The sequence below is a fragment of the Gopherus evgoodei genome, unplaced genomic scaffold, assembly GCF_007399415.2.
Source record: "Gopherus evgoodei ecotype Sinaloan lineage unplaced genomic scaffold, rGopEvg1_v1.p scaffold_64_arrow_ctg1, whole genome shotgun sequence".
NCBI lineage: Eukaryota > Metazoa > Chordata > Testudines > Testudinidae > Gopherus > Gopherus evgoodei.
The window spans coordinates 76,674-148,464 of record NW_022060085.1 but is presented as its reverse complement, the minus strand read 5'-3'; the positions used below and the strand labels follow the sequence as shown (position 1 = coordinate 148,464).

Below are 71,791 nucleotides of genomic sequence, written 5' to 3'. Positions count from 1 at the left end.
GATCTTGGCCACCACAGGGTTTGTCAGGATGATGGAATGTCTCAGAGGATCACAGATGGCCACATAACGATCAAAAGCCATGGCCACAAAGATCCCAGACTCCACTGATGTGAAGCAGTGAATGAAGTACATCTGGGTGAGGCAGGCACTAAAACCTATCTCCCTGGAATTGAACCAGAAGATGCTCAGTGTTTTGGGCAGGATGGAAGTAGACAGGATCAGGTCAGTGACAGCCAGCATGCAGATGAAATAGTACATGGGTATATGGAGGCTCAGCTCCATATTTACAATGAACAGGATGCTGATGTTCCCCAAATGGCTATGGCGTAAGTGACAGAGAAGGGGATGGAGATCCATACATGGGCCACCTCCAGGCCAGGAATGCCCAGCAGGATGAATGTGGAGGGGTTGGTGAAGTCGGTTGTGTTGGAATCTGACATGGAGTAGGGAAGAAGGTATATAACTCTGAGGCAGAACCCTGTAACCAGCATCTAATGTACATTCCCCTGAATTTCTTTCTGTGTTCAGGCTCTAGGGTGATGGCTGCAGTACAAATGCCTGTTGGAGAGACAAAGTTAATATGAGACACAACATGCACTACTGGAGGCTGTTCTCATGGGTGAAGCAGATTAATTGCTCTTCACACACAGGAAGATGACATTTTCATTACTCAGATAAATGAATTGTGAACAACTGACCCTACTAATGTCAATTCCATATTTTATGGTTCTCCATGCATCAATAATTCCTACACATCTTGGTGTGTAAAATCTTTAAAGGAACCAGCAGGAAACATGAGTGTGGATACTGGTTATCCATCATTGTTCCTTAGGGCTTGTCTATACTGCGAAGTTTTTTCACCCAAAGGCAGCTTTTGGTGAAGAAACAGTGGAGGTGTATACTCTGCAAAGCCACTTTCAATGACTGAACTCCTCTGTTTCAGTGAGATTAAAAAAACACCTTGACAAAAGTTGTAAGGCTTTTTAATCTAAAGTTTTGTTACCAAAGTGCCAGTGTAGACACTTGCACTTGATTTTATCACAGTAATAGGCCTTCAGAAGGTATCCCGCAATGCCCATCCTGACCACTCTGGTCAGACGTTTCAGCTCTGTTACCCTGTTTCCAGTTAAACATCTTCTCCCCACCCCCTAAAGTCCTGGGAAATTTGAAATTCCTCTTCATGTTTGCTCGGCGTGGAGAGCTCACATCACATGTTCCCAGATAACCATGATGAATCCACGCAGCAATTGCCCTCCCACTTGGACCACTTCAGAACTGCTGGATCTACTCAGTATTTGGGGATAGGAAGCTGTGCAGTCCCAGTTGTGCTCCAGATGTAGCAAATTTGATGCCTATGGGCCGATTTTGCTCAGCTTGTGGGAAAAGGGCTATGCTTTGCAGAGCAAAGGTGAAGGAGCTGCGGTAGGCATACCAGAAGGCAAGGGAGGCAAATGGTTGCTCCAGTGCTGTGACCCAGACCTGCCGTTTTTATAAGGAGTTGGACGCTATCCATGGAGGTGACCCCACCTCAATAGCCAAGAACCCTGTGGATTCATTGGTGGGGCTGGAACTGACAGAAACTTGACTTAATCCAGAGGAGGAAGTCATCTATGAAGAATGAAGGTAGAAGATGTGGAGCCCATGCTGGTTTTGCCCAGTGCTGTGTCCAGTCAGGAGCTGTTCTCTATTCCAGAGGTGTCCAACCAGTCTCAGCAGTCACAATCAGATGAACAAGAAGCAGGAGAGGACACCCCTGGTAAGTGATTTTGCTTTGTGAAGTGTGGAGATGTGTTGAGGGTAGAGAAATATACAAGTCTGGCTGTGTTTCTGTGTGCTGGATATTTTCTCGTGCAGCTAGACAGTATGTTGGAAGAGGTTTTTGATGCACAACAAGATGTTACAGGAATCCTCCAGAGAGATCTCTAGGAAACTTTCCTGCAGGTACTCCACAATCCTGTGCTGGAGGTTCCTTAGCAGAGCTTCTTTGGTCCTTCGCCCATCGAGGAACACTTTCTGTGCCATTCTGCAATTGCTTGGGCAAGGACCAAAGCGGCACACAGGCAAGCAGCATAGGGATGGGGGAGGAAGCCACAAGTGTGTAGTAGATGCATCCTTGCTTCCTTGCTTACCCTCAGGACAAAGATATCTGCTACAATGACCCCCAACTGTGGAACAAGGTAGGAAACTTTAGAATATTGCCCCCCTGAGAAGTGCCCCGCGACTCCTTAAACATTGCTTTTCTCCCATGCACAATGTTCCCTGCTCCTGGGTATACTCACGATATACTCGGTGGTGGTAGCTGGCATCTGTGCTTCTCAAGGACCAGCCAGAGAGTGATTGATGTGTTACCAGTGGTATATTTTAGTGTAGCTTTTCAATGCTGTATGTGTACTTAACAATAATGATTGTTTATTGTTGCTCATGCTTCACCAGATATTTCCTTGAAAGGAGGCACCCTGTTCACCCCAGTCATGCGTCTCCATCGGATAAGAAAGTGCTCAAGACAGAGCAAGGAATATATGTTCTGGCAGGTGCTTCAGCACTCAGATGCAGAAAAGACGGAATGGGGGAAGTGGATGGAATATGACAAGCAGGAAAGAAAAGGAAAGGAGGCATGCACTAGGGGCACAACAGAGAGGCTGATAAGTTTCAGAGCCACAAACCAACACACTGCAGTCATTCATAACCCTCCAGAATGGGCAGATGCGTGTCTGCCTTCCCCTTCATCACATTCAGAGCTCTTTCCCATGCCCTCCCTAGATTCCACCTGCACATCCATTTGCGATTTCTGAGACTTCATGCTTTCCTCTACACTGCATCCCTGCAGACAGCTTTTCAAATGATAGCTGGACTGACGCTCAGCTCCAAAAGTCAGTCCTCCACTGGTACCTTCCCCTCCCAAGATGGTGAGTTTGTCTGTGTGTGTCTGCATGGTGTTGTGTTTTTTGGGTAAGAAAGGCAAAGTTATTTGAATAATAAGCATGCTATATTTGTTTCTGTGTAAGTTACGATGGCAACAGTGAACAAGTAAGCAGTTTTATCATTTCCTTACATTGAATCCTGGGCTTGAACAAAACTGGACTTCATTATGCATTACAGTTCCAAGCATAACAACAAACGTTACTGAAGAAGTGCATCTTGCATCTGAAGAAGTGAGGTTTTTTACCCACAAAAGCTTATGCCCAAATAAATCTGTTACTCTTTAAGGTGCCACTGGACTCCTTGTTGTTTTTGTGGATACAGATTAATACAGCTACCCCCAATACTTAACAAACGTTACTGCCTCTCAACTCCAAAGTGTTGCCTCAAAGCCTCCGTGATTCAAATTGCCTCCCATTGTGCCCTTCTAATAACCTTGGTGTCTGGCTGCTCAAAATCAGCAGCCAAGTGTTCTGCATCAGCAGTGCACCCCTGAGCAAACTTTTTGCCCTTTTCTGCACAAATATAATGCAATATGCAACACATGGCTATGACCATGGGAATATTTTCCTCATTTAGGTCTAACCTGTCATAAGGGCCTCGCCAGCGCGCTTTTAACATGCCAAATGCACATTCTACTGTCATCCTGCACCTACTCAGCCTATTTTTGAAATGTTCCTTACTGCTATCCAGGTTTCCCATTTACGGCTTCATAAGTCATGACATTAAGGGGTACGTCGGGTCTCCCAGGATCACAATGGGTATTTCAACATCCTTACAGGGTTCTTCTGGTCTGAAAAGAAAGTCACCATTTGCAGCTTTATGTAAAGGCTAGTGTTCCTAAATATTCATTCATCATGAAATTCTCTGGACCGCCCTGCTCTGATGTCAGTTAAATGCCACGGTGATCCACAAGTGCCTGTAACACCATAGAGAAGTTCCGCTTCTGATTTAATTACAATATTGCAAGGTACTTCGGTGCCAAAATTGGAATATGCATGCCATCTATCACCCCTCCACAGTTAGGGAAACCCATTTCTGCAAAGCCATCCACATATTACACATCCCCAAAGGCTGATTTCCTGACTGAAAAACGGATTTTCAACCAACCAGTAGCAGCCTGGAGTCGCCAGTTTCCACACTGCAATCACGAGGTGCTTCTCCACCAAGAGGGCAGCTCTCATTTGGGTGTCCTTGCATCTCAGGGCTGGGACTAGCTGAACACACAGTTTCAGGAAGGTGACTTTCCTCATCCGAAAGATCTGCAGCCACTGCTCATCATTCCAGACCTACATAACAATTTCTCGAGCCCAAAAATAATGTTCCACCATGTTCAGCTGTTCCATGAATGCCAAAAGCAACCTAATGCTGCTGCTATCCATGTTGGGGAGTGTGTCAGGCAACTGTGACTCCTGTTGCCTTTGCAACTTCAAGATTGATTCCACTGCTCATTGCAGAGCAGCGTGGGATCCATTCATGCAAACAGAGGTGACAAGCTGAGCAGAAAACAAGGGATGTTGAAAAGTGCTATGAATTGGAGATGAGAAAACATGGAATGCTGGGACGGAAAACAACGCATCATGAAACATAGAGCTTGAATCCATGATGCGCTGTGATCCACTCCACCTTCCCACAACCCCTACTGGCACAAGATGGAGAGCCGAACTGTGGGATAGCTACCCACAGTGCATTGCTCTCATTGTTGCAGCAACCACCCCACTATGCTGAAAGAGAAAGACAGTGTGAACGAGCAACAATGATTTTCTTTAAAGACTTTTTGGTTATTGACCAAGCTGTTGGCAAAAATATCTGCCAATGTACACATAGCCTTAATGCAATGAAAACCAGGCTAGAGAATCCATGCTGTAGGGAGTTTCCCATTCACCTAGTTACTGAAAATCTGAGAGTGGAAAAAAAACCCAAACTTTTGCCAAGACATGTGCCAGGGGAAAACATCCCAACTAGAACACACCTCAGGGAAAAGTCTTGGTCATCACTGATAGCAGCTCCATGGAAACACCTGCTGATCTGCAGTAGTGGTGAAAACAAAGACAATGTCCGGATGTCTAAGGAGAGAGATGAAGAATAACCTGCTCTGGATATGTGCTCAGTTTTTGTAACCCAGTATCTGAAAGATAAAGCAGACAGAAAGAGATTTCCAAGACAGGCTCTGAGAATGGGGAAGACTACCATATGCAGACTGAAAAGTTTGGAACTGTTTAGTTTAGAGAACAAGACAAAGAACGGTGTGACGCTGCAGTCTATATGATTTTATAAAAAATATGCTAATGAGTGAATATAGTGTAACTGGAATATGCCTCATGCAAAATGTCTCTTGTAAGGTATCATTTCAAAGCTTACAATCTGCTGAGTGTGATCATGCTATTTGTATAAATGTATCATTCTTGTATCTAAAACTAGAAATATCAACTATAACTCTGAGGGCCTATTGTAATTATGCAAAGTGTGGGCAATTAATGGTGGTTTGGAATCTTGATGGGTCCCATCAACCAGGACAATTGACTTGGGCTCTGTTTGCCGAAAAGCCTTCCCAGGAGTCAGACTGGGAGGAATGAAGCTTGGGGTTTAACAGTGACATGTAATCATGTCACCTGAACTGGATTCCATCTTTAACCTGGTGCTTCTCCGGTGAGGAGAGGTGGGAAGCCAGAAGGACAAAGAATTCTCTCCTTATGCAAAGATATATAAGTGGGTAGAAGAGAACAAAGAGAGAAGCCATCATAAGGAATCCCCTAGCTACCACCTGAGGTGGAACAAGGGCTGTATCAGGGGAAAGGATTGTGCCCAGACTAGGAAGGTGTCCAGACTGAGAAAAGAAACTTATTGAAACATCTCTAAGGGTGATATTTTACCTGTATTCAGTTGTATTACTGTATTAGGTTTAGATTTGTGGGTTTTATTTTATTTTACTGGGTAATTCACTTTGGTCCATCTATTACTACTTGGAACCACTTAAATCCTCCTTTCTGTATTTAATAAAATCACTTTTTACTTGTTAATTAACCCAGGGTACGTATTAATACCTGGGGAGGGCAAACAGCTGTGCATATCTCTTACCAGTGTTATAGATGGTGAATAATTTATGAATTTACCCTGTAAAAGCTTTATACGGGGCAAAACGGACTTATTTGGGGTTTAGACCCCACTGGGAGTTAGGCATCTGAGTGTTAAAGACAGGAACACTTCTGTAAGTTGCTTTCATTTAAGCCTGCAGCTTTGGGGTATGTGGTTGAGACCCTGGGTCTGTGTTTGCAACAGGCTAGCAGATCTGCCTCAAACCAGGCAAGGTGCTGGAGTCCTAAGCTGCCAGGGCAGGAAAGCAGGGGCAGAAGTCGTCTTGGCACATCATTTGGCAGTTCCCAAGGGGGTTTCTGTGATCCAACAAGTCACAAATGGGCATATGATAGAGGAGAACAAAATAAAAAATGAGACTGAGGAAAATTATCAGCAAAACTGATTGGGAGGAAAATATTTAACCGAAAAATGGGAATGAAAATTAGGAGTTCTTTAAGAACTTTGGCTAAAAACCCAGTTCAGTGGTAAAGTGAAGGCAACAATTATTTGGGAAAAAGCAATATATACAAATGGAAAAAAAGAGGAAATAGATAGTAAGCAATACAATTTGGAAGGTATGGAAATTTATAAGGGATGTTAAAGACATCAGGGAAAAATACATGCTTGGTGGGGCAAAGGATAACAAAAAGGAGGTTATTAAGGACATTAAGAACAAGAAAAATCCTAGAAAAGGTTTAGGCCAATTCCTAGAGGGAGAAAGGAAATTTCTTAATGTTGCAGAAAATGTAGGTGTGTTGCAGAAATAGTTTTGTTCCGCATTTGGAAAGAAGCAGTATGAGGTACTCCTATCACAAGCAGTGATGAAATACTCTCCAGTCCATTAACTGCCAATGAGAATGTTAAACAGCATAAAACTGATTTCCTCCTTTAATGAGAGTACACGTTTGGTTCATCAAGCGTACTGTGCAGATGAAATAAACTTCAATTTCTCTGAAGCATTTGATTTAGTAGGGAAAAACGTTCAGATGAATGCTCAATAATATCAGTAGAGCACACGTAAAATGTACTACAAAATGGCTAACTGAGAGATGTCAGTTAAATATCAAAAGCCATTGTCAAGGGGCCAGTGTCAGCAAATGGGGCTTTTTCTAGTGGGATTCTGCAGGGATCAGTTCTAGGTCTGATGCTATTCAATATTTTCATCAAGGATCTGGAGGGAAATAGAAAATCACTGCAGATAAAATCTGTGGACAATCCAAAGATTGGGTGATAGTATTCATCTACTCAGCACTAGTTAGGTCTCAGCTGAAGCATTGTGTCCAGTTTGGTCACTAATGTATAGAAAGGATATAGAAAACCTGGAAAGGATCCAGAGTTGAAAGGCAAAGAGGATCCGAGGGACAGAATACAAACCAAACGAGCAAGGGCTGAACGAAGTGGGCATATTTAGCTTCGAAAACAGGAGACTGAGAGGGGACTCAACACAGTGGTTGAGACAAGAGTCATTGGATTCAAACTATAGCAGAGCAGATTTAGATGAAATTTCAGAAAGAAGTTCCTAACTGTAGCAGGAGGATGGTGAAAGAGATGTCTCGGGAGGGTGTGGAAGCTTCTTTGCTGGAGGTTTTCCAAAGGAAGCTGGATAGTCATCGATCTAGTATGGTTTAGACCCAACAAATCCTGTATCATGGCAGGGAGTTAGGCTACATGTCCCTTGCTGTCCCTTCTCACCCTGTGGCTCTATGATTCTACAATGTAAAATACTAGTATAGACCAGGCCTTAGTCTGAAACAAGTTATTGAGCTCAATATAGGAGTAATTGGGTAAAACGTTATGGCCTGTGTTATACAGGATGTCAGACAGGATGATCTAATGGTGCCTTCTAATGTTGAACTCAATGAATCCATTGATAAAGAAAAGATAAAGATCAGACATTAATATTTACCCAGTCTCACAACACATGAACAAGGGAATATTCAATTACATTGAAAATCTGAACATATAACATTGAGAAAAGAAAATTGTTTATATAATCCTTCTTTGGCCTGTGGAACTCCTTGGCTCTGACTTTACTGGAGAAGAGCTTAGGTGAATGGGATTCACAAATGGATTAGCAATTGTAGGAGGTGCTGGTGGCACCATGAATAGTTAAGGCTGTCTGACACCTTCCATTAGAAGACCTGATTTTCAGTTGCTATTAAGTTTGCCAAATTTTAACCATTTGGATTGAAATTTCTCACTCTGAGTCTCTGCTTCTGGCTGAATTGTTCTGTGAAAGTTTCAGGTGTAACAATTCAGCCGACTTTTTGAATGAAGCTAGGAGAGAAGATGTCTTGCCCATGTTGAAAATTCTTAGAATTGTTCCAGCGAGGAGCCCTAGCACCTTCATGCTCTCCAGCTGATAAAAGTCAGGTAACAGCTACCTCCTTAACAGCCAGAGCACTGAAATGCAAGAGCAGGAGGTGATAATGTCTGTGTATTAACATACAGCTGGATCCTGAGGTCTTTAATCGATCTTTACTTCAAGGTGAGTTTTGCCTCAGTGTGGCCTGAGCAATGTATGGGCCACGGCCTCAGAATTTATACATCTACTAACAATTTTCATCCTGAAGGATCCACTGTGCCACTGAAATGCAACCACCTGGGGATAGTGGCCATCAGCTGGGGTGAGAGGGAGAGCCCAGCAAAGAGTGACATTTTGGCCAGTGAGACTGGAGCAAATTCATCCCCCCTGGCAAGGGCCCTGGGATGTTTGCTGGCTGTGCAGATCGGCAAGGACCACAGACCTATTCTCTATCCCATCACACCCACACTGCACTGGGTTTGTTGAGCACGGGAGCGCCTCAGCAGGAGATGGATACCTGTGAATCCTGACACAGAAGCATCTTCCCTGGGAATCCGCCTCAGGTAGCCGTGACCCACACCTCTCTCGCCCCAGCATCTGCAGCAGCATCCCACGCCGAGAGCTGACACACAAGTGTACACCACTTATAATATAGCTCTGTGCAATCCCAGGTGTGTTTGCTCAGCCTCTAGTGGAGAAGCTAGATCTGGATGTAAACAGGCTGGAGACAGGCCTGTCTGCACTTTTGTGCTATTTTTCCAGCTTTAGGAGTAAACAGTAATTAAAGGACCTTCCCTAGGGGGGTTGAGAACTCTTGGGCTCTGTCCTAAAATAGAGAGGAATTGGCTGCTCTGATAATTTGTGTATATTTAAAAAATATAGTCAATTAGAAGAAAACTAGGGATAGTGCCTAGGTCTCCATCGATTCTGAGACCCTGTAAATGCCCAAGATGGATAGGTAGGTGTCATAACTTAGTCCCAGATTTGGACCTTAGCGTCCAAAATATGGGGGTTAGCATGAAAAACCTCCAAGCTTAGTTACCAGCTTGGACCTGGTACTGCTGCCACCACCCAAAAAATTAGAGTGTTTTGGGGCACTCTGGTCCCCCCAAAAACCTTCCCTGGGGAGCCCAAGACCCAAATCCCTTGAGTCTCACAACAAAGGGAAATAAACCTTTTCCCTTCCCCCCCCTCCAGGTGTTCCTGGAGAGAGACACCGAAGTAAGCTTCGTGAATCTAAACAGAGGGATTCCACCCTCTCCGTTCCCAGCCTTGGAAAACAGAAGTACCGAGAGTTAATCTCTCTTCCCCCCCTCACCCAGAGGGTATGCAAAGTCAGGCTAGTACATCTAACACACACAGGTCTCCCCTGACTTCTTCCTCCCACCAATTCCCTGGTGAGATGCAGACTTAATTCCCTGGAGTTCCTCACTAAAGAAAAAACTCCAACAGGTCTTAAAAGAAAATTTTATATAAAAAGAAAGAAAAATACATACAAATGGTTTCTCTGTATTAAGGTGACAAATACGGGGTCAATTGCTTAAAAAAATACTGAATAAACAGCCTTATTCAAAAAGAATACTATTTAAAGCACTCCAGCAACTATAGACATGTAAATACAAAAGAAAAAAACCCACTTCGTACTCACAACTTGGAACCAGAAGATTAGAAAGCAGGAAATAGAAAAATCCTTCTCTAGCTGAGAGAGATTCAGGCAGAAGACAAAGAAATCAGACACAAACTTCCCTCCACTCAGAGTTGAAAAAATCCGGTTTCCTGATTGGTCCTCTGGTCAGGTGCTTCAGGTTACTTTTTTTTCAGGTGAAAGAGACATTAACCCTTAGCTATCTGTTTATGACAGTAGGTAGTAGACAGACAGATCTGGAGATAGATGACTTAGGGGAGATACGAACAACTTCTGCAGCCATACTGGACTATCTGTAATTCTCAACAGTAACGAGCATCATATTGTGCAGCACCTTTCACTGAAGGATCTTCAAAACATCTAACAAAGGAAAGTCACTATGAACTTTATACAGATAGGAAAGTGAGACACAGGAAAAGGTGACTTGGCCAAGGTCTCAAGGAGATTGAGTGTCAGGATGACAGACAAAATCCAGGAGTCCTGGCTTTCCTGCCATAACCACGGTCTCTCTGTCAAGCCAAGAGGGAAATGGACTCCCACTCTGGGAGGGGCTGTTCATTGGGTGGGATGCAGAGGAAAGGCTGGAAGAGGGAGCCTGAGCCTGAGCCATCCTCTGAAGGTGAATCTGAGATTTTCAGAACTAGCTGGAGTTTGTGAGCTCCCCGCTCCTGTGAGGTGTGAACTCTGAGAATCCTGAGAGAGGGATGTTTCCTGTTTGCTGACATGGAACAGACTCTCTTCACTACCTCCTTTATACTTCCCTACACCTGCCATTTTACTGAGTGTCCATTTAATCTCTTCTCCACGTCCTCCACTTCCCGTCCTGCCCTCGGTACCAGAGCCATTAACCACCAAGGCTTCTCTCCCTTCTCTGTGCTTAAACAACTACCCCTTCTTCAGGGCTTTTTATGGGGAGCTTCCATGTGCTTGGCTACAGGCAACGTCCCCCTCACCTCACCGCTTTGGCCTTTTGTGGCCTATTCACTGGCTCACTTGGCCCTTCCAGGACCGTATCCCCTTGTGGTCAGCGTGTGTGCATGCCCAGCAGACCGTGAGACTAACTCACTGCTCTGTTGTAGTTTTGGTCAGTTGTTGGTGACATTTCACAGTCTCCTGATCCGAGCTGACACAAACGGTGCTTATCTGAAGGAGAGGGTGGGAGTCTCTGAGCCACACAGAGCCTTTCAGCTCACTCAATGCAGGATCAGTTCGGAGGGGTTTGGTTGGTAGGAAGGAAGGCCGGGTCTATAACTAGTAGCATATATAGGTCACTGGCTTTTAGGGATGATTTAATAAATTTATATTTTGATCTACTCCAATATTATACCAAGGCCTTATTCAAAGTTCTTACCCTTATGGAGGTTTTTAGGCCATCCTTAGTATAACAAACTTTGCCCTCTCTTAGCACCTTCCATTTCAAAGTGAGTTACAAGCCTGCTCAAGCCTCACAGCCTGCTGAACATTTGTTTTGGAGCTGATGATATCTCTGTGAATGAACTCCTCCAAATTCAGGTCTGATCACAGACTTCTGCTCGTGTCAGATTGGCTCAGCGCTGAAGGATTCACTCTGATCGTAGAGAAAATCCCTTAATACAATGGGGGGTTGTTTCACTTTTTTATTTTTTATACAATATCTTAAAGTAATTACACTGAGTCAGAGTAAAAGATCTACATTTAATCTGCCAAAGCACTGGAATTCAAAGGCCTGATTGACATGCTACCCTTTTTAATATGACCCGTTGGAATCTTTCCAAATACAAACTCAAGTCAGGATGTGCTAAGAATGTGTTTCCAAAAGAAGTCTCTGATCCTGCAAAGATGTGAGCACAGGCCTAAATTTATAGTCCCACTAACGTCCCATGGTGAGAGTACTCCCAGCGTGTAAAACTAAAGCACACGCATGTCTTTGCACGATCTGGGACTAGATTTGATCTCAGATCTACCTGTCTTTACCAGTCCAGGTACTATATCCATTCACCCTCCCTTTGCCATCATGATTATGAGAAAAACTAAAGGTATTTACTCACCAGTTAAAATAAAAATTATACTTCCCTTGGCAAGCAGAATTCTGCCAGAGAGAGGGATATTTCCTAAGAGGTGTTTCCACTTCTGCTCCTACTCAGAAACCTGCCAAGGCATCACAGTCACTGGAGTCGCTTCAGGGGAATAGTCTCAATAAAACCAACACAAAGAGAATGTTCCTGTTGATAGAGGGCAGTCCAGGGCCTGTCCTGGGGACAGAGGCCTCGTCCCTCCCCAAAGCTGCTGTGGGAAAAGGGGGGGCCTATAGGAAGGGTAGAGGCTTGTTCAGTGCTTGCATTGGGTTTGATCTCTCCATCTCGGTTAATTTCCTCCCAGTCTCTTCCTGGTGGAATTGAAATCTATTGTTCCAGGCTGAGTCAGACTTTCCACACTGAACAGGGGCCCCGTGTCCACCTGTATTCAAGTTACTAACACACTGTAGCTGGCAGGAATGTTTGATCTTCTTCTAGAGCTAAAAGCAAGGGTGGGTAAGCTGATTTGGCTGGATTATTGTGATTATAATTTTTTATTATTATCTGAACTGCGGAAGCCTCTGGAGGCCCCGCTCCAGTTCAGGGCTCCTTGTGATGGGCCCTTTGCAAACCCAGAAGGAGAAACAGCCCCTGCCCCAAGGAGCTTAGAAATCAAATTAAGACAAGACATAGCTACTGTGCATAACACACCAGAAAGGGGGTATGGGGGGAGATGTGGGAGTAACAGCACTAAGAATGGGTGGTTACATAGGCTGCTGGGTGGGTATGAGACAGCGGAAATGCATAGCCCTGCCCTGGTTGTTGGCTTTATTAACTATTCCGACGAGACATAGCCACTTCATCACATCATTACTATACTTTTCCCAGCTATACTTTTCTCAGAATACAAGAGAGGAACAAAGAACAACTGTTATGGCCTGATAAGTTTCATGGCTAGTACAAAAAAAAATACATGTTGCTTCAAAAAGCATCTAAAAACATTTTTTCCCAGCCTCTGCAAGCATTCTCTTATCTAGCAAGGTCAAGCAACCAAGCGCCTGACTGTTTCAGCTAGTATATTTTTTCAGTAGGCCTTTGCTGTTTGCTAAGCAGAACAGGCCATCATGGCAAATTCATCCTTCTCTGTTTGCTAGGCAGGCACTGCATGCGACCAGCACAGGAACTGCTTGTATCTGTTTGTGAAAAAGAGGCTCATTTAGGAGAATGTATAGCTCTCAATGCATGGCTTTGTCTAACGTAAGAGTGCTGTGCTTGATATAACTCTTTAGTGCTTAATTCCTTCTTGATAAAACCTCTGGTGTCAGCAGCTCCCCTTCTGGCAGGAATTGGGTACGCTGGCAGGTTTCACCATCTTTAAAAGGAGAACTGAAGAGGAAAAGCTGCAGGCTGTTTCCATTTGATGGAGCTGGAAGGCAGGCAGCACTAAGTATCTTGGGAAACCCTCCCCTACATCTGCCCATACCCCACAGTGGGTTATTCAAGCTACACAGAAATCTGACATTGAAAGTGAGTTTCAAGTTTTAAAACCCCGATGCTCCGAGTCAGGATTTCTCACAGGGTCCCATTTCTCGGGGTGCCTTGAGCCCGATCCTGCCAGGGCCTGAGCAAGAGGAGGCCACCATGTACTATCATTGACTATTTCTCCAATTGCCTCAGGGGTATTTGCTCCCGGAAATTTAATCAGCAAACATATTTTCAAAAGCAGCAAAGAATCCTGTGGCACCTTATAGACTAACAGACGTTTTGGAGCATTAGCTTTCGTGGGTGAATACCCACTTCCTCAGATGCATGTCAGGAATGCATGCATCTGAGGAAGTGGGTATTCACCCACGAAAGCTCATGCTCCAAAACGTCTGTTAGTCTATAAGGTGCCACAGGATTCTTTGCTGCTTTTACAGATCCAGACTAACACGGCTACCCTCTGATCCATATTTTCAAAAGTTTTATTTTCTAGCTTGTCTGTGAAAGGAGCTATTCAGAGCTACATTACTCTGTGGTAACAGGCCCGATAGGGCATATTTCTGTTTCTAGATTTGCTAGGGCTCCAGCATTTCTGCCCCGTAAATACCCTTAACAGTTACAGGGTTACCATCATCTCTGTCCTCTCTGTGGTCTTTGAGTGCCAGATGTCAGTCCTCGTAGCTTTCCCTTTCATGGGGTGGAATTCGATGATCCTCCTACCCTCAGACAGGACCCTGGGCTACAGCACACTGTGGGTTGACTGTGCTTGCCCTGCATTAAATAGTATTTCATAAGTAATGTAACTTCCATTTCCAATGGGTTTGTGCTATTAACTCTTTGTTCAGTGAACGGTTCTATGATACTGTCTCCTGCTAACTGGCCAGAAGCTGTTTCTAGCACTTATCTTCAGGGTCACAAATACTGTACCTCTGCAATAACTGTGTAAGACTTTCCAAAAAGACCTGAATGAACAGAACAGCTGGTCAGTGTTTTAGCAAACAGTAGAGCTGAGGTGGAGGAAAGGGGTGTGTAATAGTGGTTGTATGTAGTTTACACCCATCACCTCTTACAGGAGCATGGCTGAAGTAACTTAAACACTGAAATGGATATTATTGCAAACCAAGTGTTTGCAGTATTCACCCACTTGTGACACTAATCCCTCCCGTGCCCAGAGGAAGTAATGCTCCATGTTAACTTTTAACTTGGCAGATATCTCCTTGGCAAATATCTCCTTGGTTTGGGAGAGGGTGCAGGCCCTCTGAGCATGAAAAGAAGCCCATGGGATGATCGAACTTTCTGTATTCAGTCAAATCTGGCCAAGCAAACCACTTCAGCTTCTCTTGGAGTGATTCTTGGGAGTCAGAGTGTAACACCTGGAGCATTTGGTAAGGGAAAGTTAATAGAGCCTGGTTTTGATCAAATTTACACATGTAAATCTGGAATGATGCCATTGAATTCAATGTCTTTGAATTAAGAACCTGTCCCTAAGAATTTATTGCATGAACTGCAAAGAGGCAGTGGCAAAATTTGAACTCGGAGGAGTGATTAAAAAAAAATACAGCAAAGAGGCATTGAAACACGTTTATAAATAGCTTCGATGCAGGACAGATACATTCAGTGGCCATTTTCACCATGCAGTTTCCATGTGTTTATACAGGTCATGATATAATGGGCCACAATCAGAAGTGAAAGGCCAGAAAGTGTGTCGGTGAGAATGTCACAATTGTAAAATCACACAGCGCTCACATAGATTGTGGAACTCCCAGTCAGGAGAGATCAATGGGGCCAAGATAGTAACAGGATTCAAAGCGGGACTGGATGTTTATAGAGGTTACCAGAATATCCAATTACAGTAGCTGTTTTTTGTTTTTTTTTTAAGTACTCAAAGGGCTCTAAACCTTCCTGATTTACACCACAAAATATGTCTAACTAGTGCAGTGGTTGTCAAACTGTTGTACTGGTGTCACCTTTCACATACCACTCATAACTATGGGGTTGGACTCATTGCTTATCTCGCTCTCTTATGTGATGATCTTCAAAACGGTGCTGAGTGTCACATCCCACACAGAGTTCCTCAAGGCTCTAAACACCTGTGTCTCCCACCTCTGCGCCATCTTGCTGTTCTATATACCAGTGATCGGTCTGGCTGTGACAAACAGATTTGGAAATAGCTCTTCTCACATGTTTCAGGTTGTCCTGGGCTGTATCTACCAGCTGGTTCCGCCCCTGATAAATCCAATTGTGTACAGTGTGAAAGCAAACACTTTTGTGCAAGGATAATCAGAGCATTTATCAAGTGAAGGGACAGTTAATTATCTGGCTCCAGTGCTGGTGACATGGGAGATGAAAAATTATGGTCTATGGCCACCTATTCCACCCTGGATCTTCTTCCCTCGAGACCCCTTTCTCTGCCTCATCTCTTCCCCCAAAGCCAACCCCCTGCTCCTCCTATTTATCTGAGGCTCTGTCTCCTCTCCAGGCTTGAAGCCAGAACCAGGCCTTGGTAATAGCTGCCCAGGTTACCAGAGCAACTGAGAGGAGTCACAGACTCTCCCACTGCCCTGGACAGGAGGCTTGCGGGCATGAGATAATCCTATGTCACAGCCCCCAGGATATACAACCCAGGGAAGGTGGAGAATGCTGGGCTACCCACAGCGGCCTGGGCTCCAGGGGTAGCTCTTACCACTGTCCAGCTCTGGCCTATCCGGGAAGCAGAGCCTTGGAGAAATGGAGGAGAATTGGGCAGGGCCTACTGGGAAGTAACGGGGTAGAGGGACCATAGGGGAAAAGGAAGGGTAGTGCGGCAAACCTGAAGCAAGGCTGACGGCACCAAGCATGAGAAGGAGACACTCTGAGCTGTGCCTCAGGAACCAGTGACTGTGCGAACCAGTCACTGTTATGTCCGGCTGTCTGTGGTGTAATCCTGTTCCTTAGAACCAGGGGCGCTGTAGCCCAGTGCAGAGGGAAACACTGTCTCAGCCACTGATGGATTGTGTGACCAGAAATGTCCACTTACCAATCCTCAGTGCCTTCATTTGTGGGTGCCCCGCTTGAGATATGGACAGCAATGCCAGCTCCTGGGACTTTCCTAGGAGTCACACACCTTTTCCTGTCTTTCTTAAAGACCTAAATTCTGGGATCAAGACACTATATGTGAATTGGAGCTTTTGCTTCTCTTAAAAATGTTTATTTCAAAAAGTGGGTTACAGAAAAGTCGAAAACCTGAAGTAGGTATACCCCACAGGCTGAGACATGAAAGGCAAATGAAAACAAAACCTACATTTGAATATTTTTAAATCTCGTTATTTTAAACCAGTCTCTTAATTTTGGGCGGTTTTAGTGATAATTTTTGAATGGGGCTTGGCAATACTGCATATCTACCTCAAAAGATCTGAAGAGCAACTAGCAAAAGTCAGAAAAATTAATAACTCCTTTTTTCATAGTATATCAGAAGCTGTAAGCCTGTGAATCAATGTGTGGGGCAACTGCACGATCAAGGTGCTAAAGCAGCACTCAAGGAAGATGAGGCTGTTGTGACAAGGCTAAATGAATTCTTTGCATTGGTCTTCACTGCACAGGATGTGAGGGAGATTCCCACACCTGAGCTATTCTTTTCAGGAGACAAATCTGAGGAACTCCCCACATTGAGGTGTCAGTAGAGGACGTTTTGAAGCTGCACCTTATATTCATCATTGTGGTATGATTATGAAATGATTATGACATAATTATGATGCAATTGGTACAAAATATGTCTTGTGATGTGTCATTGGAAAAGTTATGATTTGCTGAATCTGTTTTTCCTATTTGTGTGCATGTTCCATTTTCTACCTGAAGTTATGAATATTGATTATGTATCAGTAATTCAAATGTGCTTATTCTGGGTAAAACCAACAACTAGCCTTTCCGGTACAAAAATGAAGAAACAAGGGTTATGGCTCATCAACAAAGATAAGCTACCATGGAAGAGCTTAGCCTTCCTGTGAATGTTTCATCCGGCCTATGAGTAATGGTTGCTATGACTTAGCAGGCATGCAAGGGCATGGGACCAGAGCACATGACACTGAACTCCATTTTTGTACCTGTATTTTTCCAGAAACTGGGCTGGGAACTTAGCTTGAAACAAGGGGTTCCCACCATAAGGAAAAAATATATAAGGTGGGGAGTGACATCATCTCTTAACCTCACTCCCCATATAAGATAACTCATAGAAACCCCCAAGGAACAAAGACTGACCTGGGAGAAAACCGTGTAAGAAAACTTGGTGGACTATTTGCATCATCAGTCTGGTGAGAAATTGCTCATTCAAATCCTAGCTATCTAGTACATTACGCTGAATTTTCAAATTTGTTTTTTTAACTTGGTAATCTGCTTTCATCTATTTGCTATCATTTATAATCACCCAATATCTGTAGTTAATAAACTTGTTTTATGTTTTATCATAACAAGTGTGTTTTGAGTGAAGTGTCTGGGAACATCTCAGGTCTGTAAACAAAGGCTGTTCCACTGCTCTCTCACATTGAGGGGAAAACAACCTATATTAATGATGTTGCATTGTACAGACTCCTCTGCAGTGCAAGACGGTATAATTCTGGGTTTATACTCCAGCAAACGAGCAAGGCTGGAGATCTGGTAAATTGGCCGTTGTCTCCTATTTATCTTTCAGTGGTGTAGGTAAAGCACTCAGGTAGATCGGTTGGGTGTGTGGCGCTACCTGTTGTCATTTTGGGTGATAACAGGGCCGAGAGAGGCTGGCCGTTTCACCTTCAGAGCAGTGTAGGAAGGTTAGGGAGCTCAGCGATTCCACTTACTCCCAGACTGCTCACCGGTGTGACAACCTATCACAGAGGTCTTAGAACTTACAGATAAATTAAACAGAAAAAGTCAAGGAACCAGATGATATTCACCCAAGAGTTCTGAAGGAACTCAAATATCAAACTGCAGAACTACTAACTGGGAAATGTAACCTAACCCTTAAATCAGCCTCCATAGCAGATGACTGGCAAATAGCTAATGTGATGCTGATTTTTAAAAAAACTTCCAGAGGTGAACCCGACAATTACAGGCCAATAATCCTAACTTCAGTACCAAGCAAATTCATTGAAACTATAATAAAGAACAGAATTATCAGACACACAGATAAACACTCTTTGTTGGGGAAGAATCAACACAGCTTTTGAAAGGGAAATAATAGAATCATAGAACTGGAGGGGACCTTGAGAGATCATCTATTCCAGTCCCCTGCATTTAAGGCAGGACTAAAGGTTAAGAAGAACATTTTTTCTCCCTGCTCCTTGTAACAATCTTTTACATACTTGAAAACTGTTATCATGTCCCCTCTCAGTCTTCTATTCTCCAGACTAAACAAACCCAATTTTTTCAATCTTCCCTCATAGGTCATGTTTTCTAGACTTTTAATCATTTTTGTTGCTCTTCTCTGGACTTTCTCCAATTTGTCCACATCTTCCCTGAAATGTGGTGCCCAAAACAAGACACAATATTCCAGCTGAGGCCTAATCAGGGAGGAGTAGAGCAGACCAATTACTTCTCGTGTCTTGCTTACAACACTCCTGCTAATACATCCCAGAATGATGTTTGATTTTGACACAGCATTACATTGTTGACTCATATTTGGCTTATGATCCACTATGACCCCAAGATCCTTTTCCACAGTACTCCTTACTAGGCAATCATTTCCCATATTGTATTTTGAAGTGATTGTTCCTTCCTAAGTGGAGTACTTTGCATTTGTCTTTATTGAATTTCATTCTATTTACTTCAGACCATTTCTCCAGTTGGTCCAGATCATTTTAAATTTTAATCCTATCCTCCAAAGCACATACAACCCCTCCAAGCTTGATATCACTACTATGAATGGTGTCACAACCTCCTGCTAACTGTCTTGGAACCTGCATGACACACATAAAATGCTCAGGTTCTCCTGGAAGAGAGAAGCTTTTCACATGGGACAGCTTGGAGTCCCAGGAGAGGAGACGCGGCATGGCTGGGAGGGTCTGGCTGGCCTGGGGCTATTATCTGGCCTTCGATGTATCGGGGATGGATTTATTGCATCTAGTCTGAATGCGATAAATCTATCTGCTAATCAATGCCCATACTCCACCGCGGCAGGAGCAGTAAACAGAGTTGATGGGGGAGCCGCGGCAGTCGACTCATCACAGAGAGGATGGCCAGGTAAGTCGAACTAAGATACTTCTACTTCAGCTATGCGAATAGCCTAGCTATTCGAACCCCTACATATACACCCCTGCTAGTGGAGCCCAGGCCTAAGAATAAGGGGAAAATTAGCATGGGAAATAGTTTTTACTTTGTGTAATGATCCAGCCATTTCCAGTCTTTATTCAAGCCTAATTTAATGGTGTTCAGTTTGCAAATTAATTCCAATTCTGCAGTTTGTCTCTGGAGTCTGTTTTTGAAGATTTTTTGAGTGACCATTGAGTATAATTACAGACCTAAAAGTCACAATTTGTTAGTATGTTTTGCTTCAGATGTTCAAACATCTGAGCATGTCCGTGTTATCTGTAACAGTTTTTTGTCTTTTGTAACACTTTCATCTCGAATTCTTGATTTTGTCATACCCTTAGAGCAACAGTAAGGGTGTACTAAATGAGAAATTCCAGTGTCTGTTTCACGGTTGTGATCTTCTGGACTCTAGCTGTTGCGATTCCGTTGGGTTATGTTAACCTAGGTTCTGAGAAGGAAGTTGCTCCTGTGACCTGGATGATCAATACAGCTTTAAATGATTAGCATGTAGATTCTGTCTCTATTTCCCTTGCCTCCTTTTATCCTAACTTTGAGGATTTGGAGGGTCTGATCCATTGATTACACAGCCCATGCTCTGGTACTTTGTAAGATAACAGCATTTCTTGGTTTCCAAACTCCCAAGTGTTCTCTTTTTATTTTTTGTCAAAGTAGGCATTTGCCTTCAATCTGGATTTCCCCAATTTAGCAGCTACCTGCAAGTGGGCCTAATTTAAATGTTCTTGCAGATTCTGCAGGTAGGTATCCATTTTTATTCCCTCCAATTGGGTGCCACTGATGTGTCAGATCAAACATTGTGGTAGTCTCATGGTTCAGCCTGTCTTTATAGTCTGAATGGTTCATTCCATCATCCTAGATGACTGTGATCTGTATGGGATGCGTAGTGTCTGCGGGACTCCCATTAATTTAAGGTAGTCCTTTTAAAAAGTCTGGTAAAATGACATCCCTGGTCTGATTCCATTTTTGCAGGGATCCCCCATCAAGAGTAGACTTGCTCAACTAGGACCTTTGCTGTGGCTTTTGCTGTAGTTGCCTTTAGAGGAAATGCCTCTACCAGTTTTGAAAGAGGACTGACAACCACCAACAGGTATTGGTTGCTTGTTTGAGTCCTTTGCAAAGGACCTATGATGTCAATCTGAAAAAACATCCATGGACCTTCATACATCGGAGATTTTAGTGTCGCATTTCTTTTGGATGGAGTCGGATTGGCTTGGGCACATGCCAGACAGTTGTCACAATAGTGTTGCACTTTCATCCTAAGAAGCAGTCAACATCCCACAGATGCAAGACACTGAACAGTTTTGTACACTCCCTGGTGTCATCCTGTTGGAGTGTCATGAACCATGTACATCACTTCCCTCCATAGGTGAGCTGGAACTACCCACATAGGAAAAGGACCTCCTGCATGCGTAAGAACTCGGTTAACTATCTGCAAATGTTGTTCATATCTTCTGAACGGGGGATCTAATGTTTGTGACCATTCTCCTTCTGTTCTAGAAAGTTCTTGGATTGCTCTAACTATGTCCGTATCCAATTTCTGTGTCTATTTTAAGTCAGGTATGTCAGTCTGTGCAACTTTAGTTGTTGCAATTGGGCACTCAGGACTAAGGATAGTAATGGAATATTCCTGGTCCCTTTGTTTCCAGAATTCCCCTGTTCAGGCTCCTTCTTGGGCCAATTTATCAGCCTTCCCGTTTTCTGTAGCAGAGGGTACTAACTTTCAACAGGCCTTTATTTTTTTTCACGTTGATCAGCCACCCTGGCACAGTGATTTTTACTGCTAGCCAATGGATGTATTCCAACAGCATTGCAGACCTAATAAGTGAACAATCAGAAGACGTGAACCCATTTTTTTCCAACATGATAGAAACTCTGTGAGAGAATTGTACACCCATGGTGAATGTGAAAACAGACAGATTCTTTGGTTTATGATGGTGATGGAGGACTGCATACAGTACTCCAACACACAAGTCACCACTGCTAATTCAGCATCTTGGGCTGAATTTGGAGTGCATGAATATACCTTCTCCCAAGGCTTTCCTTTTACCTTGGGAGGAATTGCATAGATTCCAAACCCAGTATATGATTTTTCCTTGATGATAAAAACTAGAACCATCTACAAAGAAATGGTACCTCTGCCACAGGTCTGATGTTCCCATGTCTCTCTTGTGAAGCCACAGCTGCTAACACATTAAGGCTTGGTTTACACTGTGGGGGGGGATCGATCTAAGATACACAACTTCAGCTATGAGAATAGCGTAGCTGAAGTTGATGTAATTTGGATTGAATTAAAATTACTTACTTTGCGTCCTCGTGGCATGCCACAGCTCTGCTGTTGACTTTGCTTCCACCTCTTGCCGAGCTGGAGTTCAGCAGTCGACAGGAGAGTGATTGGAGATCGATTTATTGCGTCTACACTACATGCGATAAATCGATCCCCAACAGATCTATAGCTACCCACCGATCCAGCGGGTAGTGTAGACATACCCTAAGACTCACTGCTACCTCCAGACAACAAAGTATCTCAGGATTTAGACTGAGCAACACTGGAGCCTTGACAATGGCTTGTTTCAGATGGGATACTGCTTCCGTGTGTTGCTCAGTCCATTGCCATTGAACACTTTAACTGTTGGTACAAGGGACCTGAAATGGAAGCAAAATTGGGAACGAAATCTCTGTGGTACCCAGTCAAACCCAAGAAGGATCTTAAAGCCATTGGGTTCTAAGGTATAGGCAACATTTGGATTGTGTCGACCTTATGCTGCACTGGGATTCTACACCATTTTGTTAAAGTGATACCTAAGAAAGAGACACGTTTGACCATGAGCTGTGCCTTCAGGTGTGCTTCCTTTAGGACCTGCAGCATCTTGTCAAGCCCCCAAATGCTCCTACTTGGTACAGGTTGCGGGACAAAGTCATCAACATATTGGAACAAAACAGTTTGTTTAGAAAATGGCGACAGTGCCCACCTCATTTGCATGTGAAATAATGGAGGAGAATTTTTATAGCCCTAGAGTAAATGAGTCCAGGAATATTGGACCCCTGGAAACTATGTACAAAGTGGTGCTGGGAAATGCGGATGAATGGTAAAATCCCAAATCTGTTATAGATGTCATGAATATGTATATATATGTCATCAATAAGTACAAACATATCAGCCTATTGAGTAAATGTACTTTAACATTTTTGTGAGTGAGGAGAATAAATTTGGACATAGGAGGGCTCAAGCACCCATGCCCTATAAGAAGCACTGAGCCATCTTGCAAAGAGAGCTTGTTTTTTCAAGCTTCTGAGGTTCTGAGTTCCAGAGCTTGTTTTCTAAGATACATTCTTCTTCATTCTTAGTTTCTTAGTCTATTAGTCTGTTAGTTTTAATTTTAAGTTTTAATTCAGTTAGTTAAATTAAACTCTTAAGATAGCTTCAATAGCTTTTAGCTTTAGCTTCTCCTAAACTCTGCCCCTCCCACTCAAGAAGTGAGGAACCTGGGCCTGAACTCCTGGCATGCTGAGGTGAGCCTGGCCCTTTGTCTCTTACCACCAGATTAGCAAGGAACGGTGTGAGCATATTATGCAAAAGCTTTATAGTGCATAATGCTATATGTTCCTTTAGATAATAGTGCTACATTTGTAATTCTAATTATTTTGCCATTCAGTTACTATATAAATACTATTCTATTTAGCTCAATAAAAGTCTTCAAGGCTATATTTGTCTCACTGTCAAATAACACAGGGGGAGAAATAGCTCAGTGGTTGGAGCATTGTGAGTTCAGCCCTTGAGGGGGCCATTTAGGGATTTAGCACAAAAAAAAAATAGTTGGGGATTGGTCCTGCTTTGAGCAGGGGGTTGGACTAGGTGACCTCCTGAGATCCTTTCCACCCCTGATATTCATGATTTGTATGAACAGTGATTACAAGCCTGGATTCCAGGATTACAGTCTGCAGCAGTCCCCTGTGATTTGGTCTCCTGCAGTTTGCCATTGGCCATGACGGGCTTAAAGCTGGTGCACACTGAGCCAATCAGCTGAGGTTCCCTGATGGCCAAGTGGCCCCAAAGGAAATGTGCAAACATGCTTCATAAACACAGTCACCTTCCCTGTCTGAACAGACACTGCCAGTGGCCTGTGCTACCTCTCTGATGGCTCCTTGCCCTTTAGGGTGAAGACCTCTGGTGTCATCAGCTCCTCGTCTTGCAGGAATTGGGTACGTTAGAAGATTTCACTGTCTTTAAAATGTGAAGTGAAGGGTAAAAGCTACAAGCTGTTTCCATTTGCAGATGTTCTGTGCAGTGGCAGAGGACTCAGCTGGGCTGTTGGGGTGACTCAGTGATGGGGCTGGAGGGCAGACAGCACTAGGTAGCTTGGGAACCCCTCCCCTACATCCGCCCATATTCCACGGTGGGTTGTTCAAGCTACACAGAAATGTGACATAAAAAGCAAGCTTGGAGTGTTAACACCCTGATGCCCCGAGTCAGGATTTCTCCAGGGGTCCTATTTCTAGAAGTGCCATGTGCTCTGGCTCCAATCCTGCCAGGGGCAGAGTGAGAGAAGACCCCATGAAATATCAGTGACTAGTTCCCAAATTGTGTCTAGTTTATTTGCTTCTGGAAATTCAATCAGAAAATGCATTTTCAAAGGTTTTCTTCTCTGGCTTGATTGTGAAGGCAGGAATTCAGACCTGCCTTGCTTCATGGTAATAGGTGAGATAGGGCACATTGCTGTTTCCTGACTGGCTGAGGGCTCTAAGAGTTATATGGCTACCGGTATCGCTGCTCCCACCCTGTTCTCCGAGCATCAGATGTCAGGCCTCATACCCTTTCCTCTCAATCCTCACACCCTCATCCTGGGCCCTGGGCTACCGGATACTTACCCAGCAGTCTAAGTGGGTTCGGCACCTGGGAGTCTGTGAGTAGTGGTGAGATGAGTGACCAGCCAGCCTTCTTAAATCAAAATACTGTTTAATCTGAACAGCTGGAAGAAAGTGTTACATGGGAGAATAAGAGGGTTTTCAAACAACAGTCAGTATACGTCTCCGACTGCAAACCCTCCCACTCTGACAAGGACCCAGACAGTCCGAGGGCCTTCACACTTCCCCAGCATTGTCTGTACCTGTCAGTCTGAAGAGCTTCTCAGCAACAGCAGCCCCAACTCTGGACAGACTCCCAGCGCTGGTAAAACAAGCTGTGTAATGTGGCTGGAGCCCAGAAATAGGCTCTTCTCAGCTTGTAGCTCCGGTGTCGTCTCTCAATCTCCCTGAAGTGCTGACTCAGAGATGGCTTTTCTTGAGCTGTAGTTTCCTTTGCTGCTTTTTTTCTAGCAGCCTGCTATTAAACTAGGAAGAGCCATAGTAGAACCATAACATAATCATCCCAATAGTTAACTCAATGCAGCTCTTCAGCAAATATCGCAAGAACTGGGTTTAACATACACATTGATTATGGCAACTCAGTTCCATGTCTGTCCCGATCCCAGGTGCTATGGATTTTATGAATACAGGACAGACACTGTAGGAGAGAGAGATAGAGAGCAATAGCCTACTTTCATGTGGGAAATGAAGTTCCATTTCCATGAATACTCCTGCATTTGACTTTGAAATCCACTTCCTGCAAACCCTCATCGTGCCTGAATAACAGTTGCTGGGGTCACTATGTACTAAAGAGTCAGAGCTCAGGGAATGAGTATTTTCTATGCTGATCCCAATGTCTGTTATCACTCCAGATACAGGCTACAGACTGTGTGACACTCTGTACCTAGGGGGAGCACCCAGCACCCCCATGTTAATCCTTGTAAAATGATTGTGTGGTATCCAGTGCAAAGTTTGTCATGTCGGGTGTCTTTGGAAGGCTCATGATGCACTTAGCATGGTTGTTATAGTGATGCTATAGTAATTGTTACAGTGACGTTATAGTAAGGTTACAGGTTATAATTTCAGGTATATAGTTATGAGGCTTAAAATATGTCCTCATGGCTTAAAATAAGCCTAGACAAAAACTCTCCAAGAGCAGAGGGGCAGTTCACACCTCATCAATGTGTGTATGGAACAAAGCCAGTCAGCCTCACAGGAACAGTGGACACTGGCCTAGGCAGCAACAAAAGAATCTGTTGGACTCTCAAGGGAGTCACCTCCCTTCCTTTGGTCAATTTGGGATGGCGATGAGGTAACGCTCACCTGACTCTGAAGCAGGGGGGCAAAGCCAAGAGGGCAGAAAGGACATGACAAAAGGGAGAGACTTTGCCAGGCTCTGGCTCTCTCTCTCTCTTCCAACTCTATTTACAGACACCATCACCAAGCAACTGAAGTGCTGACCAAAGGGGAGAGCCTGGCTGGAGGGCAGCCAGACAGCCTGTGGTAAGAAGCATCTAAGTTTGTAGGGACATTGAAAGTGTTAAGATCAGCTTAGAATGTGTTGTGCTTTTATTTCGTCTGACCAAATCTGACTTGTTATGCTCTGACTTACAATCACTTAAAATTTATCTTTGTACTTAATAAATCTGTTTGTTTATTCTACCTGAAGCAGTGTGTTTGGTTTGAAGTGTGTCAGAGACTCCCTTGGGGATAACAAGCCTGGTACATATCAATTTCTTTGTTAAATTGATTAACTTATATAAGCTTGCAGTGTCCAGCAGGCATAACTGGACGCTGCAAGACCGAGGTTCCTAGGGTTGTGTCTAGGAGAGGAGATATTGGCTAGTGTCATTCGTTGCAAGTAGCTGGGAGCAACTTTCATGTCAGTGGCTGTGTGTGAACAGCCCGGGAGTGGGGGGTTCTCACAGCAGTGCAGGGTAAGGCTGGCTCCCAGGCAAGGACTGGAGTGACCTAGCAGATCACCAGTCCAGATAACACCAGAGGGGAATGTTACAAACTGACAAAACCGAACCTGAGGAGACACAGTCAGATATTAACCCAGGGACAGAGGAGCTACTTGATTTTTGTTTGTTGACAAACGACTGAATGAGGAGTGAGACGCTGCAATCTTTTCAGGTTGTGAAGAAATCCAGATGACAGGAGCTGCATTTTAAGTCCCATTGTAACCTGAGAAATCATCTCTGAAAGAAGATCAGAGGGAAAGAATGGGTTCATATGTGTGTGCTAAAGTATAGATGTGTAAATGTTATGCCAAAACTTCTAACTGCAATACAAATATTACAGATCAAACTTGCATTGCATGCCTGTATACTGAAAGCCAGCAGCAGAGTTTTTGGAATTGCTACAGGAAGGAGCAGTGGTAACTTTACAGCTTAATGGCTTTCGCTTTAGAAAGTATTTCAGAAGTGCTCCACATACTTTTTGCAATGGGTTTGTGCTGTTAACTCTTTGTTCAGTGAACAGTTGTATGATATTGTCTCCTGGTAACTGACCAGAAGCTGTTTGTAACATTTACAATTCAGTGTCATGAACACAGTCCCTCTGCTATACCTATACAAGGCTTTGCAAAAAGTCCTGGGAGAACAGATCCACTGGTTTGTGTTTTAGCAAAGAGTCGAGCTGAAGTGCAGGAAAGGGGACTGTAAGAGTGGTTGTATAGAATGGACACCCACCACCTGTTACATGAGAACAGCTGAAGTAACTTGCACACTCAACTGGATATTAGTGTTTTCACTGTTCACTCATTTGTGATGTCATCCTCTTCCCCATCCAGCTGAAGTAACTGTCTGTGATAGGCTGTGACTTCCCAGATATTTACAGACCCTTGCATGGAGAGAGGATGCAGGTCCTACGAGGATGAAGAGAATGCTGTGTGATGATCAAAATCTCTGGATTCAGTCAACCCTGGCCAGGTAAAGCACTTCAGCTTCACTTGGAGGGATTCTTGGTGACAGAGTGTATCACCAGGAACAGTTGTAAGGGAAAGTTAATAGAGCCTGCCTCTGATCGAAATTGAACATGGAAATCTGGAGTGATGCAGTAGAAGTCAATGTTATTGAATTCTAAACCTGGTCTTAAGAATTTATCCCATGTGCTGCAACGAGGCAGTGACATAAGTTGGACTCTCAGCAGTGGAGAAAATAAATAATTATATATAATGAGGCAATGAAACAAGTTTATAAATTGCTTTGATGCAGGACAGATAATACAATGACCTTTTTCTCCATGCATTTGCCGTGTGTTTACACTGGGAAATATTCCGAAGTGGAGGCCTGGAAAGGGTGTTGGTTTTTTTTAGTGGGAACGTCATAACTGTAAAATCAAACTGTGCTCAAGTAGGCTGCAGAACTCCCAGCCTTAATATATCAATGACGCCAAGAGCTTAGCAGGATTCAAAGAGGGACTGGATGTGTTTATATGAAAGACCAGAAAATCCAAATACAGTAGTGAGGATTTTTTTAAAAAAAACTTATGAAAAGGCCCTAACCTTCCTGATTTACGCCCCAAAAATGTCTAGTTAGTGGCTGTCATGGAGATATTTTCCCTGGGAGCAAGTTATCTCACAGCTGTCTATTTCAGGGCTTCTTCCAACCTTCTTCTGCAGCATCTGGACCAGGCCACTGAATTTTGGGCTAGATGGACTGCAGGTCTGATCCAATCTGGCAGTACCTGTCTTCCTCACAGTGGTGTAAATCCAAGACTATGTTTTTGCTGATCTTCCTTGAGCTCTTGGGAATCTCTAGACTTGCACTCAGAGCAGAATGATGTCTCTTTAAATATCATCTAGTCTCCTGTTCATTTTCCTTTCTGGAAGAAAAGTTCAAAACTCCTCGGACCAGCCCAGTACATTATGTCAGCTGTCAATGACACCAAATTCACACCTGCTGTGTTCCTTCTCACTGGGATATCTGGGCAGGAAGACATCCATCTCTGGATCTCTGTCCCCTTCTGTTTAATGTATATTATTTCGATAGTAGGAAATTCAGTCATTCTGTTCATTATAAAAACAGATCCAAGCCTCGATGAGCCCATGTACATTTTCCTTTCCATGTTGGCCATCTCAGACCTTGGCTTATCGATATCCACCATACCAACAATGCTGGGCATATTCTTGTTTAATTTTAGGGAGATCAGCTTCAATGCGTGTTTTGCCCAGCTGTTCTTCATCCACTCTCTTCAATGCATTGAATCCTCTGTGCTCTTGTTGATGGCCTTTGACCGCTTCATCGCAATCTGTAACCCCCTGAGATATGCTTCTATCTTTACCCTGCCAAGAATAGCCAAGATGGGACTGGTGTGTGTGTTAAGAGGGGTGGCCGTAATGCTCCCACTCACCATTCTCCTGAAACAGTTCCGATACTGTCAAGCCAATGTCCTCTCCCATTCCTATTGCCTGCACCAGGAGGTCATGAAGATGGCTTGTGCAGATATCACAGTCAACAATATCTTTGGCTTGTTTACCAAACTCGTAACAATGGGATTGGACTTGCTGCTCATCTTCCTCTCTTATGTGATGATCCTGAAAACAGTGCTGAGCATCGCGTCCTATGATCAATGCCTCAGGGCTTTGAACACCTGCGTCTCCCACCTCTGTGCCATCTTGCTCTTCTACACACCAGATATCAGCTTGGTCGTGATGTACAGATTCTGGAATAGCTCTTCTCACTTGCTTCAGATTGCTCTGAGCTACATCTCCCTGCTGGTCCCGCCCCTGATGAACCCAGTTGTGTACAGCGTGAAAAGCAAACACCTTCGTGCGAGGATAATCAGGGTGTTCGTCAAGTGAAGAATCAGTTCATCACCCATCTCCAGCTACTGCCACCCTTTCCATCCTGGACCCTTCCAAGTGAGACAACATGGCATACTGATTACCACTCTATAGAGACAGGTTCAGATGGGATCTAAAGCAGTAGTCTTCAAACTCTTTTTCTGGGGATCCCGTTGAAGAAAATTGATGGTGCCTGTGACCCAGTGGAACTAGGACTGAGGGGTTTGGGGAGAGCAAGGTGCTCACGGATGGGGCAAAGGGTTGGTGTGCAGGGGTGAGGACTGCAGGGTGAGGTTGGGTATGAGGGGTTCAGAGTGTGGGAGGGGGTTCTGGCCTGGGGCAGTGGGTTGCGGTTCGGGAGAGGGTCATGGCTCTGGGCTAAGGGTGTATCTCTGGGTTGGGGCCAGGGATGAGGGGTTTGGGGTACAGGAAGGGGTTCCAGGTTTGGGGGAGCCTCAGGGCTGGGGCAGAGGGTTGGGGCATGGTTTGGGGCATGGACTTACCTCTGGCAAATCCCGGTCAGCAGTGCAGCTGGGATGCAGAGGCAGGCTTCACTGTGCCCCGGAAGTGGCCAGCAGGAGGCACAGGTCCTAGATGGAAGTGCGCAAGCGGCTTCAGACCACTCCAACCCTACCGGCACTGCCCCATCTCCCCCAGTTCCCATTGGCTGGTTCCTGGCCAATGGGAGTGCAGAGCCAGTGCTCAGGGCGGGGGCAGTGCATAGAGCCCCATGGCCCCCCGCTGAGAAGCAAGACCCACTGCTGGCCACTTCTGGGGTGCAGCGCGGTGTTGGGAAAGGTAAGGACTAGCCTGCCTCAGCTGGGCAGCACCACTGACGGGAGTTTTAATGTTCCAGTCGGCAGTGGTGACCAGAGCAAGGTGATCCAGTGACTTCCATGCCACGACCCAGTACCGGGTCACAACCCACGGTTTGAAAAACACTGGTCTAAGGCATGGAGCAATGGGTAAGGGGCTCCCCACCTGCTGGTGAGGGAGGACAGGACACTGGAGGAAGGAAACCAAGGCAGGCAGCAGCATTTACAAAGTGAGTTTGTTCGTGGAGAGTGAGGGGATGGGTGAGATGTTGTCCCATAATTAGCTCTATCTCTGGCTGCTCCAGTCTCAGAATTCCTCTTGACACAGCCAATAAAGAGAAGGGATGTGGATGTTGTTTCCCATTACACCTGGCCTGTCACTGACGCATCTCTGGTTAAACACCCACAGGCCATAAAAAAATCTGCAGTCACAGTCCTGGACCTTCGTGAGTGCTCTGGGTGCTGCATTAGGTGTGGACAGGGGCTATTCCAGGGGCACGAACACCCACTCTTCCCCTGCACCCTCATCCAGGTGCTTGTGACTGAATTGTGTCAGAGACATGATTATCACAGGAGCCCAGGAAAAACCATTCAGGAAACCTCTCCATCCCCGCTGATTGCTCTGCATACTATACACCTGTTCATCCCACTTCCCACCGAGGCAGGACATAACTGTGTGTGAATGAGAGTCTGACGCAGAAGAGTCCTGGCAAAGGACTCAGGCCCAGATTCCCTATCCCTACCCCTCACCTCCATTTGTGCTTCCCCAACTGATTGGAAAGGGTGTAAACAGTCTGCACTTCCCGGTGGGGGCACGACTAGCTCCTATCCCAGGCCAGCCCAGTCAATGTAGGGGGATCTCCTTTTCAACAGGTAAAAGTGGGACACATAGGAGCCCCGTTCCTCTATGACCCTGCCCATCCCTTGTCTTCCCCCTTTAAGCCCCACCCTCTGCTCCACCTGTTCCCTTTCTTCCCCGCCCTCCGCCCCATCTCTTCCCCCAAGACTGCACCCCCTGCTTCTCCTCATTACCCAAGGCTCCACCCCCTCTCCAGGCCTGAAGCCAGAGACAGGCCATGGGAAGAGCTGCCCAGGGAGCCAGAGCCACTATGTGGATTCCCAGACCTTCCTCATGCCCTGGAAAGGGGAATGGGGGGGGGCATGAGAAGCCCTCAGCCTGTGTTCCCACCCCCCAGGATGTTCAGCTCAGGGAAGATGGAAAATCCGGGGCTCCACAAAGCAGCCTCGGCTCCCTGGGCAGCTCTCACCACTGCCTGGCTCTAGCCTGGCCGCGTATCAGACCCTCATGGGAAGTGGAGGAGCAGGGGGCAGGGCCTATGGGAAGGGATAGGGGAGTTCATGGGGCCTCAGGGGAAAAGGAGGAGCAGGTGGTGCAGCAAAGCTGAAACAATGCTAACCACAGCAAGCAGGGAGATGGGGTCTCCTGAGTAAAGGAGGAGAATGGAGCTGGAGGGATGAAGAGCCTGTGTTTTGAAGACTGAATTAATGTGATCCCCACAAAGGGGCTCTTGTTTTAAGTATCCCAGGCTGAGAGTAAGTCACTGCAAGGACCTTAGAGGGAAGGGCAGGGAGCCTGCAGGGCTACCTCAGACCCCAGGGGGGTACTCTGGGGTAGCCCCCATCTGCAGGGACTTGGGCAGAGTGGGCTGTGCTCTTGGAAGCTGTCATCATAAGCTGCAGGTCAGCCCAGCCCCCAGGCTGCTCTAGGCTCCACTGAAGCATGGGGAGAACAGGCCAGTGAATCAAACCCTTGTAACTGGCACTTTGCCATCCGCACTCTCTGCAGCACGGGGGGAGCTCTGCTGGCACAGCAGAGAATCCAGCTGGACCTGTCACCACTCAGATGGCTGGAAGGCTGGTCCTGCGATCTGAGCACTGCTCTGAGACTCAGGATTTAATTCCCATGCTGTGTGTGACCATGGGGAAGCTCCTGTCTCTGAGCTTCTGTACAAGTGGATAATAGCCCTGCCCTGCCTCACAGGGGTGGCAGGAGAATAAATAAAATTCCAGGTGCTCAGATACTCGGTGACCCTAAGATTAGGTCTATGTCAGGGTTCCAAAGAAAAACACACCTGCCATGTGTCTTACCACAGCCTCCTGTGACAGCTGCTTCTGGGCAGCCCTGTGACTCCGGCGCAGTGGTGTCTGTGGCAGATGTGGGGGTGCTCGGAGGTCACAGTGAGGGATGGGTAGTGGATTTCTGAGGGGAGTCTTGGAGCATCATGGGGATGATAGATGTTTCAGCACAATCACCAGACTGGTGTTTGCAAGACATTGAGGCTGAATGGGCCTAACTGCCAAACAATGGATCAATGGCCACGTGGGCCTCATCTTAGATGGTCTGGCTGGGAGAAAGCAGTCTGAGGGCAAAAGTCAGCTTCACACCTTGGCCTCTAACATGGACACGGCTGAGCACTACAGTGACTGGGTCCAGACTCACAAAGGTTTCAGAACAGGCTGCTTCCACGAGAAAGGGGCAAAGAGATGGGAAGATGCTTTCAGAGACACAAGGAAACTAGGCTGGGTCCCAAGAGTTTCTTGGCTTCCCAAAAGAATGTCAGTTGGGCCAGTTCTGTTCCTGTTTCCAAAACAAAGCCTGTCTAACTTAGCTTATAGTGAGACATGGAATAGACGAATGTAGGTGTTTGACAGCTGCCTGGTATTTCAAAACCATTTTCTCTAATGCTTTGTGCTATTTGCTAATAGACATCTTTGTCTTAAGTAGGCTGGGGGTGACTGTATACTAATGGTCACAAGCGCCCAAAAGGAAGAGACTGAGGTGTCCAGTCGGACCTTCATGGTGATAAGCATATAGGAACGGCCATACGGGGTCAGACCAAAGGTCCATCCAGCCCAGGATCCTGTCTTTCAACAGTAGCTAGTGCCGGGTGCCCCAGAAGGAAGGAACAGAAAAGGGAATCATCAAGTGATCCATCCCCTGTCACTCATTCTCAGCTTCTGACAAACACAGGCTAGGGAAACCATTCCTTCCCATCCTGCCTAATAGCCATTGATTGACCTATCCTCCATGAATTTATCAAGTTATTTTTGAACCCTGTTATGGTCTTGGCCTTCACAACGTCCTCTGGCAAGGAGTTCCACAGGTTGACTGCCCGTTGTGTGAAGAAATACTTCCTTTTAGTTGTTTTAAACCTGCTGCCTATTAAGGTAGGGACCACAATCACAGTTTTGCTCTTATTCCAATGGATTGTTGGCTCATTCATTCAAGAAATAAAAAAATCAAGTGAAAAAGAAAAAAGCCGAAAATGATTCAGTTGAAGCTCCACTTCTGCATATATCAATAGATGTATTTATATGGCAGAGGGAGGGTAAACCTGTACAGACACAAAGAAGGGAGGCATGATCAAAAACTTAGAGAACCACTCTCTAGTCTGACCTCCTGTATAGCACAGGCTGCAGATTTTCACCCAGTTACCCCCATATTGAGCCCAATGACTTGTGTTTGACCCACGCAAAACTTGTCTTCCGCTAAAGTGTGTCTTCCTTGTTGTCATCTAGTCTTGGTTTGGAGGTAGCAGGTGAATCCACCACCTCCTTTGGGAGTTTGTTCCACTGGTTAAGCACGCTCGCTCATGTGCCTCATCTCCAAATGTAATTTGTCTGGCTTCTGTTTCCAGCCACTGGTTCTTGTTACATCTTTCTCTGTTAGATTTAAGAGCCCATTAGTAGCTGGCATTTCGTTCCTGTGAAAGTGCTTGTCCACTGTTATCAAGTTGGGTCTCAATCTTCTCTCCTTCTACTCACCGTGTGCCAGTTTATGCAGCCAATGATGAGCTGGAAACAAAAGAGGAGGAGAAGGACCTGGGTGTATTAGTCAGTCCCAGGTTGACTGTGAGCAGTGGTCATCAACTGGTCGAACGAGATCTCCGGTGGCAGTGCAGTGTGGCTGCCACTAAAGCTACCTGGGCCCCACACTGCTCCTGGAAGCTGCCACTGCAGCCCCATAGCCCCAGGGCCGGGGGAAGCAGGGGTCTCTGCGCATGCTGCTCATGCCTGCAAGCACCACTCCCGCAGCTGCCATTAGCCAGGAGAACTAAGGGGCGGAGTGCTTGCAGAGAGGGGCAGCGCGCAGACCCATTTGCCCCCTGCCCTCCCCACCCATGGGTCTCAGGGACATGTTGGCCCATTCTGGGAACAGTGTGAGGGCAGGATAGGCAGGGAGCCTGCTTTAGCCTCCTTCTGCCTGCTGCCAACCAGGAGCCACTGGAGATAAGCGATGACCAGTGGGAGGCTGCACCTCAAACCCCATTCCTGAGCCCTCTCCCAGAACCAGCACTCATACCCCCTCTTACACCCCAACACTCTGCTCCAGCCCAGAGTACTCTCCTGCACCCAAAATCCCTCCTAGAGTTTGTATCCCTCAACCCATCCTGCAACCCAATCCCCTTCCCCAGGCTCAGCCAAAGCCCCCTCTTACACTGTGAACCCCTTGGATTGTTCCAGGAGGGGAGGTCCCTTCCCTTCTCTGTAAGGAATGAAAAGGAGGACCCAAGAACCAGGCCCCCCCAAAAATTATACACAGATCTCAGTGATCCACTGCTAGCTAGGCCCACCCACCCAGGCACAGAGGGACTAAATGAGTTCCCCAAGGCAACAGAAGTATGTACAAGAGCCTGGAACTGAACCCAGTTCTTCTGAGTCCCAGGATTGGGCCCCACATCTGGCAAGGAGGGCTAGCATCCCTTGTTCCTAGATGTAACCTTTACACCGAACCGTATTAAAATACATATTGTTGAGGCGCGGAGGGACTAAGTGAGTTGCCCAAGGTCACAGAAGAAGTCTGTGGAAGAGCCTGGAACTGAAACCAGTTATTCTGAGTCCCAGGCCAGCACTTTAAACACTGAACCATCCTTCCTCTCTGGGGCTAGTGACAGGTGGGAGTAGCTGGTGGCTCAGCATGCTGAGATTACCAGAAAATCAGGGAATTACACTCCTGTGACATCACTACACAGGAACCCAAGAACAATTCCTTTCCCAAATGATAACACTGAGTCATGACTTCTCCTGAATCTATTCATGGAGAAATTGTCAGCTAGGGCACAGAGCAGGGTCATAGTGGACAAGAAACTCCACATCAGCTCCTGGTGTGATGCAAAATGGGCTAATGTGACCCATTAGGACATAGGCTCGGCAAGGACCTCCTGGATCAATGAGTCCACACCCCAGCTATGGCAGGCGACCCCAGTATATCGTCCATTGCATGGACCTGTCAAGCTCCATCTTAAAACCAGTTGGGTTGTTTGCCCCTTACTGCTCCTGTTAGGAGGCTGTTCCAGAATCTCCCTCCTCGGATGTTCAGAAACCTTCTGTCCCAGAGCACAGGTCTAATGCTCTGGAACTGCTTTGTCTCAAGCCACCCCTGAGGGCACACTATCCAGGGCAAAAAGCCTCCTTGGCTATGGCCTTCCTTGATCTTGGCGCATTCAGTATCCCTGTTCACACCTTGCACGTCCCCTGGGCGGGTCCAGCTAGACAGGACCCTTTGGGAAGTCAGAGGGCTCTGCACCACAACTCCACCGTTAGCTATGACTCTCAGCCAGCAGGTAAAACAGGAGGTTTATTAGTTGACAGGAACACGGTGCAGAACAGAGCTTGTTAGCACAGAAATCAGTGACTTTCAGCCAAGTCCATCTTGGCAGGATCCTGGGCTGGGGCCCTCGCCTCTCTCCTTCCTCAGTCCCTCATCGCAGACTCCAAGCTCCCAGTAAGCTGACTTCCCACACACCCGTTGCTCTCCCTATTCTTTGTGTGCTTCCCGGGCCAGGTGTCCTGGTCATCTCCCCGACTTGGGTCTCAGGTTATGAAGGGCATTGACCATATGCAGAGGGAGTAGTGTCTCCTGGCCCCTAGAGTCTCAGCAAAAGGCACATATCCTTATTTTTAATCGCCAAGGCAGTGGTGCAATAAACAGGGAAACTGAAGCACACATACTATTCATGCAAAACAGTAAGATTCATATATCAGAGGGGTCGCCGTGTTAGTCTGGATCTGTAAAAGCAGCATAGAGTCCTGTGGCACTGTGATACAGCATGGCCAGAGGGCAGCAGGAGAGGGTTAGAAGGGAGCCATATTCCCTGTAAGGGGAAGAAAGTTTGCTATAGATTAACTAGAGCACCTGACGCCAATTAGAGCACCTGCAGTCAGTCACATGATAAAAACCCATGCCTCAATCAGACAGTGTGGGAGTAGGAGCAGAAAGGATTGGTGTTGGAGCAGAGAACAGTTTGGAGGAGTTGGAGCAGAAAGAATTGGTGTTGAAGCAGAGGACAGTTTGGAGAAGTGCTGTGGTGGGCTAAGAAGTCTTAGGCCCTAGGTAAGGGGCATCTGGCTTGTGCAGGGGGAGGACAAGAAGCCCCCCACAAGCTGAAGGGGAAGGAACCGTCAGTTCAAGTGGTTCAACACTATCCTCAGGGCCCCTGGGCTGGGACCTGGAGTAGAGGGCAGGCCCAGGTCCCTCCCTCTCCACTTCCCTCCTCTAGGACACTAGTGGGGCAATTGATATTCCAATTTAGGGGCAAGAAATGGTGTCCTGAATTCCCCCAAAGAAGAGAAAGCGCGAGACCCATCATAATAGTGTCGACAATTTGCCACAGGCAACTTATAGACTAACAGACGTATTGGAGCATGAGCTTTCATGGGTGAATACCCACTTCGTCAGATGCATTCACCCACGAAAGCTCATGCTCCAATATGTCCGTTAGTCTATAAGGTGCCACAGGACTCTTTGTCTCTTTTTACAGATCCAGACTAACACGGCGACCCCTCTGATACTTGGGTACTAATAGGATCTTTAAACTATCTGGGCAAGTGTGATGAACTGGGAATGTTCTTAATGTTTTCTCTGAATACTGTGGCGGGGTCCTCAGTTCCTGGTCGACCCTCTGTCACCTAGTAATTAAGGCCAGGCCCTTCCACCCCTGCAAGTTGATAGCTAAAGGTGCTGGAGACAAAAAGATCAGGTCACCTCCTGGCCTGGGAAAAGAACTGAGCAGAGGAGGAGGGGTTGGAGGGGTTTTCAGTCTGGAGCTGGCTGGGGATGAGGAGTGAAGTGCAGACATGGGGATCTGGCTCACTGCCCCCCAGAATGGACCCGGCCAAGGGGTCCCATTCGCTGTACCTACAAGCTCTGTTTTAGAACCTGTTCCTGTCATCGAATAAACCTCTGTTTTACTGGCTGGCTGAGAGTCACGTCTGACTGCAAAGTGGGGGTGCATGATCCTGTGGCTTCCCCAGGACCCTGCTGGGGAAGGCTCACTGTGGGAAACGCATGGAGGGGCAGAGGATGCTGAATGCTGCAAGATCAGACCCAGCAGGTAAAGCCATGTGAGCTTCTTGCACTGAAAACAGTCTGCTCCAAGGGAGAGGAGGCTCTGCAAAATCCTGACTGGCTTTGTGGGGAGCAGTTCCAGAGCATCGCCTGGGGACTCTGTGATAGCAAGCTATAAAGAGAACCAATGGCTGGAAACTGAAGCCAGACAAATTAAATTTAAAAATGCAGCTCACATTTTTAACAGTGAGGGTGCATAACCAGTGGAACAAACTCACAAGGAAGGTGGTGGATTCTCCTAATACCTCCAAACCAGGACTGGATGCCTTCCTGGAAGATCCCCTTTAGAAGAACACAAGTTTTGTGTTAGTCATACTCAAGTCATTGGGCTCAACATAGGGGTAAGTAGGTGAAATTCTGCAGCCTGTGTACCGGATATCAGACTAAATCAGTGGATCTCAAACTTATTTGATTACGCCCCCCTTTGTGTCTGTAAGAGTTTATGCCCCCCTCAGCTCCCACACAAACACATATACTGGGGGTTGGGGACATGGGCTGGGGGCTGCTCTCGGGCCCCCTCCTGCCCACGGCAGGTGAAACATCCGTGCTCCCCAGACAGTTCTTACCATGGCCTGGCTCAAGCTTCCGGCCTGTCCAGGGTCAGGGCCTTGGGAGAGAAGAAGGACCAGGGAGTGAGGCCTCAGGGGGAAAGGAGGGGCATGGAGGGTGCCACAGAGTGGGGCAGGCCTCCTGCATGTGTCTTGCTTTTGCCTTTTGAAAAGGTGGTCAGCCTACGCTGAATGGTGTGAGCTGGGATAGGAATTAGCAGTGCCTCTCTGGGGACCTGAGGTCATTCCCCCCCTTTTGCATTGCTGGGACAGCACAAACTAGGGGGAGAATCTGGGCAAGAGTCTCTTGCCAGGACTCCTGTGTGTCAGATCCTCTCTCACACACTCAGCTCTGCTCTGCTTTTGTGGGGGGTGGGCTCAGCAGGTGTGTTGAGTTCAGAGCCATCAATGGGGGAGGGGCTGACGGATTGGCTTCTCCTGGGGCTCCTGCATTATCAGGTCTCTGACACGACTCAGTCACAAGCACCTGGCTGAGGGCATAGCAGAAAGGTGGGTGTCCATGCACCTTGAATAGCCCCTGTACACATTTGGTGCAGCTCCCATGGATCATGCAACACCCTGAGCGCCCAGGAAAGGCCAGGACTGCCACTGCAGAACAGGTCTGCAGTTTTTTTTTTCATGGTCTGTGGACGTTTAACCAGAGATGGGACAGTGACAGGTACTGTGGGAAAAAACATCCACATCCCTTCTCTTAGTGACTGTATTCACAGGAATTCTGAGGTTGGAGGAGCCACCGATATGGCTGTTTGTGCACCAACATCCCACTGGTCACCTGGATCTCTGCAAACACAGTCACTTTGTAAATGCTGCTGCCTGCCTTGGTCTCCTTCCCCCAGTGCACTGTCCTCCCTCACCAGCCCCTCTCCCATTCCTCCAGGCCTTAGACCCTGTCTGAACTTCTCTGTAGAGAGTGGAGATAGAAGCTGGAGCTGGGTGATGAATTGACCCTTCACTTGGTGAACACCTTGATTATCCTCGTGCGAAGGTCTTTGCTTTGCATGCTGTACACGATTGGGTTCATCAGGGGCAGGACCAGCATGTAGACATAGCCCAGGAGAATCTGAAGCAAGGGAGAAAAACTCTTCCCAAATCTGTGTATCAGAGAAAGGCCAATCACTCGCATGTAGAAGACCAGGATGGCGCAGACATGGGAGATGCAGGTGCTCAGGGCTCTGAGGCACTCCGCGTGGGATGTGATGCTAAGCACTGTTTTGAGGATCATGACGTAAGATAGCAGGATGAGCAGTGAGTCCAACCCCACCATGAAAACTATTATGAACAAGCCATAGATACTGTTGACTGTGATGTCTGAACAAGCCATCGTCATGACCAACTGGTGCAGGCAGTAGGAATGGGAGAGGACATTGGCTTGACATTATTGGAACCATTTCAGGAGAAAGGGAGTGGGAATGCTACGGCCACCCCTCTTAGCAGAAGTACCAGTCCCATTTTAGCTATTCTCGGTGGCGTTAAGATGGAAGCATATCTCAGTGGGTTACAGATTGCAATGAAGCGGTCAAAGGCCATCGACAGGAGCACAGAGGATTCAATGAATGAAAGAGAATGGATGAAGAACAGCTGAACAAAACATGAATCTAGGCTGATTTCCCTAGAGTTAAACAAGTATTTACCCAGTATCGTCAGCATGGTGGCTATCGATAAGCCAAGGTATGTGATAGCCAACTTGGAAAGAAGTCATTATATTTATGTGTCCTGCATTGAAGCTATTTATCAAGGTGTTTCATTCCCTCATTATGTGTGTGTGTGTGTGTATATCTATATCTATATCTATCATTATATGTGTGTGTGTGTGTGTGTGTGTGTGTGTGTGTGTGTGTGTGTGTGTGTGTGTGTGTGTGTATAATATTCTCCACTCCTGCATCCAAATTGTGCCACTTTCTCTTTCCAGCACATGGGATAAATTCTCAGGGCCAGGTTCTGAATTCAGTAACTGTGACTTCAATGGTGTCACTCCAGATTTACTGTGTAAATTTGATCAGAATCAGGCTCTATTAACCTTCCCTTACCCAATGCTCATGGTGATACATTCTGACACCCAAGAATACCTCCAAGAGAAGCTGAAGTGCTTTGCCTGGCCTGCAATGACTGAATCCAGAGCATTCAATCATCCCACAGGCTTCTCTTCCTCCTCACAGGACCTGCATCTTCCCCATTCCAAGGTCTTGTACATACGTGGCAAGTTACAAGCTAACGCAGACAGTTACCTCAGTTGGGCAGGGGAGGGGTTGGTGTCACAAGTGGGTGAATAATGGAAACACTAGATTTTCATTAATATCCAGCTGAGTGTGCAAGTGACTTCAGCCATGCTCATGTAAGATGTCATGTGAGTAAATTACATACAACCACTATAACACTTCCCTTTCCTGCACCTCAGCTCTACTCTTTGCTGAAAAAGAGTCCAGTGGTTCTGTTCTCTCAGGACTTTTTGGAAAGTCTTGCACAGCTATTGCAGAGGGCTTAAACCCCTCCTTCCTACACCATTGTCTCATCCTCGCATTGAGACCCTGCAGTTCTGCCTGTCCACCTGGTTCTGCGGGATGAACGGGAATCATTTCAGAGAATGAAATCCAGGACCTCCAGGGTAGCAATCTCTAATCTAGCATTCAATCCCTCTGCAATACCTGTGCAAGAGTTTCCAAAATGTCATGAGACTACAGAACCACTGGTCTGTGTTTCAGCAAAGAGTAGAACTGAGGTGCAGGAAAGGGGAGGGTAATAGTGGTTGCATGTAACTTATGCACGTCACCTTTTACATGGGCATGGTTGAAGTAAGTAGGACACTCAGATAGATATTAGTGCAAACCTAGTGTTTGCACTATTCGCCCATTTGTGAAGCCTCTCTCATCCAGCTGAAGTAATAGTCTGTTAGTTTGTAACTTGCCAGATATTTACAGACCCTTGCATGGGTAGAGGATGCAGGTCCTGTGAGAATGAAGAGAAGCCTGTAGGATGATTGAACTCTCTAGATTCAGTCAACGCTGGTCTGGCAAAGCATTTCACCTTCTCTTGGAGGGATTCTTGAGGAATAGAGGGCATCACCAGGAGCATTTCGTAAGGAAATGTTAATAGAGCCTGGTTCTGTTCGAATTTACACATGTAAATCTGGAATGACGCAGTTGAACTCACTGTTATTAAAGTCAGAACCTGACCCTGAGAATTTATCCAGTGTACTGCAGAAAGGCAGTGGCATCTAGTATCCTCTTGTTTTTCCTTTCAGGAGGAAAGGTTCAAAACTACTCGGACTTCTCAGTACATTATGTCAGCTATCAATGACACTAAATTCAGCTCTGCAGTGTTCCTTCTCACTGGGATACATGGGCAGGAAGACATGCATCTCTGGTTCAATATCCCCTTAGGCTTAATGTATGTTTTTTCGATAGTAGGAAATTCAGTCATTCTGTTCATTATAAAAACAGATCCAAGTCTTCATGAGCCCATGTACATTTTCCTTTCCATGTTAGCCATCACGGACCTTGGCTTATCGATAGTCACCATACCAACAATACTGGATATATTCTTGTTTAACTCTAGGGAGATCAGCTTCGATGCCTGTTTTGCCCAGCTGTTCTTCATCCACTCGCTTCAATGCATTGAATCCTCCACACTCTTGTTGATGGCCTTTGACCATTTCATCGCGATCGCTAACCCACTGAGATATGCTTCCATCTTAACCCTGCAGAGAATAGCCAAGATGGGACTCGTGTTTGTGCTAAGAGGGGTTGCCGTAATATTCCCACTGCCCTTTCTCCTGAAACGTTTCTAATAATGTGAAGCCAATGTCCTCTCCCATTCCTACTGCCTGCACCAAGAGGTCATGAAGATGGCTTGTTCGGATATCAGAGTCAACAGCATCTATGGCTTGTTTGTCACAATCTCCACAGTGTTGCTGGACTCGCTGCTCATCCTCCTATCTTATGTGATGATTCTGAAAACAGTGCTGAGCATCGCATCCTATGCAGAGTTTGTCAGGGCACTGAGCACCTGTGTCTCCCACCTCTGTGCTGTCCTCATCTTCTACATATCAGGAATTGGCTTGTCTGTAGTACAGAGATTCGGGAATAGCTCTTCTCCCTTGGTTCAGATTCTCATGGGCTATGTCTGCTTGCTGGTTCCGCCCATGATGAACCCAATTGTGTACAGTTTGAGAAGCAAACACCTTCGTGCAAGGATAATCAGGGCATTCAAAAAGTGAAGGGTCAGTTCATCAACTGGCTCTAGTGCTGTTGAAAGAAAAGAAAAAAAAGTTCTCTTGATCCCAAAGGACCAATCCCCAGACCCATGTCAATATACAAATCAGATCTCACCCACAAATCACGCTGTTGCCAATCCTTTAGAATCTAAAATCTAAAGGTTTATTCATAAAAGGAAAAAAGATAGAGCTGAGAGCTCAAATTGGTTAAATGGAATCAGTTTCATACAGTAATCGCAAAGTTCTTAGTTCAGGCTTGTAGCAGTGATGGAACAAACTACAGGTTAAAATCAAGTGCCTGGAGTAACCTTCGCAGCTGGGATGGGTCTTTCAGTCCTTGATTCATAGCTTCAGTGTAGCAAAGTTCCTCCAGAGGTAAGAAGCAGGACTGAAGATAAGATGGAGATGAGGCTTCAGCCTTTTATAGGCTTTTCCAGGTGTAAGAACACCTCTCTGTTCTTACTGTGGAAAATTACAGCAAAATGGAGCCTGCAGTCACATGGGCAAGTCCTTGCATACTTTGCTGAGTCACAAGGTGTATCTGCCTTCTCTCAATGGGTCAATTGTGTAACTGATGGTCCTTAATGGGCCATCAAGCAGGCTAGGCAGAGCTGACACCAACTTGTCTGGGATATCTCCCAGAAGCACAGCATAAGCTTGAAATACAGACAGTATAGAGCCAGTATAACTTCATAACTTCAACTATACAAATGATACACACCTATAGACAGGATAATCATAACCAGCAAACCATAACCTCTCCATAGAGCGCTTGTTGTGTATTTGGTTGTCATGGTTTTTGTTCCTATGGCAACTGAGTTAGATTATTAGGGGATAGCCCAGCCAGCTTCGGCCAGTTAGGGAAGCTCTGTGTCTGTAAATAAATGGTAGTTTTGTTAGCTGTCTGCTGTCTGGCCTCAAGTGATTTCTTCCTAAACCGGCTGCCCCCAAGGATATAACAAGTGGCGACGAGGGTGGGATTCCGGTGCTGCTCCAGTAACAGAAGGAAGTAGAAGTCAAGGTAAAGAACAAACCAAAAAACTGCTTGTTTGCACTGACTGTGAAAGTGAAACTAAAAATCATGGCTACTCCGACCGGGCCACTGGAACCTTTTGATGAGAATACAGAGCAGTGGCAGGTGTATACTGAGTGTTTTGAGCTTTTTGTTATTGCAAATGACATTATATAAGCGAAGAAGGTGCCAATATTCTTAAGCATTGTAGGGGCTAAAACCTACTCCCTGCTACGCAGCTTACTACACCCTGGTAAGCCTGAGACTAAATCTTACAGTGACACCGTGGAAATCCTGGGCTCTCATTTTTCCCCAAAACCCCACTGGTAATCGCTGAAAGATATCGGTTCCATAAAAGAGACCAAAAAGAAGATGAAATAGTTGTATAATTTGTAGCAATTTTAAAAAAGCTAGCAGAACACTGTGAATTTAAAGAGATGTTAAATGATGCCCTGCATGACAGGTTAGTGTGTGGCCTGTACAGTGAAGCTATACGGAAGCACCTACTGACAGAGGCTCAGCTTACATTACAGAAGGCTGTTGATATTGCTGTCTCCATGGAACTGGCTACAAGGGAGGCGAAATACATCGGTGCATCCCTTAGGGTGCAAAAAGTGTCACAAGAATCTACCCACAAAACTGTGCAGAGTCAAGAATGTTACCGCTGTGGTAAGCCGGGTCACCAGGCATCAGAATGCTGGTGTAAGGACTGGGTGTGTTGACACTGTGGCAAAAAAGGACACATTGAGTGTGCCTGTAAACAAAAGAAAAAGAGGCCTGTGGTCTGGCCGACAAAAAGAGGAACCCTGCATACCCTAGAGCAGACCTAGGATGATCAAGGTGACACCTCATCGCAAGAGGAAGTGTCACTGCATGTTTTGTCTTTGGCAGTGGGCTCACATGAATACTGGGTAACCCCGTTGTTGGATGGCAAACCTATACGCATGGAACTGGACACAGGTGCAGCCATCTCGCTGGTCTCCGAGACTGTGTATAAAGAAAAGCTACAGCATCTTCCCCTTAAGGCAACAAAAACTGTTCTGAAGACGTATATGGGAGAAGCTGTGCCCATGTTGGGCACTATTGATGTCAAGGTGGAGCTGAATGGACAAGCTGCTAAATTGCCACTGTTTGTGGTGAGAGGTAACTACCCAGCCTTAATGGGTAGGTCTTGGCTTGGGAAGATTCAGCTGAACTGGGCAGAAGTGCACCGGATGACTAAAGAAGAAACTAGTCTAACCCCTATACTAAGGAAACATGCTTCTGTTTTTGGAGATGATTTGGGAAGTATGAAGGGAATCACTGTGACATTGAACATTAAACCTGACAGTCCACCAAAATATCTGAAAGCCCGAACTGTGCCATATGCCTTCAGGCCAAAAGTTGAAGCAGACCTGGAGCGCCTGGTCACCAATGGAGTCATAATATCAGTTACCCATAGCTCATGGACCACTCCTATCGTTCCAACAGTGAAAAAATATAACTCTTTCCGGATTTGCAGTGATTTTAAAGTCACTGTCAACCCAGTGTTGTGTGCAGAGCAATACCTGCTTCCCCGCTTTGATGACCTCTTCGCAGGCCTGGCTGGGGGACAAAAGTTCAGTAAGATTGATCTGAGTCAAGCATATTTACAGATGCACGTCGATGAAAAGTCCCAAGAGCTGTTGACTATTGTTACTCATAAGGGGCTTTATCGATACTGTTGCCTACCCTTCGGAATAATGTCTGCTCCTGCCCTGTTCCAGAGGGCTATGGACCAGATCTTGTGTGGCTTGTCAGGAGTTCAGTGCTATCTGGATGATATCCTGGTTACTGGAAGGAATGAAGAGGATCACTTAAAGAATTTAGAGGCTACCCTACAAAGACTGGAAGAGTATGGCCTACGAGTTTGCAAAGACAAGTGTGAATTCTTCCAGCCCTCTGTTGAATATTTGGGACACATCATTGATGCTGCGGGTCTTCATAAGGCCCCTGCAAAAGTTAAAGCTATTGTGGAGGCTCCCCAACCTTGACATGTAAGCCAGCTGCGCTCGTTTCTAGAACTACTGAACTATTATGGAAAGTTCATCTCACAGTTAGCCACACTGCTAAAACCACTTCATGAGCTCCTGGGGCAGAACAAGGCCTGGAAGTGGACTGAAGCCTGTGATGTTACATTTAACAAAGCTAAGGATGCACTGCTAAATTCTGAAGTTCTAACGCACTTTGATCCATCCTTACCCCTACAATTGGCCTGCGATGCCTCCCCTTTTGGAGTGGGAGCAGTCGTGTCACACATTATGCCTTTGGGAGAAGAAAGACCTATTGCTTTTGCTTGACACACTCTAAGCAAAGCAGAAACTAACTATGCCCAAATCGAACACGAGGCATTAGGAATTGTTTTTGGAATTCGGAAGTTTCATCAGTACTTGTTTAGGCGAAAGTTTACTCTTCTCACAGACCATAGACCTCCGACATCAATTTTCGGACCCTACACAGGCATTGCCCCATTAGCTGCTAGTCGTATGCAATGTTGGGCATTGTTACTTTCAGCACACGCATATGAAATCAAATATCGGAAATCCACTCTGCACGGCAATGCAGATGGCCTCTCAAGGTTGCCTTTGCCGGTCAAACATCAAGATAGTGCCCAAAAGGAAATCTTCTACTTTGAACAGGTAGAGAATACATCCATCACTGCTACTCCAATAAAGAAGGCAACTCGCATTGACCCAGTATTGTCCCAAGTTATGGACCTGGTGATGCATGGAAAATCTCGACAAACCTCTCTGTTTGTTGTGGAGGAGACGTGTCATTATTCCACCCCACTGAGATCACAGATGTTAGAACAGCTACATTCCGGTCACTGTGGAATTGTGCGCATGAAGGAAATTGCACGAAGTTATTTTTGGTGGCCTGGATTGAACAGTCCTATTGAAGAGAAGGCAAAAGCATGTATGTCATGTCAGTGTGTGAGGAATGCACCCCAATGGGCACCCCTACACCCATGAGACTGACATGAAAACCCGTGGCAACGTATTCACATTGACTTCGCTGGCCCTCTTGAAGGAAGCATGTTCTTGGTGGCAGTAGATGCCCATTCTAAATGGCCAGAAGTCTCTATAATGCGGTCCACTACTGCAGAGAGTACTATCCAAAAACTACGGGGACTCTTTAGTCATTTCGGTCTGCCAGAACAACTTGTGAGCGACAACAGACCACAGTTCTTCTCTCAGGAGTTTCAAAATTTTGTGAAGGCAAATGTGATACACCACATCACGTCAGCACCATATCATCCATCCACCAACGGATTAGCTGAAAGATTTGTGCAGACAATGAAACACCCTTTGAAATCAGCAAGGGGACAACACTCCATTCAAAAGCATCTCGATACCTTGTTACTTTCCTACAGAAACACACCTCATGCTATGACCCAGGCATCCCCGGCCTTTCTAATGATGGGACGACAGCTGTGCACTTGCTTTGATCTGCTGAAACCTTCTGAACCCTGACAAATTGTGCAACATCAGAAGCAATATCAAGTCCTCAGATGGGCACCCAGTGCAAAAGACTGAACCTTTAGCCCAGGACAGCCAGTTTTGGCTCGAAATTATACTTCCAGAGCTAAATGGGTCCCTGCTACTATCATCACTCAGACAGGACCTGTTTCCTAAACAGTCCGGACTGCAGAGAATCTTACCTGGCGGCTACATGTAGATCAGCTGTTGCCAGGTCATGCCAGTCCTCGGGACACATCTGCAGTTGAGTGGTCTGACTTCACCTCTTCTAGTGAGACACCGAATCACGAATCACCTGTTCCTGACTGTTCTCCTCCATTACTGCCGGCAGCTGAGATACTCCTTTGCCCAGCACGAGCTGATACCACCTCCTCACCTGTTCGTGCTGCAGACCCTGAGCCCATGGTTCTTACGGGTGCAACAACACCAGAAGTTCGCCGTAATCCACCTAGAGACAGAAAGCCTCCTCATTGGCTGGATCTTTAGCTAGGATGAACCCACGGTTATGGGGCAAAATAATCCCCAGGGTTTAGCCGGGAATGGAGGCAGTCTACCCACCTTCTCTAGTCTAGTGTGTGTTTTATTTAGGGGATGTTTTAATTGGGGGGGAGGAATATGTTGTGTATTTGGTTGTCATGGTTTTTGTTCTTATGGCAACTGAGTTAGATTATTAGGGGATAGCCCAGCCAGTTTTGGCTAGTTAGGCGAGCTCTGTGTCTGTAAATAAATGGTAGTTTTATTAGCTGTCTGCTGTCTGGCCTCAAGTGATTTCTTCCTAAACCGGCTGCCCCCAAGGATATAACATCCCTTACACGACAACCTTTATACAATATTTGCTTAAAATATATAACAGATGTCACAACAGAGATCTACACAGTTACAGATTATGTCAATAACATCACACCGGGAAACTAGACAAAGGCTGGAGGAGGAGCTGCGGTGTGTCTGGGGTTGACTGCTGGAGGGAGTTTTAGTTTGGAGCTGGCTGGGGAAATAGAGAGAGGCCCACGATGGACCTGACTGAGGGGATCCTGTTGTCTTACCTAAAAGCTCTATATTAGACTCTGTTCCTGTCATCTAATAAACCTTCTGTTTTACTGGCTGACTGAGAGTCACGGTGAATCGCAGGAAATGGTGGGTGCAGGGCCATAACTCCCAAACACTCCATGACAACCAGTCATCTCCATAAGGAGTGATGCTGGTGGCAATAATGGGAAACTGGCTCTGACTGCCCTGCTCTAAGCATTTTGTCCCAAATTGATACTTTCAGTTATGTCCTGCCAGAGGCAGCATTGTTGCACCTGGATCCTGCAATCTCGGAGACACCTCACGTTCCCCACAGTTTTTCCTCTGCAGGGGGTGAGGTGCCTTCTGTCACACCTGCTCCCTTGGCTGAGGAGTAATCAGTGAATGTGTCTCACCAGTGAGAAATCTCACACACAAGGGGCAAATGCTAAGACAGGCAACTGTACGGCTTCTCTTGTTACATAAAGTGCCTCACCAAATGAAACAGGAAGTAACAGAGGTTCAAACCCGTAGCCCTAAATACCAGGACCCTTGTGCCCTTCATGCCCATTCTGTGGAGCACAACATTATAACCCAGCATGACAATGTCTGTTTCCATGGGGGAAACTTCGCTCATTTCCAATGTAGGAGTGGCCTAGTGGATCAGACCTGTAGTCCATCCAATCCAGTGTCCTCTCTCTGACAGTGACAGCCCCAGGTGCTGCAGAAGAAGGTGTAAGAAAACAGCAGTAGACTGATGGGGTGTGTGTGATTTGACCGCAATGATACTGTCACCCTAAAGCCTGACACTGAGAGATTGGCTTGTGCCCTGATCCACATGGGCATATAGATTTTCAAAATATCTATTTAGTGTAAAACTGTAACTGAATTGATACTGAATAGTCTCACTATTTCCAAATTCTTTCTGATTCTTCCTTAATTCATGGCCTCAACTACTTATCTGCCAGTCAGTATTGCAGAGGTATAGGGATTGAGGCAACGGAAACAAGAATTCAGAAGGACTCTTGGAAATTATCACACAGACAGAGTTTGAAAACATTGTGATAGTTGGAATAATATTTTTCCAATATGCATTAATTTGCTTTTGTCAACAAAAAAATGTGTTCTCCCAGTCACTAAGTTTTCTGAGATCCCTTTGTAACTCATCACAGTCTACTTTGGAGTTATGTATATTGAATAATTTAATCTCATCTGCAAATTTTGCCACCTCATTGTTTACTCCATTTTCCAGATCATTTATGAATATGTGGAATCAGAGCACTCTCAATACAGCCCTCTGTGGGGAAGGGATAGCTTAGTGGTTTGACCATTTGCCTGCTAAATGCAGGGCTGTGAGTTCCCTCCTTGAGGGGATCATTTAGGGATCTGGGACAAAAATCTGTCTGGGGATTGGTCTTGCTTTGAGCAGCAGGTTGGGCTAAATGACCTCTTCAGGTCCCTTCCAACCCTGATATTCTATGACATCCTTAGCTACCTCTCTCAATTCTAAAAGTGGCCATTTATTCCTACTCTTTGCTTCCTCTCTTTTAACCAGTTACTGAGCCAGGAGAGAACCTTCCTTCTTACCCCATGACTGCTCACATTTCTTAAGAGCCTTTGTTGTGGGATCTTGTCTACTGCTTTCTGAAAGTCCAAGTACACTATATGCCCTGGATCACCCTTGTGCACATTTGTTGACCAGCTCAATGAATTCTAATAGACTGATGAGACATAATTTTCCTTTGCAAAAGCCATGCTGATTCTTCCACAACAAATCATGTCCATTCATGTGTCTGATAATTCTATTCTTTACTATAGTTTCAATCAGTTTGCCTTGTACTGAAGCTAGGTTGACATGCCTGTAATTGCTGGAATCATCTCTGGAGCCTTTTTTAAATATCAGTATCATATTAGCTATTTGCCAGTCATCAGAAGCTGATTTAAGTGATAGTTAGTTGTTCTGCAGTTTTCATATTTGAGTTCCTTCAGAACTCTTGGGTGAATATCATCTGGTCCTAGTGACTTTTTTCTGTTTAATTTGTTAATTTCTTCTACAAACTCTGTGACAGGTTGTCCCCCCGGGGTGCAGTCTGGGGAACCACTGAGCCCCGTAACCAGTCAGCTGGGCTGGCCTCTCTCAGACTCGACTGCTGGCCTCTCCAGGCAATGTTGTTACCCAACACAGGAGCAGGAAACACCACACACCCAACTAAGCTACCTGAGTGTTTTATTCCGAAGACATTCAAGGACAAACACGAGACAACAGCCAGATTCCCAGTTTCCCAGCCTTCCACCCTTGGTGGAGAATAAACCCTGATTTATACCATCTTGCACTGCACAGGGATCTGTTCCATGCAAACTCATTGATATAGGTCACTTTCCACTCATGGGATAGATGGGCAATGGACTTCGTTTACAGAGCTGAGATTATGGATCCCCAAGATAAATTGGAGGCTTTTCATCTGCTTCTTCCTCATAACGTAAATGAAGGTTGCATAGACTGAGTGTCTGGCTGCACTCTGGGTATGGAAAGGTTAAAACTTCCCAACCAGTCTATGGCTGGGGTATTGTGCCCATCAGCCCCCTCCACCCTGTACAAGACCCCTTCAACAGATCCTGTGGGCAGTGGCTACTGTGACAGGAAAAGGTAGCACATCTCTGATGAATCTGTGCTAGCCAGGAGCTGGAGAGGGTCCTAGAGCAGCTGTGGAGATCCAGATATTATGGGTGTGTGGGAGAGTGTAGCTACCAGTGGATCGCTGAGATGTGTACCTAACTTTGAGGATTCCTGGAGCCTGAAGCCTCCTGTTATGATTTAGGGAGAATTGCATGACTTCAAGGTCATCAAGTCCAGACTCCTGTGATCATGGTGTCTGTCTAACCTGCTCTTAAAATTACAAGGATAGAGATTCTACAACCTCCCTGGGCAATTTATTCCAGCACTTAAACACCATAATAGAGAGGAAGTTTATATCATACTGGAATGATCCAAGAAAATTTCCAAGTAAGCAGCCTTGTAGAATCTCCCTTTTGTAGCTTGCACTCTGAGTATGTCATGCAGGACAGGAGGCTGTCTGGGAGAAATCTGATCCTCTATTATTGATTATTATTATTTATTTCAACAAGATCACAGCTGTGACAGCATCATAGTTACTGCTCAGCAGCCCCCGAGGTAGCCAAGTGACTAATCAGAACAATATGAACAGTGATGTGAAGCCCAGATTCCAGGAATAGAGCCTGCAGCAGGGCTTGCACTGCAGTCATGTTGGGTAGGATCACCACATGTCCTCTGTGATTTTGCCTTCTGCAGTTTACCATTTGCCATGAGGGGATTAAAGCTGGTGCACACTAAGCTAAGCAGCTGAGGTTCCCTGATGGCAAAGTGGCCCCCAAGGGAACGTTCAAACATGCTTCATAAAGGCAGTTGCCTTCCTGTCTGAACAGATACTGCCTGCTGCCTGTGCTACCTCTACACTGACTCCTTGTCCTTTTGGTTGAAGACCTCTGGTGTCAGCGGCTCCCCTTCTAGTAGGAATTGGGTACGTTGGCAGGTTTCACTATCTTTACAATGCAAATGAAGGGAAAAGGCTACAAGGTTTTTTTCCATTTGTAGATATTCTGTGCAGCGGCAGAGGACTGAGCTGGGCTGTCGGGGTGACTCAGTGAAGGGCTGGTAGCACTGGGGAGCTTGGGAACCCCTCCCCTACATCCGCCCATGCTTCTCAGGAGGTCAGTGAAGCTGCACACAAATCTGACATCCCAAGCGAGCTTGGAGTGCTAAAAAACTGCACTTTCCTGAATGACGCTTTCTCCGTGGGTCCCATTTCTGGAGGTGCAGTGTGCTCTGGGCCCGATCCTGCCAGAGGCTGAATGACAAGAGACCACAGTTAATGGTATATTTGGAATATCAGTTAATGGTTTATTTGCTCCTGGAAATTTAATTAGCAAATGTATTTTCAAAGGTTTTTATTTTTCAGGTATTCAGAGCTGCATTGCTCTTTGGTAACAGGTCAGACAGGGGATATTTCTGTTTCCTGAATGGCTCAGGGCTCTAGCATCTCTGCTCTGTAGACACCACTAAAAGTTACAGGACTAACTGCATCTCATCCCCCTCTCTGGTCTCTGAGAGCCAGATGTCAGGGAAGGTAACCTTCCCTCTCATGGGGTAGAATCTCGCAATCCTCCTACACTCAGGCTCTGTCTTGTGGCTCTTCCCTTTGGGAACCTGTGAGTGACTGGTGGTGAGATGCGTGATCAGCCAGGCTTCTTAAACCAAACTACTCTTTAAGCTGAACAGTGGGAATAAAGCGAAACATGGGAGAATTGAAGGGTTTTCAAACAACAGTCTGTACACGTCTCTGACCCCAAGCCCTCCCACTCTGACAAGGACCCAGGCAGGGCAAGGCCTTCAGACATCCCCAGAGGTGTCTGTGCCTGTCAGTCTGAAGAGCTTCTCACAGCAGCTGACCCACCTCTGGACAGACTCCAAGATGTGGTAAAACAAGCTGTGCAATGTGACTGGAGCCCAGAAATAGGCTCCTCCCAGCTTGCAGCTCCAGTTCTGTCTTTCGACCTCCCTGAACTGCTGACTGAGCGACAGGTTTTCTTGAGCTGATCCTTCCCTTCCTGCTTGTTTTCTAGCAGCCTGCTATGAACCGTACTGGTTTCTCGCAATATAGCCATAACATCAACATCCCAATAATTAACTCACTATAACTCTTCAGCAAACATCCCAAGAAGCGGGTTTAACATGTCCCTTCATTATGGCAGCTCAGTTACATGTCTGACAGTATGCCATTCCCGGGTGCTATGGATGTTATGAATACAGGAGAGAGGGAGGGGCAGAGAGAGAGAGAGAGCGCAATGGATTACTTTCCTGTAGGAAATGAAGTTCCATTTCCATGAATACTCCTTCATTTATCTTTGAATTCCACTTCCTGCAAACCCTCACCATGCCTGAATAACACATCTGGGGTATGTACTCATGAGTGAGAGCTCAGGGAATGAATATTTTCTATAGTGGCCCCAATGCCTGTTACCACTCTGGGTATAGGCTACAGACTGACAGAACAGAACCTGAGGAGAACCAGTCAGCTATTAACCCAGGGACAGAGGAGCTACTAGACTTTTGTTTGCTGACAAGTGAGTGAAGGAGGGCTGAGACGCTGTGATCTTTTCAAGTTCTGAAGAAATCCTGATGACAGACAATTGCATGGGAAGAAGATGCAGGTTCTGTGAGGAGAAAATGAGACCTGTAGGATGATTGAATTCCCTGGAGTCAGTCAACATTGGCGAAGCAAAGAATTTCAGCTTCTCTTGGAGGGATTCCTCTAGGTCAGAGTAGATCACTGGGAGTATTTGGTAGAGAAATGTAATAGGGCCTGGTTCTGGTCGAATTTATACAGGTTTATCTGGAGTGATGCAGTTGAAGTCATTATTACTGAATTAAGAAACTGGGCTTAAGAATTTATCCCTGTACTGCAAAAAGACAGTTGCATAACATAGGACCTGAGGAGTGGAGAAAATAATATGTATAAAAATTAGGCAAGGAAACCATGGGTGGTGGTGAATCCCCACCTGGGCAGGCAAACCCCAAATCCCGCTCCTTCCAACGAAGGCCCAAACCCCTTCCATGACCCCCCAAGCCCCCATGCAGCCAAGCCAGACCCCCACCGCAGCAAGAGGCTGTGCCCCAGACCAGTGCCCCAAGTTCCCAAGCCTCCCCGCTCCCAGGGTGTGGCCCAACCCCAGCCTTTCCGGACCTGGAGCACGGGGGCCAGGCTGCCATGTGGACCAAGCTGCCAGCACCAGCATCAGACAAAGAGCAGCCTGCCTTTCCTTGCCTTCCTTACCCTCCACCTGTGAAGGAAATACATTAACAAATGGCTTCAATGCAGGACAGATAAATACAATGACCTTTTTCACTATGCACTTGCCATGTGTTTATACACGTGTCACGGGTACAATGGACCACACTCCAAAATGGAGGGCCAGAAAGGTTGTCAATGGAAAGGTCACAATTGTAAAATTGCACAGCACTCAAGTAGGCTGCCGAATTCCCAACCACAAGATATCAGTGGGCCCAAGAGCTGAAACAGGGACTGGATGTTTATATGAGTAAGCAAAAAATCCAATTCCAGTTGTGAGGACTTAACAGAAAAACCAGTAGAAGGGCTTTAAACCTGCCTAATTTATACTACAATATATGTCTAATTAGTGAGTCTTGGGGAGAAACTTTCCTTGGGAGCAGGTTATCTCATAGATGTCTATTTCAGGGCTTCTTTCACCTTCTTCTGAACCATCTGATACTGGGCATAGGATACGAGGCTTGATGGACTACAGATCTGATCTAGTCTGGCACTGCCTATGTTCCTATCGATGGTGCATATCAAGGGCCATGCTTTAGATTATCTTCCTTGACCTCCTGGGAATCTCTTGCACTGAGATCAGAAAGATGTCTCATTAAATATCATCTAGTCTTGTGGTTTGTTTGTTTTTTTTCCTTTAAGGAAGGATATTTTAAAACTCCTCGGACCTGCCCAGTACATTATGTCAGCTGTCAATGACACCAAATTGAACTCTGCAGTATTTCTTCTCACCGGGATACCTGGGAAGGAAGACGTCCATCTCTGGATCTCTATCCCCTTCTGCTTAATGTATGTTATTTCGATAGTAGGAAATTCAGTCATTCTGTTCATTGTAAAAACAGATCCAAGCCTTCATGAGCCCATGTACATTTTTCTTTCCATGTTAGCCATCACAGACTTTGCCTTGGCCATATCCACCATGCCAACAACACTGGGTATATTCTTGTTTAACTCTAGGGAGATCAGTCTGGATACTTGTTTTGCCCAGCTGTTCTTCATCCACTCACTTTCATTCATTGAATCATCAGTACTCCTGTTGATGGCCTTTGATCAATTTGTTGCTATCTGTAACCCACTGAGATACGCCTCTATCTTCACCCTGCCAAGAATTCAAAAGATGGGACTGGTGTTTGTGCTGAGAGGGGTGTCTTTAATATTCCCACTGCCCTTTCTCCTTAAACGGTTCCAATATTGTCGAGTCAATATCCTCTCACATTGCTACTGCCTGCACCAGGATCTTGTTAAGATGGCTTGTACGGACATCACAGTCAACTACATCTATGGCTTCTTTCTTACAGTCACCGTGTTGGGATTGGATTCACTGTTCATCTTCCTTTCGTATGTGATGATCCTCAAAACAGTGCTGAAAATTACGTCCCATACGGAGAGCCTTAGGGCCCTGAACACATGTGTCTCTCACCTCTGTCCTGCTCTTCTACACGCCACAGTTTGGCTTGGGTCTGATACACGGATATTGGAAGACCTCTCCTCCTTTGCTCAACCTTTTCCTGGGCTACATCTCTCTGTTTGTCCCACCACTTATGAACCCAATTGTGTACGCTGTGAAAAGCCAACAACTTTCTGCAAGGATAATCAGGATGTTCTTCAAGTGAAGAGTCAGTACCTCACTTAGCTCCAGCTCCAGTGACATGGGAGATGAAAAACATGGGCCACGAGCACCAATTCTATTCAGGATGTTACATCCGAGATGATGAGATCTAGTGAACTCCACTCTATAAAGAGAGGTTCAGACATGATATAAGGCCTGAAAGAATGAGAGAGGGGCTGGTGAGGTAGGCTAGCACATTGGGGAAGGAGACCAAGGCAGGTAGCTGCTTTTACAATGTGTCTGTGTTCATAGAGAGCCAGTGGACCAGTGTGATGTTTGCTTATAAAGAGCTGTATTGGTGCCTGCTCCGACCTCAGAATTCCTCTTGATAAAGTCAATAAAGAGAAAGGATGTGGATGTTGTTTCCCATTATACCTCACCTGTCACCTTTCTGTCTCTGGTTAAACATCCATGAGCAGTTCCAGTCCTCACCCCTCCTGAGCACTCAGGATACTACGTGATCCATGAGCACAGCAACAGCTGCGTTCAAGAGCTATTTAAGTGACACAGTCACCCCCCCTTTTCCTCTGCCCTGAACCAGGGGCATGTGACTGAATCGTGTCAGAGACATGATTAAAACAGGAGCCCAGGCACAGTCATTTAGGCAACTGCTCTTCCACTGATGACTGTGCACTGCACACCTGATGAGTCCACCCCCATCTGAGTGTAATGCCACAGAGGCAGAGTAGTGCTACATGTGTTATTAGGAAATGGGGAAACTTTTGTGAATGAGGGAGCCTATACAGGAAAGATGGGTTCCACCTAAGCCAAAATGGAACCAGATCCCTGGCACTTAAGAGTGAGAAGGTTGTAGAGGAGTTTTTAAACTAAGGGTTTTGGGAAAGCTGACAGGTTCAGATAAGCACATCGTTTGGAGAGTGACAACCTTTAGAGAGGATAGACTAATGGAGATTCTCTATGTCTTAGTAAGGAGGAGAGGATGGAAGGTGATAAAATACAGGTAGGACCTGTTGAGAAACAATCAAATAAAAAAAATCCCATTCATGAACATCATGTAATGCAGAAAGCTAAATAATTAGATGGATAAACTAGAGTGCCTCATATTAAATGAGGGTATTGATATAATAGCCATCACAGAAACTTGGTGGAATGAGGATAATCAATGGGACACAGTGATCCCAGAGTACAAAATATATTGAAAGAACAGAATAGGTCATGCTGGTGAGGAAGAGGCAATTGAAGTAATAATCATAAATGAACCAAACTTAGAATTATTATGGGTGGAAATTCCATATTCTAATAATAAGAATATAGCAGTAGGGATATGTTACAGACCACCTACCCAGGATGGTGGTAGCGACTGTGAAATATTTATGGAGATTAGAAGGTTATTAAAATTTAAAAAATCAATAATAAAAATGGGGGATTTCAATTGTCTCCATATGAATTGGGTATATATCACTTCAGGATGGGATGCACAGATTAAGTCTCTTGACACCTTAAATGACTGCTTCTTGGAGCAGCTAGTCCTGGAACTCACAAGATGTTGTGAAGGCCAAGTCTATAACAGGGTCCAAAAAAGAGCTAGATAAATTCACAGAGGACATATCCCTCAATGGCTATTAGCCAGGATGGGCAGGGATGGTGTTCTTGGCCTTTGTTTGCCAGAAGCTGGGAATGAGCGAGAAGGGATGGATCACTTGATGATTCTCTGTTCTGTTCATTCCCTCTGTGGCACCTGGCACTGCCCACTATCTGAAGGAGGATACTGGGCTAGATGGACCTTTGGTCTGACCCAGTATGGCCTCTGTAGAGGTGGATAATAGCCCTGCCCTGCCTCACAGAGGTGGTGAGAAGATAAATACATTGCAAAAGTGATGTGTGAATCCTTCCCTGTCCCCTCTGTTTGTGCTGCCCTAGCAATGCAAAGGGGCAGAAATGGAACTCAGCTCCCTCACAGAAGCACAGCTAGCTCCAAGCCCGGTCCAGCCCGTTCACTGTAAGGTAACCATCTTTTTAAAGGAAAAAGCGGGACACAAGCAGAAGCCCCATCTCCTCTGTGACCCGCATTTATGCTCCTCTTCCTCTCATTTGAGTTGCCCTCTCTGACCTATCCCTTCCCACAATACCCCACGCCTGCTCCTCCTCTTTACCTGAGACTCCATCCTCTCTTCAGGAGAGAAGCCAGAGCTGGGCCATGGTAAGGGCTGCTCAGGGATCCAGAGCCACTGCAAGGAGCCCCAGACCCTCCACCTCTTCTTGGTATTAGGCTGAAGGGCCCAAAATATGTCCCCAGCCTGTGTCCCCAGCCCCCAGGATGCACCCCCTAAGGAAGGTGGAGAGTCCGGGCTCCCTATAGCAGTCTGGGCTCCCAGGGCATCTCTTACCATTGCCTGGCTCCTCCCTAGCCAATGGTAGGAGTCTTGGTGGACGTGGTGGAGTAGGGGGAAGGGCCTGCTGTGAAAAGATGAGGCAGCAGATGGTGCCTCACAGCAGTGGCAGGAGGATAAATACATTCCAGGTGCTCAGATACTCTGAGACCCTAAGATCAGGGCTGTGTCAGGGTTCCACAGAGCAACACCTCTGACACTGGTCTATAAAAGGCTTCTTATCACAGCCCCTGTGACAGCTGCCTTCTGGGAAGCCCCATGAATCCAGCCCCCTGGTGTGTGTGGCAGATACGGGAGTACTCAGGAGTAACAGTGAGGGATAGATTGCGGATTTATGTGGGAGTGTTGGAGCATCACGGGATGTTTGGGAAGTTCAGCACAGTTACCAGACTTGTGTCTGAGGTGAGATTTGGAGTGTCATGGGGTCTAACTGTCAAACAATGGACAAACAGACATGGGGGCCTCACCGTAGATATCTGTCTGGGAGAAAGCTGTCTGAGCACAAAGGTCAGCTTCACAATTTGGCCCCATAGCATGGCCATGGCTCAGAACCATAGTGACTAGACCCAGGCACACAGAGGTTTAAGCAAAGACTTCTTCCACAAGAAATGGGCAAACAAATGGGAAGATGCTCTCAGGGACACAGTGAAATGAGGCTGGGTACCAGGAGCTCCTTGTCATCTCAAAAGAATGTGAGTTGAGCCAGTTCTGTTCTTCTATCTCCAGAGCAAAGCCTGTGTAACTTAGCTTGCAGTGATACAAGAGACAGATGAGTATAGACAAAGGACAGCTCCCTGTTATTTTTAACCACTTTTCCTAATGCCTTTTTCTGCTTTTTAATAAACTTGTTTCTTTTAGGAAGGCTGGGATGACTGTATAGAGCTGGTCATAAGCACCGGAAGGGAAGAAACAGAGGAATGCAGCCACATGTGCATGGTGAGAAGCATTTAGCATAGATGGGTTATTGTTCCCAGTTCAAAGAGTGGAACAATTATGAGATTCCCCCAGAGACAGGAGGGTAAAGGGACCATATGTCCTTGTTTTACTGCGACAACACAAATTCTTCTTGATAAGCATCTATCCTTGAGTTCCTTCCAATATTCACAATAGCAACTTGTTCAAGTTCCAGCCAAGATAAAGATCCACTCAAGAAAATAATTCATAGGGTCATAAAATTAATTAGAATTCTATTAGAATTATTTGAGGGTGGAACAAACGTGGTCAAAGGAGATCCATGGCATATAATGTACTTGGATTTCAGAAAGCCTTTGACAAGTTCTATCACCAAAGTTTCTTAAGAAAAGTAAGCAGTCATGGGCTAAGAAGGAAGGTTCTGTCCTGGATCAGTAACTGGTTAAAAGATAGGAAACAAAGGGTAGGACTAAATGGTCAATTTTCAGAAGGGAGAGAGGTAAATAGTGGTGTCCCCCAGGCGTCAGTAGTGGCACAATTTCTATTCAACGTATTCATAAATGATCTGAAAAGCACTTATACAGTGAGGTGGTAAAATTTGCAGATGATGCAATATTACTCAAGATAGTGAAGTCCAAAGCAGACTGCAAAGAATTACAAAGGGATCTCACAAAACTTTGCAACTGGGCAAAAAAATGGCAGATGAAATTCAGTGTTTGTGATAAATGAAGTGTGTGTGCCTGTATGGGGGGGAACACCCTTTTATGGCCACCCAGCCAGTCAGTTAGCTATAGAAATCCTTCTTAGTAGTGGTATTCTACTTGCCTTACCTGTAAAGGGTTAAGAAGTCTCACTGAAATGTTTAGGTGAGTGGCAGTGAGTTGGCACTTGGCCAAAAGAGCCAATGGGAAGACTAGAATCTTTTAAAAATTGGGAGGGGGGAACCTTCCCCTCTGTGTCTGTGTGGTGGTTCTCCCAGCTGGAGAGACAGAGCAGCAGAAATGCTGTAAGAATGTTGGGCCAGTTTTAAAAATTCATCGTTTATCTCTAGAATTGCTCATTTGGAACTACAGATATATATAAATAGGACAGGAAATGTTTCGCTTGACACAGGTAGGTTTATCTCTTTATTTTGGGCTTGTGGATTCTCTGTGTTAACACAGATATCACTGTTTTCTTTTGTAACATTTAAGCTGGACCCCAGGAAAGCCATTCTTGGTGATTAATCCTTGCCGGATGCTCTTTTTAGATCTAGCAACAGCCTGATTATCCAGATGTTTTTTCTTTCTTTTTTTAAAATAAAATGTATCTAACAGTCTGGGCTCCCTCAGAGCCTGCCCGACGTAATATGGAATCATTGCATAACTAAGCCTGGCAGCGTATGGTCCCAGTGTTTGCTGGCATTGAAGCAGCATCTGTTCTTTATCTCTCTGTGTTATCCTCAGGAGAGTGATATTGTTCATGGTCACCTGGTGGAAATAGGGAAATTTTATTAAGAGGACATTCAGATGTGGATGTTCCTTCTGGGCTGCTTATCCGTGGCTGAACAGAAATCATCCCCGCTGTGCGCCACGTGGTGGGAGAAAGGATGACGCAATCATCCCAGAGAATAGGGTGTGTATGTGTGTGTGTGTGGATGGATTAGTTGGGTTTGTGCTGCATGTTAACCTGAAAACTACAGCCTCTCCTTTTAAATGGCCAACCCAACAGGTGCTTGGTATGTGAAATGAGGGCACTGCTGTTTGGAACCATGTAATGTTAACAGTTTGGTTCACCGAGAAAGAGTCTACCTATTGTTCTCTAAAATGTGTTTTTTAAAATATTACTCTCCCTTTTTTTCCTCCCACAGCTGCAAATGTTTCAACACTTCCGTATCATCTGTGTCCCAGAGGCTAGCGAAGACTAGAAGGCGAAAAAAATGCATTCACAATGAAATGTTCTCTGAGCTCATGCAGTCCTTCCACACTGAAACAGCCCAGCGGAATGCATGGAGGCAGACACTGTCAGAGTGCAGGAAAGCACAAAATGAATGTAAGGACATGTGTCGGGTTCAAGATGATATGTGGCAGCAGCATGAGGAGAGGAGGCAGGATGCAATGCTGAGGCTACTAGAAGATCAAACTGACATTCTCCAGCATATTGTTGAGGTGCAGGAAAGGGAGCAGGAGCACAGACTCCGGCTGCAGCCCCTGTGTAACCAACCACCCTCCTCCCCAAATTCCATAGCCTCCTCACCCAGACATCCAAGAATGTGGGGGACGGGGACCCTCCTGCCACCTCACTCCACCCAAGAGGACTGCCCACACAACAAAAGTCTGGCATTCAATAAGTTTTGAAGTGCAGTGTGGCCTTTTCCTTCCCTTCTCCCCTCCTCCACCACCCCACTTGGCACTTCCCTTGTTCCCCACCCCTCCTGGGCTACCTTGGCAGTTATCTCTCCATTTGTGTGATGAAGTAATAAAGAATGCATGAATTTGAAACAACAATGACTTTATTGCTTCTGCAAGTGATGATGAAAGGGGGGAGGAGAGGGCGGTTGGCTTCCAGGGAAGTAGAGTGACCCAAGGGGGTGGGTTTTCATCAAGGATAAATAAACAGAACTTTCACACGGTACCCTGGCCAGTCATGAAACTTGTTTTCAAAGCTTCTCCAATGCGCACAGCGCCCTGCTGTGCTCTTCTAACCGCCCTGATGTCTGGCTGCGCGTAATCAGCAGCCAGGCTATTTGCCTCGACCTTCCACTCTGCCATAAACGTCTCTCCCTTACTCTCACAGATGTTTTGGAGCATACAGCAAGCAGTAATAACAATGGGAATATTGGTTTCACTGAGGTCTAACTGACTTAGTAAATTGCACCAGCGCGCTTTTAAATGTCCAAAGGCACATTCTACCACCATTTTGCTCTTGCTCAGCCTATAGCTGAACTGCTCCTTACAACTGTCCAGGGTGCCTGTGTACAGCTTGATGAGCCATGGCATTAAGGGGTAGGCTGGGTCCCCAAGGATAACTACAGGCATTTCAACATCCCCAACAGTCATTTTCTGGTCTGCAGAAGAGACAAAAAAGTCCCTTGCTGCAGCTGTTCACACAACCCAGAGTTCCTAAAGATGTGAACATCACATACTTTTCCCAGCCATCCCCCACATTGATGTTGGTGAAACTTCCCTTGTGATCCACCAGTTCTTGCAGCACCATTGAAAAGTACCCTTTTCAGTTTATGTACTTGCTGCCTTGGTGCTCCATTCCCAAGATAGGGTATTGCGTTCCATCTATCGCCCCACCACAGTTAGGGAATCCCATTGCAGCAGAGCCATCCGCTATGACCTGCACTTTCCCCAGAGTCACTACCCTTGATAGCAGCAACTCAGTGATCACGTTGGCTATGTGGATCACAGCAGCCCCCACAGTAGATTTGCCCACTCCAAATTGATTCCCGATTGACTGGTAGTTGTCTGGCATTGCAAGCTTCCACAGGGCTATCATCACTTGCTTGTGAACTGTAGGGGCTGCTCTTGTCTTTGTATTCTTGTGCTTCAGGGCAGGGGAAAGCAAGTCACAAAGTTCCATGAAAGTGCCCTTGTGCAAGCAAAAGTTTTGCAGCCACAGAGATTCATCCCAGAACTGCAAACTATGCGGTCCCACCATTCTGTGCTTGTTTCCCGGGCCTAGAATTGGTGTTCCACAGCGTGAACCTGCCCCATTACCACCATGATGTCCAAATTGGCATGGACTGTGCATTGAGAGAAGTCCGTGTCCATGTTCTCATCACTCTCGTTACCGCGCTGCCGTGGTCTCCTGTCATAACATTTCTTCCCAGATCTGGACCTTAGCGTCCAAAATATGGGTGTTAGCATGAAAACCTCCAAGCTAAGTTACCAGCTTGGACCTGGTAGTTGCTGCCACCAGCCAGGAATTATACAGTGCCTAGCTCACTGTGGTCTCCCCAAACCCTTCCCTGGGAGACCCCAAGACTCAGATTCCTTGATTCTCACAACAAAGGGGAATAAACCATTTCCCTTCCCCATCCTCCCCTCCAGGTGTTCCCTCCCTGGGTTCCTGGAGAGATATACAGAAGCAAGCTCCGTGAATCTAAACAAAGGGATTCTACCCTCCCTGTTTCAAGTCCTGGAAACACAAGTACGAGAGAGCTAATCTCTCTTCCCCCTCACCCAGAGGGTATGCAAAGTCAGACTTAGTAAATTTAACACAAAGAGCTTTCCCCCCTGACTTCTTCCTCCCACCAATTCCCTGGTGAGCTGCAAACTCAATTCCGTGGAGTCTCCACTAAAGAAAAACTCCAACAGGTCTTAAAAAGAAAGCTTTATATAAAAAGAATGAAAAAGGACATAAAATATAGTCTCTGTATTAAGGTGACAATATACAGGGTCAATTGCTTAAAGAAAAAAAATGAATAAACAGCCTTATCCAAAAAGAATACAATTTAAAACATTCCAGCAACTACACACATGTAAATACAAAAAAAACAATATAAACCTATTGTCTTACTATCCTTATACTTACAACTTGGAAACAGAAGATTAGAAAGCCAGGAGATAGAAAGATCACGCTCAGAGACGGGAAAAGGAACGGACCAAGAACAAAGGACTCACACCCAAAATTTCCCTCCACCCAGATTTGAAAAAAGACGGTTACTCACCTTTGTAACTGTTGTTCTTCGAGATGTGTTGCTCACATCCATTCCAGTTAGGTGTGCGCGCCGCGCGTGCACGTTCGTCGGAAACTTTTTACCCTAGCAACTCCAGTGGGCCGGCAGGTCGCCCCCTGGAGTGGCGCCGCCATGGCGCCCAATATATATCCCTGCTGGCCCGCCCGCTCCTCAGTTCCTTCTTGCCGGCTACTCCGACAGTGGGGAAGGAGGGCGGGTGTGGAATGGATGTGAGCAACACATCTCGAAGAACAACAGTTACAAAGGTGAGTAACCGTCTTTTCTTCTTCGAGTGATTGCTCACATCCATTCCAGTTAGGTGACTCCCAAGCCATACCTAGGCGGTGGGGTCGGAGTGAGAAGTCGCGGCACGGAGCACTGCAGTTCCGAAGGCCGCATCCTCCCTCGACTGCTGGACCAGGGCGTAGTGGGAAGCAAAGGTGTGGACCGATGACCAGGTCGCTGCCCGACAGATTGCCTGGATGGGCACACGGGCGAGGAAAGCCAGCGACGACACCTGCGCCCTGGTAGAATGCGCAGTCACACGGCCCGTAGGGACATGGGCCAAGTCATAACAGGTCCTGATACAGGACGTAACCCAAGAGGATACCCTCTGGGAGGAGATAGGAAGCCCTTTCATACGATCTGCTACCGCCACGAAAAGCTGGGGGGATTTTCGGAAGGGTTTAGTCCTCTCTATGTAGAACGCGAGAGCCCTACGGACATCCAGCGAGTGGAGCTGCTGCTCCCTGCCTGAGGAGTGAGGTTTTGGGAAAAAAACCGGAAGGAAAATCTCTTGGTTGACGTGGAAAGCTGAGACCACCTTGGGCAGAAAAGCAGGGTGTGGTCTCAGCTGCACCTTGTCTTTGTGGAAGACCGTATATGGGGGGTCTACCACAAGAGCTCGGAGTTCCGACACCCGTCTAGCTGAGGTGATAGCCACTAGAAAGGCAGTCTTCCAAGAGAGGTAGAGCAGGGAGCAAGTAGCTAACGGCTCAAAGGGGGGCCCCATGAGCCGGGACAACACCAGGTTAAGATCCCAGGACGGAGCAGGGGGACGAACGTTAGGGAATAAACGTTCCAACCCTTTAAGGAATCTCGACACCGTCGGGTGAGAAAAAACGGAGTGACCGTCCGCACCCGGGTGAAAGGTGGAGATAGCTGCTAGGTGGACTCGCAACAACGATAAGGCCAGACCTTGCTCTTTGAGGGACCAAACATAGTCTAAGATTTCGGTTACCGAAACTTCCATAGGGCGGAGATTTCTCTCTACGCACCAAGAGGAGAAGCGTTTCCATTTCACCGAATATGTGGCTCTTGTGGACGGTTTCCTGCTGCTCAAGAGCACCTCTCTCACAGGCGTGGAGCAGCGCAGCTCGGAACCAGTCAGCCACGCAGGAGCCACGCCGCCAGGTGCAGCGACTGCAGGTCTGGGTGACAGAGGGTCCCGTGGTCCTGGGTAATCAGGTCCGGATGAAGGGGCAGGGGAACTGGGCCGGCTACGGCCAAGTCCAGCAGCATGGTGTACCAGTGTTGCCTGGGCCATGCCGGGGCCACCATGATCACGAGAGCCCTGTCTCTGCGCACCTTCAGGAGGACCTTGTGGACCAGAGGGAACGGGGGAAACGCATAGTACAGGTGGGTCGACCACTGGATGAGGAAGGCATCCGCTATCGACCCCAGCTCCCTGCCCTGAAAGGAGCAGAACGCTTGGCACTTCCTGTTCCCCTTGGACGCGAAGAGGTCCACCCGGGGATAACCCCACCTCCGGAAAATGGAGAGAGCGACGTCCGGGCGAAGGGACCACTCGTGTGACAGGAAGGATCTGCTCAATCGATCCGCCAGCGTGTTCCGTACTCCAGGGAGGAAAGAAGCTCTGAGGTGAATGGAGTGGGCTACGCAAAAGTCCCAGAGTCGTATCGCCTCGAGGCACAGGGAGGAGGACCTGGTGCCGCCCTGCTTGTTGATATAGTACATGGTCGTCGTGTTGTCCGTGAACACGGCGACACAACGACCCTGAAGCTGATGACACGCTTGACAAGCAAGGCGGACCGCTCTCAACTCCCGCATGTTGATGTGTAGCCCCACCTCCTCCTGGGACCACAGGCCCTGTGTCCGCAGGGTCCCTAGGTGGGCCCCCCAGCCTAGATCTGAGGCATCCGTTGTCAGGGATACCGAGGGCTGAGAGGGGTGGAAGGGAAGACCCGCACATAATACGGACTGGTCTAGCCACCAGCCGAGAGAATCTAAGACCTTCTGGGGGATTGTGACTAACATGTCTAACGGTTGCCTTGCCGGCCTGTAATGACTGATAAGCCACAGCTGGAGAGGCCTCATGCGGAGCCGAGCGTAGTCGGTCACAAAGGTGCAAGCCGCCATGTGGCCTAGCAGGGTTAGACATGTCCTCACTGACGTCAATGGGGCTGACCGCAAACGTTGAACGATCGTCACCATGGTCTGGAACCGTTGCAGAGGCAGCGAGGCCCTGCCCACAGTGGCGTCCAGGACGGCCCCGATAAATTCCACCTTCTGAGTGGGCCTCAGGGTGGACTTGTCTGTGTTTATCAAGAGGCCCAGACTTGCAAACATGCCGGTGATCACGTGGACATGGCTGTTGACTTGTTGTTCCGACGTGCCCCGAATCAACCAGTCGTCCAGATAAGGGAACACGTGGACACGGTTGCGCCGAAGATGCGCCACGACAACTGCCATGCATTTTGTAAACACCCTCGGGGCCGTGGACAGGCCAAATGGGAGGACTGCAAATTGATAATGAAGAGCCCCCACAACGAAGCGGAGAAAGCGTCTGTGGCGCGGCCAAATGGCAATGTGGAAATACGCGTCCTGCATGTCGAGGGCGGCGTACCAGTCTCCCGGATCCAGGGATGGAATAATGGTCCCCAGGGATACCATGCGGAACTTCAACTTCACGAGGTATTTGTTGAGCTCTCGCAGGTCGAGGATAGGCCTGAGGCCCCCCTTGGCCTTGGGGATCAGAAATTAGCGGGAATAAAACCCCTTGCCTTTCTCGTTTTCCGGAACCGCCTCTATAGCTCCTTTGCTGAGGAGCGTCTGCACCTCCTGCTGAAGGAATTGCTCGTGAGAGGGGTCCCTGAAGAGGGACGAGGAAGGAGGGCGGGAAGGAGGAAATGAAACAAACTGCAGGCGGTATCCCGTCTGCACCATGCTTAAGACCCAGCGGTCCGATGTTATTTGGGACCACGCCGGGAGGAAAAACGAAAGGCGGTTGGAAAATGGGGGGGAAGGATCCATAGGGGAAACTGTTACTGCGCCCTCGGGCGCACCTTCAAAATGAAGGCTTAGGTCCAGGCGGGGGTTTTGAGGAGCCTTGGTTCTGCCCCCCTTGGTTCCCCGACTGCCTGCGCCTTCCGTTCCTGCCGCGGCGCCTGTAAAGGTCCTGCCGCTGGCGGAACTGGGAAAACGGCCTGCGTTGTTGTTGTTGCTGCGACCTAAAGGGTCTACGCTGTGTCACGGGGGTGTGCATCCCGAGGGACCGCATAATGACCCGGTTGTCTTTCAGACTCTTGAGTCTGGGGTCTGTCTTGTCAGAAAACAGGCCCTGGCCTTCGAAAGGAAGGTCCTGTATAGTATGTTGGAGCTCCGGCGGAAGGCCGGAAACCTGCAGCCAGGAGATGCGACGCATCGTAACTCCTGACGCGAGGGTACGGGCAGCCGAGTCCGCAGCGTCCAAGGAGGCTTGTAAGGCCGTGCGTGCGACCTTCTTGCCTTCGTCCAAGATGGCCGTAAACTCTTGGCGAGCATCCTGTGGCAGCAGCTCCTTAAATTTGTCCACTGCGACCTCCGCCCGGCTTCTCTGGATTTGGGGGCTGGAGCCTCCTGGCCGTGACGCTCCCTATCGTTCACTGATTGCACCACCAGTGAACCCGGAGTCGGGTGTACATGGAGATATTCGTATCCCCTAGAAGGGGCCATGTACTTCCTCTCGACGCCTTTCGCTGTCGGAGGGATGGAGGCCGGGGACTGCCAGATGGTGTTGGCGTTGGCCTGGATGGTCCGTATGAAGGGTAGGGCGACCCTGGTGGGAGCATCAGAAGAGAGGATGGTTACAATTGGATCCTCTATCTCCGAGACCTCCTCTGCCTGCAGACTCAGATTTTGAGCCAATCGCCTGAGGAGGTCTTGGTGCGCCCTGAGATCCAGCGGGGGGGGACTGTTGGAGGAGGTACCCGCCACCGCCTCATCCGGGGAGGAGGATGAGGAGACCCCAGGCACGAGAGTGTCTAACTGAGGGTCTTCCTCAGCCCTCGCCTCTGCCTCAGGAGCCACAGCGGAGTCTTGCTGCTTGGACCCTTCCTCCCCTTCCGGGGAGGGAGGGGGCGAGACAACGAGGCTTCAGGAGCCCTACGCTCCGCAGTCGCCGGCCTAGCAGGGAGCTGCTGGGGGCCCTGGGCCTGATGGTATGCCCAGGGTGTCCAGAATCCCCACTGTTGTGGGCCTTGGTCCTGCAGCGGCGGATCACCGAACAGCGCCGTCTGCTGGTCGGTGCCCAGCGCATACCCGCTGTCCGTCTGGGAGGATACGGATGGCTGTCTAGAGGGCCATGGAGGGGCCGACCCTGGATGGTAAGGGTCTGCGCGGGCCGGCACGGAGGATCGTCTTGGTGCCGGGGACCGGTGCCGGGAGTCATAACGGTGCCGGGATCGGGATCGGGACCGAGTTCTGTCGCGGTGCCGGGATCCTGATTGGTACCGGGCGCCGCTTCGGTGCCGGGACCTGCCACCGGCTCGGTGCCGGGAGGTCGACCGAGACCTGCCACCGGCTCGGTGCCGGGAGGTTGATCGGGACCGGGACCTGCCACCGGCTCGGTGCCGGGAGGTCGACCGGTGCGGCGAGTAGCGTCGGGACCTGCTCCTAGAATCGCGGTGCCGGTCTCGGTGACTGGAACCTGACCGCGATCGTCTCGATGTCGACCGGTGCCGCGAGTGCGACCGGTACCGCTGAGGGGAGCGGTGCCGGGACTGCGAGCGGCGGCGGGATCTGGAGCGCCCAAGACGTCGGGACCTGGATCGTGAACGAGATCTTCTGGGCGGTGCCGACATCATGGGCTTGCCTCTGGACACAACCCGCACCGGAGGTACCGGGGGTGGCAGGCGAGTGGGCTCAGTCAGGGCTATGAGGTCCCGAGCCGAGGCGAAGGTCTCCGGTGTGGATGGGACCAGTATCTCAACCCCAGATCTCATGGGGGAGCTCGGCGGTACCGAACTCGACGGACCCGCTGGGCCCGGAGTCGACGGCGCCGGCGGCGCCGCGGCCGATGTCGAGGCCGGGCGCTCTAGCCGGGTCTGCCTGGCCGGAGTATTGGACTTCGACGGCCTTGGTTCTGACTCCGGTGCCGGAGAGGGCCGGTGCCGGGGAGTCTTCTCAGTGCCGGTGCGATCCTGTGCCGGCGCCGAGATCACGGCCTGCGAAGCCGTCGGGTCATGTGCCGCCTCCATGAGGAGAGTCCGGAGCCTTTGATCCCTCTCCTTCTTTGTCCTTGGCTTAAAAGCCTTACAGATGCGGCACTTGTCAGATCTGTGCGATTCCCCGAGGCACTTCAGGCACGCTTCGTGGGGATCGCTGGTAGGCATGGGCTTCTTGCAGGCCGCACACTGCTTGAAGCCCGGCGAAACAGGCATGAGCCTGGCGCCGGGTGCCGGGAAGGGCTAAGCCCCCGGCGAAGAACTACTTAACAACTATTTAACTTAACTATCTACTTAACCAACTAATTAACAACTATAATGGACTAGAGATGAACGATAGATAAACGATAGAGAACTAGGAGAGCTAGGGACGTGGAGGACAGCTATGCCGCGCTCCACAGTTCCAACGACCGACACGGCGGTAAGAATGAACTGAGGAGCGGGCGGGCCGGCAGGGATATATATTGGGCGCCATGGCGGCGCCACTCCAGGGGGCGACCTGCCGGCCCACTGGAGTTGCTAGGGTAAAAAGTTTCCGACGAACGTGCACGCGCGGCGCGCACACCTAACTGGAATGGATGTGAGCAATCACTCGAAGAAGAAAGTCTTGTTTCCTGATTGGTCCTCTGGTCAGGTGTTTCAGGTTACTCCTTTCCAGGTGAAAGAGACATTAACCCTTAGCTATCTGTTTATTACACACACCCCAAATTGCAGACAGTGGGGAAGCTCACTGGCGGCGATTTCCTCCTAGAACTTTAAAATAAACAGATTAATACAACACATGTACCTTTACATATACCACTAAGTATATAACTAACAGACTTTTACATTTTAAGAACACTTTTTAACTACTGGATTCTGGGAAACTCTCACGGGAGAGTGCATCAGCTACTTTGTTAGAAGCTCCTGAGATGTGCTGAATTTCAAAATCAAAATCTTGGAGAGCTAAACTCCAACGAAGAAGTTTCTTCTTGTTCCCCTTGGCAGTATGAAGCCACTTTAGCGCAGCATGGTCAGTTTGTAGCTGGAACCGCCTTCCCCAAACATATGGGCGTAACTTTTCCAGGGCGTACACAATGGCATAGCATTCCTTTTCACTGACTGACCAGTGACTTTCCCTCTCAGACAGTTTCTTGCTGAGAAACACGACAGGATGGAAGTTGTGATCAGGTCCTTCCTGCATGAGAACTGCTCCTATACCACGCTCAGATGCATCTGTGGTTACTAGGAATGGCTTGTCAAAGTCCGGGGCCCTGAGCACAGAGTCAGACATGAGCGTTGCCTTAAGTTGGGTAAAGGCCTTTTGACACTCATCAGTCCACTTAACTGCATTTGGCTAGGTCTTTTTTGTCAGGTCGGTCAGTGGGGCAGTGATTTGGCTGTAGTGTGGTACAAATCGCCGGTAATACCCGGCCAAGCCTAAGAAGGATTGGACCTGTTTCTTGGACTTTGGGACAGGCCACTTTTGGATAGCATCCACCTTGGCCTGTTGGGGGTTTATGGTTCCTCAACACACCTGGTGTCCCAGGTAAGTCACTCTGTTTTGGCCTATTTAACACTTTTTGGCCTTAACAGTTAGTCCTGCCTGCCTGATTCGCTCAAAGACCTTTTCCAGGTGTTCTAGGTGTTCAGGCCATGAGTCTGAAAAAATGGCCACATCATCGAGGTAGGCAACTGCATAGTCGCCCAGTCCTGCTAGTAGACCATCTACCAGCCTCTGGAAGGTGGCGGGTGCATTTCGAAGCCCGAAAGGAAGTACATTAAATTCATACACCCCCGCATGGATGACGAATGCTGACCTTTCCTTGGCAGGTTCATCTAGCGGTACTTGCCAGTACCCCTTGGTTAAGTCTATTGTAGAGATGAGCTGGGCACGTCCCAATTTTTCCAATAGCTCATCGGTGCGTGGCATTGGATAGTTGTCCGAACGAGTTACCGCATTTAGCTTACGGTAGTCCACGCAAAAGCGTATTTCCCCATCTGGTTTGGGTACCAGAACCACTGGAGATGCCCATGCACTGGTAGATGAGTGGATTATACCCATCTGTGGCATATTCTGGATCTCCCCTTCTATAGCAGTTTGGGCGTGAGGAGACACCCGGTAGGGTGGGGTTCTAATTGAGTGAGCATTACCTGTGTCAATAGAGTGGTATGCCCGTTCAGTCCGTCCTGGGGTGACTGAGAACAATGGGGCGAAGCTAGTGCACAGCTCCTTGATTTGTTGCCGCTGCAGACGTTCCAGGGTGGTTGAGAGGTTCACCTCTTCCACGCCACCGTCTTTTTTCCCTTCGTAGTAGATATCTTCAGGACACTCAGCATCATCTCCCTGGACTGTAAACTGAGAAACCTGTAAGTCTCTGGAATAGAAAGTCTTGAGAGAATGAACATGGTACACTCTGGGCTTTAGTGAGGAATTGGGAAATGCTATGAGGTAGTTCCCAGTTCCTAGGCGCTCTTGGACTGTGAACGGCCCTTCCCATGATGTTTCCATCTTATGGGCCTGTTGCGCCTTCAAGACCATAACCTGGTCTCCTACCTTGAAGGAACGTTCTCTGGCATGTCTGTCATACCAGGCCTTTTGCTCTTCCTGAGCATCCTTTGGGTTTTCTTTAGCAAGGGCTAAAGAGTGTCGGAGGGTGTTTTGTAGATTGCTTACAAAGTCCAGAATGTTCGTCCCTGGAGAAGGTGTAAACCCCTCCCTTTGCTGCTTCACCAACTGTAATGGCCCCTTAGCCTCATGACCATACACAAGTTCAAATGGTGAAAACCCTAAACTGGGATGTGGTACAGCCCTGTAGGCAGAAAGCAACTGCTGCAACACTAGGTCCCAATTATTGGAGTATTCGTTGACGAATTTACTTATCATGGCCCCCAAAGTTCCATTAAACCTTTCCACCAGGCCATTGGTTTGATGGTGGTATGGGGTAGCAACCAAGTGGTTCACCCCATGAGTTTCCCACAGTTCTTTCATGGTCCCTGCCAGGAAATTAGATCCTGAATCTGTAAGGATGTCGGAGGGCCAACCTACCCTGGCAAAAATGTCTGTTAGGGCCTGACACACAGCGTTAGCCCTGGTGTTGCCTAGAGCTACTGCTTCTGGCCATCGGGTAGCAAAGTCCACGAAAGTCAGTACTTACT

At 47.1% G+C, this 71,791-nt stretch overlaps 2 protein-coding genes and 3 pseudogenes across 2 annotated transcripts in view; 3 read left to right on the top strand and 2 right to left on the bottom strand.

Moving 5' to 3' along the window:
- Window positions 1-392, bottom strand: part of LOC115643604 (olfactory receptor 52M1-like) — a gene marked incomplete at its 5' end in the record, with an annotated part of 10,334 nt that extends 9,942 nt beyond the window's left edge. Inside the window, 2 exon segments of the mRNA XM_030547613.1 lie at window positions 1-323; window positions 326-392. The exon segment at window positions 1-323 is cut by the window's left edge and continues 130 nt beyond it. Coding sequence (XP_030403473.1) covers window positions 1-323; window positions 326-392 — 390 coding nt within the window.
- A 27,023-nt stretch (window positions 393-27,415) lies between these two features.
- LOC115643608 (olfactory receptor 51G2-like) lies at window positions 27,416-29,345 on the top strand. The gene is made up of 2 exons (XM_030547617.1): window positions 27,416-27,470; window positions 28,369-29,345. Exons 1-2 carry the CDS (start codon window positions 27,416-27,418, stop codon window positions 29,343-29,345), a joined length of 1,032 nt encoding a protein of 343 aa, XP_030403477.1.
- Window positions 29,346-39,029: 9,684 nt separating this feature from the next.
- On the bottom strand, window positions 39,030-39,769 carry LOC115643603 (annotated as a pseudogene).
- A 1,588-nt stretch (window positions 39,770-41,357) lies between these two features.
- Window positions 41,358-42,293, top strand: LOC115643616 (annotated as a pseudogene).
- A 12,060-nt stretch (window positions 42,294-54,353) lies between these two features.
- Window positions 54,354-55,284, top strand: LOC115643617 (annotated as a pseudogene).
- The last annotated feature ends 16,507 nt before the right edge of the window (window positions 55,285-71,791 follow it).

Coding starts and splice junctions, on each gene's coding strand:
- LOC115643608 (XM_030547617.1), top strand. CDS start 27,416: ATGAAGAGAATGCTGTGTGATGATCAAAATCTCTGGATTCAGTCAACC. Junction 27,471..28,368: donor GATTCAGTCAACCCTGGCCA/GGTAAAGCACTT, acceptor ATTTTCCTTTCT/GGAAGAAAAGTTCAAAACTC.